Source organism: Erythrolamprus reginae, chromosome 6 (genome assembly GCF_031021105.1).
Source record: "Erythrolamprus reginae isolate rEryReg1 chromosome 6, rEryReg1.hap1, whole genome shotgun sequence".
NCBI classification, from domain to species: domain Eukaryota; kingdom Metazoa; phylum Chordata; class Lepidosauria; order Squamata; family Dipsadidae; genus Erythrolamprus; species Erythrolamprus reginae.
The window spans coordinates 8,688,450-8,751,456 of record NC_091955.1 but is presented as its reverse complement, the minus strand read 5'-3'; the positions used below and the strand labels follow the sequence as shown (position 1 = coordinate 8,751,456).

The following is a 63,007-nucleotide window of genomic DNA, read 5'->3' as shown; positions in this document are numbered from 1 at the left end:
AACTTGAAACTGACGTAGACACACAAGCACACACATATACACACATGTTCCTAAGGGCTGTTGAAGCCAAATATGTTTTCAGCTCCGTTTTGAACCGATGTCGGTGAGAGAAGCCCGCCCGATTCCAAACGACTTCTCATTTAAAACGAGACGGCTTTTGCAAGAAGGAACTTTATTCTCTAGCACTGGAAAAACGTTACCTGGTCAGGTAAGTAAACATCTCAAAACGAATGACCAAAGCATAGAGAGCACCAAGGACTTCCCAATTTTATTTTCCATTTGTATCCTTCCCTTTCGTGTTTTGTTCCGAAACGGACGGGAGAAACTGCGACAGCGAGATAAGAAGAGCGGGTGCCGTTGTGATGCCACAGACCAACAATTTCAGGTCACACTGGATCTGCTGGGGGGATTCTTCTTTGTCTCTTTTGTTCTGAAGTGGGGGTATCAAGATTTTCTTTCATCTTATCTTTTGGGGAGGGGTACGTCATCATCTCTTACCTCCTGCCCAGGCGGGGGTTCCACTTACCGGCTGCTACCGGTACACTCCCTGGGACTGTTGTGGGGGCGCATATGTGTTCGGTGGATGTGCATGTGCCCGTCGGTGAGAAATTTGTCTTCTGTGCATGCGCAGCAGGCAAAATCTCACTCGATGATGCTCGTGCGCATGAGATTTCGGCAATTTTTGCCTATTTCTTTGCTTCCGCGAATGCGCAGAAGCAAAAATACGGCAAAAATCTCACACGCAAGAGCATCCTCGTGCATGATTTGCTTGCTGCATATGCACAGAAGCCAAACCTTGGGCAGGCACATGCACTCATGCATTGGGTGCGTGGAGATGCGTGCAAATTTCCATTTCCACTACCGGAACCTCGATCCCAGCTGTACCGGCTGTAACCTATTATTGTTCTGCCCCAAAATAATGAAAGGCCACTTTGCCGCTTGGTCAATTCCATCGAGGGTCACAACTCAATACAGGTAGTCCTCGAGTTACAACAGCTCATTTAATGACCAAAGTTATGACACCACTAGGGAAAAAAAGGGACTCGTGGGCAGTGGTGGGCTACTGCCCAGATTGGGGGGGACACACATAGTGGGGTAGCGAAAATGGAGCTCCACCCCAGAGCACCCAATTTGCATTGAAAGAAAATGCATAAGCCACACCCACAGTGTGGTAGTAAACATTTTGGTATCCCTTCACTGCTCGTAGCCGTTTTACTCACTTAATGACCATTGTGGCATCCTCACGGTCCTGTTATCAAAATTCAGGCTATTTGACTAGTATTTGTGATGGTTGCAATATCCCGGGGTCACGTGATCCCCTTTTGCGACCTTCTGGCAAGTGGCGTCCCCGAGGGGAAGCCAGATTCACTTAACAACCGTGTTACTAATGGAACCAGTGCAGCGATTTGCTTAACAACGTGTTGTGGTTGCTCCTGCCCCAAGGACTGTGGATGTGGGGGAGACATCCACATGCTGCAGGCCTGTTTTGCCCCCGGTGGAATCTGATGATGAAGGCTCCTCTGACCAAGAAGACATGAGTGACAGGGAGGAGGAGAGTGGGGCAGACAGCTCAGAAGGAGATCAATTATCTAGCTCCTCCTTGGATTCGGAACAAGAGTCAATGATACAGCCACACATGCGGAGAGCGATGCATAGGCAACAACAACTGAGAGATTATTATCAAAGAAAATGAGGCCACCTGTGGTTGGGTGGGGCTGTGATCATTAGTGAGGCTGCTATAAATAGCAGCCTGTGGGTTTGGCCATTATGGAGGATTATCTGACCGTTGTGTTTTGTGACTGCTTTACTGACTTTGACCTTTTGTGTGCTGATTTTCCCCCCGGTTTGAAACTAAACCAGGGCAAAGTGTGTTTCACTTTGTGAAAGAGGAAGGACTGTGAATTGCCTCACAGCTGCAAGCTAAGTATCTCAGAACTGATAAGGGACTTGAACCAATTACCAGTTTGTTTGGAGATGAGTGCTCTTTGCTATACCAAAAGAGGGCTTAGTTTAAGTGAATTTTCATTATAAAGAACATTGTTTTGAATTTTCAAACGTGTGTGTGTCTGAAATTTGTACCTGTGAATTTTTGGGAGGAGTCTACCAGAGAGCCCAACAGAACACAACGGCTGCCAGAAAGTTCAAAGGGCACCGAACAAACGTCTTGCTTAGTAACCACAAATTCTGGGCTCAGTTGTGGTCCTAAGTCGAGGACTTTCTGTAGGAGGTCAAAGAGGCCATTTCCTAAGACAAATTTAGAAACTGGTAACATCTCCAAAGGGCTGTATAAGGAAAGGGCCATGAATGCTTGCAAAAATATAATACAAGTACAGTGGTACCTCTACTTATGAACTTAATTCGTTCCGTGACCAGGTTCTTAAGTAGAAAAGTTTGTAAGAAGAAGCAATTTTTCCCATAGGAATCAATGTAAAAGCAAATAATGCATTCGATTGGGGAAACCACAGGGAGGATGGAGGCCCTGTTTCCTCCCAGGAGATTCCTAAAGAGGCCCCATGGTGGTTTCTTCCTTTCTTTTCCGACCTTGTTTCCTCCCAGGAGATTCCTAGAGAGGCCCCACGGAGGCTTCCCCCTGTCTTTTCCTGGCCTGTTTCCTCCCAGGAGATTCCTAGAGAGGCCCCGCGGGGGCTTCTCCCCACCTTTTCCGGCCCTGTTTCCTTCCAGGAGATTCCTAGAGAGGCCCCACGGAGGCTTCCCCCTGCCTTTTCCTGGCCTGTTTCCTCCCAGGAGATTCCTAGAGAGGCCCCACGGAGGCTTCCCCCTGCCTTTTCCTAGCCTGTTTCCTCCCCAGGAGATTCCTAGAGAGGCCCCACGGAGGCTTCCCCCTGCCTTTTTCTAGCCTGTTTCTTCCCAGGAGATTCCTAGAGAGGCCCCACGGAGGCTTCCCCCTGCCTTTTTCTAGCCTGTTTCCTCCCAGGAGATTCCTAGAGAGGCCACACGGAGGCTTCCCCCTGCCTTTTCCTGGCCTGTTTCCTCCCAGGAGATTCCTAGAGAGGCCCCACGGAGGCTTCCCCCTGCCTTTTCCTGGCCTGTTTCCTCCCAGGAGATTCCTAGAGAGGCCCCACGGAGGCTTCCCCCTGCCTTTTTCTAGCCTGTTTCCTCCCAGGAGATTCCTAGAGAGGTCCCAGGGAGGCTTCTCCCCAACTTTTCCGGCCCTGTTTCCTTCCAGGAGATTTCTAGGGCAGTCCCACAGAGGCTTCTCCCCGCCTTTTCCGGTTACAGTTTCGGAGGCTCGGGTTTGTAAGTGGAAAATGGTCCTTGAGAAGGGGCAAAAAAAATCTTGAACACTCGGTTCTTATCTAGAAAAGTTCATGAGTAGAGTAGAGGCATTCCTAGGTAGAGGTGCCACTGTATATGAATATTATTTGTACGCGGGGAATTTTAAACGAAAAAAGAAATGTTAAAACTAACAAGGTGGAACCGGTTTTCTCAATTCAGTTGCCCCCTTTAAATGTGTCAGGATACAAGTCAACACAATACCAGGAGCCTGTAAAAGTGATACGTATACAATCTTTTAAAAGGAAAGTTGTTGTGCTGCTTCTCGGATGGTCTTGGCAGGGCGAGGAGATGAGCAAACCCCAGGTCCAGAGACGGTCCAGGCGGTGAGAGTTTTGCTACTGATAAAGCTGACCTCTCTGGCGTTGTCAAATCCAGAACCGCACTTCTTTTGTGTTAAATCCAGAACCGTCCTTCCAGAACCGGACTTTTGTGGTTTTGAAGAAAAACCGCTCGTTTTAGCGCATCCTATAGTCATTCGATATGGAGGCTTCGCAAAGCTGCCCTTTAAAATCCAACTCCACCGTGAAGTCCAGGTCACGCTGCAAAGAATGGAGAGGTCAGTTCAGGTGGGGGTTCCACCACTACCGGTGCGGTGCATGGGCAACACTGGGTGATCAGCAGGCACATGGGTGCGTCCAGTGTGCATGCAGGCACGTACAAGCAAGATGTGAGTGACATAGTGGAAGGTTTGGTAGGGAAGGTTTGCCTATTTGCCGATGACTCTAAAGTGTGCAATAGGGTTGATATTCCTGGAGGCGTCTGTAATATGGCAAATGATTTAGCTTTACTAGATAAATGGTCAAAGCAATGGAAACTGCAGTTTAATGTTTCCAAATGTAAAATAATGCACTTGGGGAAAAGGAATCCGAGGTTTGACTACTGCAACGCTCTGTACATGGGGCTACCTTTGAAGAGGGTTCGGAAACTACAGATCGTGCAGAATGGAGCTGCGAGAGGAATCATGGGCTTCCCCAGGTATGCTCATGTCACACCAACACTCCGCAGTCTGCATTGGTTGTCGATCAGTTTCCTGTCACAATTGAAAGTGTTGGTTATGACCTATAAAGCCCTTCATGACATCGGACCAGAATCTCTCTGGGACCACCTTCTGCTGCACGAATCCCAGCGATCGATAAGGTCCCATAGAGTTGGCCTTCTCCGGGTCCCGTTGACTAAACAATACCATCTGGTGGGACCCAGGGGAAGAGCCTTCTCTGTGGCAGCCTCGACCCTCTGGAATCAACTCCCCCCAGAGATTAGGATTGCCCCCACCCTCCTTGCCTTTTGTAAACTCCTGAAAACCCACCTATGTCGCCAGGCATGGGGAAACTGAAACACCCCTTAGGTTTTTTATGTGTAGTTCGTTAAGTTGTGTGATTGTTTTTTATAAGAAGGGTTTTAAATTGCTTTATTCATTCATTCATTCATTCATTCATTCATTCATTCATTCATTCATTCATTCATTCATTTATTTATTAGATTTGTATGCCACCCCTCTCTGGAGACTCACAACAAACAACATTAAATTAGATTTGTACATTGTGTTTTGCTGTTGTGAGTCCTTGGAGGGGAAAATCTAATAAATCTAATTTACAAATCTAATAAATCTAATTACAAATCTAATAAATTGTTATTATTTTATTAGATTTCTAATAATAATAATAATTTATTAGATTTTTAATAATCTAATTGATTAATAATAATTGATTAATAATAATCTAATTTATTAGATTTTCTAATAATAATAATAATAATCTAATTTATTAGATTCCTAATAATAATAATAATTTATTATAATAATCTAATTTATTAGATTTATAATAATAATAATAATAATAATTATTATTATTATTATTAGAAATATAATAAATTAGATTATTATTAATAAATTATTATTAATAAAATTAGATTATTAGAAATCTAATTAATAATAATAATAATAATAATAATTAATATTATTATTATTATTATTATTATTATTATTATTACCACCACATGGACCAAAAAACAGTTTTCGCCATCATGATACATACCAAGCTAACTTACCTCGTTTTTTTTCATTTGGTTTTCATGGAAATGGTTCCATAGATTTCTTCCCCCTCTTCGGACAGTTAGATAATCCTCCAGGTAAAAAGACGGTTTGCTTCCAGTGAGTGTAAGGCGCATCTGGAGCTACCCAAAAAGAAAAGAAAAATTGTTTTAGCTGCAGAGGGGAAGCGGGTGCCCAGAGATTGAATTAACTTCAGTGATTTTACTTCCCCAGAAAATGTACAAAGACAACTTCGCAACCGCAAGGTTTTTTATAGCAGCTGATCTGTAGGTTTTGCCCACCCTATGTTTATAATCTGTTGTCTGCACATCAGAAGCAACGTGAGGAAATATTATTTGACTGAAAGAGTCGTAGATGCTTGAAACAAACTCCCAGCAGGACGTGGTTGGGAAGTCCACAGGAACTGAACAGGAAGGAAGGAAGGAAGGAGGGAGGGAGGGAGGGAGGGAAGGAAGGAAGGAAGGAAGGAAGGTGGAGGGAAGAAAGGAAGGTGGAGGGAGGGAAGGAAGGAAAAAAAGGAAAAGGAGGAAGGAAAGGGAGGAAGAAAAGAAAGAATGAAGGAAGGAGGGAGGGGGAGGGAGGGAAGGGGGAAGAGGGAGGGAGGGAAGGAGGAAGGAAGAAAAAAAGAAAGGAGGAAGGAAGGAAAGGAAGGAAGAAGGGAAAGAAGGAAGGAGGGAAGGAAGGAGGAGGGAAGGAAAAAAAGGAAAAAGAGGGAGGAAAGGAAGGAAGGAAGGAAGAAAAGAAAGAATGAAGGAAGGAGTGAGAAGGAGAAGGAAGGAAGGAAGGGGGAGGGAGGGAAGGGGAAAGAGGGATGGAGGGAAGAAAAAAAGAAAGGAGGAAGGAAGGGAAGGAAGGAGGAGGGAAGGAAGGAAAAAAAGGGAAAAGGAGGGAGGAAAGGAAGGAAGGAAGAAAAGAAAGAATGAAGGAAGGAGTGAGAAGGAGAAGGAAGGAAGGAAGGAAGGAAGGAAGGGGGAGGGAGGGAAGGGGAAAGAGGGATGGAGGGAAGAAAAAAAGAAAGGAGGAAGGAAGGAAAGGAAGGAAGGAGGGAAAAGGAAGGAAGGAGGGAAGGAAGGAGGAGGGAAGGAAGGAAAAAAAGGAAAAGGAGGGAGGAAAAGGAAGGAAGGAAGAAAAGAAAGAATGAAGGAAGGAAGGAGTGAGAAGGAGAAGGAAGGAAGGAAGGGGGAGGGAGGGAAGGGGAAAGAGGGATGGAGGGAAGAAAAAAAAGAAAGGAGGAAGGAAGGAAAGGAAGGAAGGAGGGAAAGAAGGAAGGAGGGAAGGAAGGAAAAAAGAAAAAAGGAGGGAGGAAAGGAAGGAAGGAAGAAAAGAAAGAATGAAGGAAGGAGTGAGAAGGAGAAAAGACGGAAGGAAGGAAGGGGGGAGGGAGGGAAGGGGAAAGAGGGATGGAGGGAAGAAAAAAAAGAAAGGAGGAAGGAAGGAAAAGGAAGGAAGGAGGGAAAGAAGGAAGCAGGGAAGGAAGGAAGGAAAGAAGGAAAAAAGAAAGAAGGAAGGAAGGTAATTTACCTGTAGAAAATCCAATTTTCTTGTGGCACTTTGTAAATTCTATATTAAAATAGGTGACCAAGGCGTGGATGTAATCATTGCGTTGAATCTGGAGGCAAAACGCAGAGGTAAAGGTCCAAGTCTTCGGTCCTTTACGATGTAAAGATCAACATCCTGCATTGACAGAGAGATCAAAAAGAGTTTTAATTATTACAGATGTCCTCAGTCTGCAATATTTTCAAATGGGCCCTTAGAAGAACAGCTCAACCCAATCGGAAGATGCTTAAGTCTCAAAAACCTGTTTTACGAATCAGAGCAGCAACTACTAGATACAATGAGAATCTCCTCCCATGCAGGTGCAGGAGTGCGAAGACAAAGGATGACCTTGACTCTCTAGAAACAATTTTGTTTATGGCTAAATACATACAGCTCGCATTCAATTTTCCCCTCCCAGCTTCCCACACTAAAGAATGCACATTAAAAGACTATAAAGTGTGGCAGGCCAAAGAGCGCAACTAAAATGGCATTGGACTGTCATGGAAATGGAATGGAATGGAAGAAGAATGGAACGGAACGGAACAGAAACACAACACAACACAATAGGATAGGAATAGAACAGAAACAAAAAATATGGAATTGAACAGAAAATAATAGAATAGAAAATAAAGTAATAGAATAGAATAAGAATTAGAATAAGAATAGAATAAGAATAGAATAAAAATAGAATAAGAATAGAATAAGAATAGAATAAGAATAGAAATAAGAATAGAATAAGAATAGAATAAGAATTAGAATGGAACGGAAACGGAACGGAACAGAACAAAAGATATGGAATTGAACAGAAACAGAATGAAAATAGAAAAATAAGTAATGGAATAGAATAATAATAGAATTAGAATAGAATAGAATAGAATGGAATGGAATGGAAATGGAAGGGAAGGGAAGGGAAAGGGAAGGGAAGAGAATGGAACAGAACAGAAACAGAACAGAAAATATGAAATAGAACAGAACAGATAATCTTCCCAGCTGGGTACTGACAAGCAAAGTCAATGGGGAAAAGTCAGACTTGCTTAATGACCAACAATTGCAGTGATTTGCCTACTAAACTGTGGCAAAATAGGTCGTAAAATGAGATAGTAAACCACTGCCTTGGTTAGCAACAGAAATTAGGGGTCAATTGTGATCAAAATCGAAATAATATCTCTTAGGCTGCACTCCCTATTTGTCTGGAGAGGTTTCCTGGGACCCTCGAAATTTGTCCCTGCTCAAATTCTGTAGCATAAGTAGCTGAATTGTTGAAGCAAAAATATCAAGCCAGTAGCAAGTGGTAAAGTCAAAAGTTTTAGAAGCTTTGCTATTTTGTCTTTGTTTTTATGCGTTGCTGTGACTGTGCATGAGAGAGGGAGGGGAGGGAGGGAGAGAGGGAGAGAGAGAGAGAGGGAGGAAGAGAGAGGGAGGGATGGAGAGAGAAGGGAGGGAGAGAGAAGGAGGGAGAGGATAGAGAGGGAGAGATAGAAAGGCAGGAAGAGAGTGGGAGGAAAAAGAGAGGGAGGGAGAGAGAGAGGGAGGAAAAGAGAGGGAGGGAGAGAGAGGGGAGGAAGAGAGAGGGAGAGGGAGATAGAGAGGGAGGAAGGGAGAGAGAGAGAGGGAGAGAGAGGGAGGGAGGAAGAGAGAGGGAGGGATGGAGAGAGAAGGGAGGGAGAGAGAAGGAGGGGAGAGATAGAGAGGCAGGAAGAGAGTGGGAGGAAGAGGGAGGGAGAGAGGGAGGGAGGAAAAGAGAGGGAGGGAGAGAGAGGGAGGAAGAGAGAGGGAGGAAGGGAGAGAGAGAGAGGAGGAGAGAGTGGGAGGGAGGGAGAGAGGGAGGGAGGAAAAGAGAGGGAGGGAGGGAGAGAGGGAGGGAGAGAGAGGGAGAGAGAGATAGAGAGGGAGGAAGGAAGAGAGAGAGAGGGAGATGGAGAGAGAGAGAGGGAGGGAGGAAGAGAGAGGGAGAGAGAGGGAGGGAGAGAGGGAGGGAGGAAAAGAGAGGGAGGGAGAGAGGGAGAGAGGGAGGAAGAGAGAGGGAGAGAAAAATAGAGAGGGAGGAAGGGAGAGAGAGAGGGAGGGAGAGGGAGGAAGAGAGAGAGGGGAAGGAGGAAGACAGAGGGAGGGAGGGAGGGAGAGAGAGAGAGGAGAGAAAATAGCTACATTTTCTACAGTGAAATGCCCCAAAGAAAAGAAAGAAAAATTGGAAAATTAAATTAAAAAGTTGTAATCTTTAGGCTTTCAAAGCGTTGCATTTCAATAACAACCCTTTAACTACTCAACAGATTTTTGCATCCTGTCCTCAACAGGCTACGGATATAAAACAGAAACATTCCACAATTTGATTGAAATTCTACTTGAGCTTTACTATGGGAAATAACGTAAATAACCTGACATGAAAACCCTCATTCCTGCACAACTGAGCTAACCTTTATTGGAATTCTTTTTCTTTCTCACGGTAGGGATTTTTTTTGCCACCCAGCCTTTAGTGGTTTTTTCCTTAGCGCTGCCAACAGTCAGCTGCAGTTTCTCACCTCCTCTTTTTTTTCCCTCCCTTTCACTGCTTGCAAATTTCTGTTGCTTAAACAATTAGTTAAGTTGGCCTGGATTTCTTGGAAGTGGGACCTAAATGAGAACACAGCAGTCTTTAAACAGCAGAAATACCAAAGGGCAGCTTTCGTAATCCAAAAGCATCCAACAGGGCGAAACATTAAGAGGAAACAGTTGATACTTCACCAGAAGAGCCCTTCACTCCTCCACTCGGAACAGAATACCCTACAAAAATAGGACCTAACAATCCTGGGGTCTAGAAAGCTTAGAACTACGACGCCTAAAACACAATTTAAGTATTTGCCCGCAAGATCATATGCTGCAACGTCCTGCCTGTCGGCGACTACTTCAGCTTCAACCTCAACAACACAACAGCACGCCACAGATTTAAACTTAATATTCACCGCTCCAGACTTGACTGTAAAAAAATAATGAACTCAATCTGTATAGCCTGTGTTGTGGTTGGCTCTGCCCCAGCTCCTGCCCCAGGGAATGGGGAGGTGGATGCAGGGGAAAACTTCAACATGTCACAGGGCCTGTGTTTATTGCCGACAGAATCAGCTCAGAGTTTTAGTTTTCCTCGGACGAAGAAGAAGGTGGGAGAGACTCGGCAGAGGGGGGGTTGGCACCATAGTTCCCTCTAAGCTGAGCAGTGAGCAATCGCTCACTTAAAAAAATCATCATCAACTCAGAGTTTTTCCAAACCCTGCCCAGAAGCCGAGAGGGAAAAGAGTGAGAGGGAAGGAGAGAGAGAGGAAGAGAGAGAAACAGATAGAAAAAAAGAGAGGAAGGAAAAGAGAAAGAAAAAGAATGGGAGTAAGGAAGAAGAAAATCAAAATCTAGTTTGAAAACTAGCTCAAACTATTTAAGTAGCATTTTGATATTGATAGAGTTGCCCTATTATGAGCTCACTGTTATAGACACACGGTACAGTATTTTTATTTTGAAATTCTCTGAGGCAAAAACAGGGTGGGTTTTTTTATTTGTTTTGTTTTGTTTGTTTGTTTGTTTTATTTATTTAATATTTCTGTGCTGCCCAGTCCCGAAGGGGACTGCCGTTCAGACACTATACTTTTCCGCCCACCCCAAAAAAAAATTTAGAGGGAAACACTGCTTGGCACACAGCCCAGGCAGTCAATCTCCATTATCTTCCATTGATTTCAGATGATGACGTTTTTGGACCCAAGCAAGCGCAGAATTATGCGTAGAAGAGACCAAGTAAGGACATATTACAGGAAATAAGGGAGGCCACCTGTGTTTTGGGTGGGGCTCCAGTAATTAGGGCTGCTGCTATAAATAGCAGCATGTGGGTTTTGGCCATTGTGGAAGAATATCTGATCGGAGTTCGTCAGGAATCCTGTGTTTTTCTGGACTTTGTTGCTTTTTCACGCCTTGGAAAACAAAGCAGAGGCAACGTGTGTGTATCTCACTTCGTTGGAAGAAGGACGGGGTGTGAAGTTTCTTCACAGCTGCTAGCTAAGTACTTAATGACTGCTTAAGGGAAATTGTACAGACTACCTGGTTGTTTTGGGATGAGTGCTCTTTGCAATAGAAAAAGAGTGCTTAGTTTTATTTTGAATTTTGTGATAAAGAACATTGTTGTTTTGATTAATTTTCAAACGTGTGTGTGTCTGAAAATTTGTACCCTTGAAATTTTAGGAGGCCTCCTACCAGAGAACCTGGCAGAACAGGATGTTATATTAATATTTTTTTACATAAGAGATTTTTCTAAGCTTGGTCATTAGGACAGTTAGAGTATTGATTGATGAAATGAAAATGGGATTTACGATGTTTTATTCATTTTTTGTATAAGAGATTTTTATAAGTATATTGTTGGGCATTGATGGTATATGTGTTTTCATGTATGTATGTTTTTGCCTAGGGATATAACCAGGATATAAACCCGGAAGTAATATTACAAGTACAATAAAAGTAAAGAAAGAGCTGAGTCATGGTGTCCTCAGCAGAATGATGCAATCTGTTCTATGATCTGATTGGTCAGTACATGTATATAATGTAATACACCTTTTGTGTGGGTGTGGTTTGGTTTGATAATTTTGGTTTAGTGGTGTAGTATTGTTGTGGTTAGCTCTGGCCCCAGCTCCTGCCCCCAAGGACTGTGGATGTGGGGGAGACATCCACATGCTGCAGGCCTGTTTTTGCCCCCGGTGGAATCTGATGATGAAGGCTCCTCTGACCAAGAAGACATGAATGACAGGGAGGAGGAGAGTGGGGCAGACAGCTTCAGAAGGAGATCAATTATCTAGCTCCTCCTTGGATTCAGAACAAGAGTTTAATGATACAGCCACGCATGCGGAGAGCGATGCATAGGCAACAACAACTGAGAGATTATTATCAAAGAAAATGAGGCCGCCTGTGGTTGGGGTGGGGGCTGTGGTAATTAGTGAGGCTGCTATAAATAGCAGCCTGTGGGTTTGGCCATTGTGGAGAATTATCTGATCCTTGTGTTTTCGTGCCTGCCTTTCTGACTTTGACTTTTTTGTGTGCTGATTTTTTCCCTGCTTTGAAACTAAACCAGAGCAAAGTGTGGTTTCACTTTGTGAAGGAAGAAGGACTGTGAATTGCCTCACAGCTGCAAGCTAAGTATCACAGAACTGATAAGGGACCTTGTACCAATTACCAGTTTGTTTGGAGACGAGTTGCTCTTGGCTATACCAAAAGAGGGCCTTGGTTTAAGTGAATTTTCATTATAAAGAACATTGTTTTTGAATTTTCAAACGTGTGTGTGTCTGAAATTTCTACCTGTGAATTTTTGGGAGGGTTCTACCAGAGAGCCCGACAGAACAGGTTAGTGGTTTTGTTCTGTAATATAGTGTAGAGTAAATAGTTACTTTTTGATACTACCAAAGGAAGTAAAGGGCCTGTAATATAGTGTAGAGTAAATAGTTACTTTTTGATACTACCAAAGAAGTAAAGGCCTTCTGAAGAAAGAATTCCTTCTGTCGTGTCTTTATTGAGAAAACTACCTTGTTCCTGTATCCGCCACACCGCAAATTCAAAATAACTCTGGCATGTTTTTCAAGTTGGAGAAAAAATAAAAAAAATATTCCCGAAAAAAAAAGAGAGTTTTATTTTGAAAAGCACCAAACCTTTATTAAACAAGCATTGGTCACCACTTGCTTTGGGTCAACGATGTCACACAGAGGCTCCTTCATGGCCACATCCCGGATACAGGTCATGTCGAAGCCATAACGTTTTCCCACCCTGTCAAGGCAAAGAAGGGCAGGTTTTCATTTGTGTACGTACCTACAGCAGCCTTTCTCAACAACTTTCAAATGTGCGGACTTCAAGTCCCAGAATTCCCCAGCCTGCAAAGAATTCTGGGAGATGAAGTCCATTTATGTATATGCATGTATTTAAAAGTTGTAAAGGTTGAGAAGTTTAAAAGTCACTCGAGTTTAATTAGGAACTCTTACAGTATTATTATTATTATTATTATTATTATTATTAATATTGTTATTGTTATTATTGTATCTGCTTCATTATTTCTACAAGTAACTCAAGGCGGTGAGATATCTATCACATTTTCTTTTGTTTTATTTTTTCCCATAATAACAATAACCATGTGAGGTGAATTTGGGACTGGCACCAAAGTCACTCAGCTGACTTTCACAGCTAAGGCGGGATTAGAACTCCCAGCCTCCTTGCGATTGGCCCAAAGTCAGCTGAGTGACTTTCACAGTTAAGGCGGATTAGAACTCCCAGCCTCCTTGCGATTGGCCCAAAGTCAGCTGAGTGACTTTCACAGCTAAGGCGGGATTAGAGCTCTCAGGCTCCTGGCGATTGGCCCAAAGTCACCCAGCTGACTTTCACAGCTAAGGCAGGATTAGAATTCTCAGGCTCCTGGCGATTGGCCCAAAGTCAGCTGAGTGACTTTCACAGCTAAGGCGGGATTAGAACTCTCAGCCTCCTTGCGATTGGCCCAAAGTCTCTCAGCTGACTTTCATGGCTAGGCAGCTTCCTGCTTTCTACCCTAGTCCATAACCACTAAACATTTTTTTAAAAAAAATACTACAGACAGGTCTGAGTTTTCCTTAAAATTGTATTGCTTCAGGGGACACTGAAACCGTCATAAATGTGAATGGGCTGTCAAGCATCCGAATTTTGATCACACCACATGGGGAATGCTACAATGGTCTTTTTCATTCATCTAACTTGCTCCAAGTAAATTTCTTTCCAGCCCTACCCAGGTGCTAACAATGTTCCCAGCTCTTACCGCTTGCAAGCTCTTTCACTGTTACTCTCTGCTAAGAATGTTTTCCAAGCCCTAAGTCTTTGCATGGGTTTTTTTCATTGCCCTAACTTGCTCCAAATGTTTCTATCTAGCCCCAACCAGGTGCTAACTATGTATCCAGCTCTTACCGGCTTGCAAGCTCTTTCACTGTTACTCTTTGCAAATAATGTTTTCCCAGCCCAAAGTCTTTGCAGGTTTTTTCATTGCTCTACTTGCTCAGACTGTTTCTTTCCAGGGGCTAATGATGTTCTTAGCTCTTACTGGTTTGCAAGCTTATTGGGCTCAGTTGTGGTCCTATGTCGAGGATTACCTGTATTTAAAAGTATGTCTCACTTAGTAATGGAAAATTTGGGCTCCATTGTGGTTGTATAAATCGAGGACTAACTGTATTTGCATCTCACTTAGCAATGGAAATTTGGGGCTCCATTGTGGTCATAAGATGACCACAGTCAAAGCTAACAAATGTTCTCAGCAACATGTATGTATGTCTCACTTAGTAACGGAAATTTTAGGCTCCATTGTGGTTGTATATTGAGGACTAACTGTATTTCCAGTGCATCTCACTTAGCAACGGAAATTTTGGGCTCATCTGTGGTCATAAGATGACCACAATCAAAGCTAACTAATGTCTCAGCAACAGAAATTTTGGGCTCCATTGTGGTCGTATGTTGAGGACCACCTGTATTTACAGTATGTCTCACTTAGCAATGAAAATTTTGGCCTCCGTTGTGGTCATATGTTGAGGAGTTTTTTCATTAGTCTAACTTGCTCCAAGTAAGTTTCTTTCTAGTCCTAACCAGGTGCTAACGATGTTCCCAGCTCTTACTGGCTTGCAAGCTCTTTCATCGTTACTCTCTGCTAATAAAGTTTTCTTAAACCCTAACCAGGGGATAAAATAATGTGCTGAAATTGACCAGAGTAAGGCTGCTAGCCAGATGAATATCTGGTGTTAGGGACTAAAGCTTCTATTCTGACACCTTGGAACATATTTTTACAATATGACCAATCAGGCGTTTACAGTGGGCGTGTCCCTCTGACTTTCCTGCCAATCAGCTTGAAGCTCTGTTGGGAGAATTGGCGCCAGACTTATGGTTGGGGGTCACCACAACATACAGGAACTGCATTAAGGGGTCGTAACATTATTGAGAACCACCGTGTTAAATGAACCTATTGCTTGGTATGGGACATTTTTGACGGAATCCAGAAATAAATGCTGGGGTGGTTTCTTTTAGCAAAACCATAATCAATCATGGTCATGTATGGTGGGGTACAGCAAATACAGTGGTACCTCTACTTACGAACTTAATTCATTCTGTGACCAGGTTCTTAAGTAGAAAAGTTTGTAAGAAGAAGCAATTTTCCCATAGGAATCAATGTAAAAGCAAATAATGTGTGTGATTGGGGAAACAACAGGGAGGGTGGAGGCCCTGTTTCCTCCCAGGAGATTCCTCTGAGAGGCCCCACAGAGGCTTCTCTCCACCTTTTCCAGCCCTATTTCCCCCCAGGAGATCCCTAGAGAGGCCCCATGAAGGCTTCTCCCTGCCTTTTCTGGCCCTATTTCCCCCCAGGAGATTCCTAAAGAGGCCCCATGGAGGCTTCTCCCCGCCTTTTCCGGCCCTGTTTCCTCCCAGGAGATTCCTAGAGAGGCCCCACAGAGGCTTCTCCCTGCCTTTTCCGGCCCTGTTTCCTCCAAGGAGATTCCTAGAGAGGCCCCACAGAGGCTTCTCCCTGCCTTTTCCTGTTAGTTTCAGAGGCACAGGTTTTAAGTGGAAAATGGTTCTTGAGAAGAGGCAAAAAAAATCTTGAACACCCGGTTCTTATCTAGAAAACTTCGTAAGTAGAGGCGTTCGTAGGCAGAGGTACCACTGTAGTTGTAATGCATACCAATTGCCAAGTGCCCATAATACGGTCACCTTACCCATCAGGATTTGGGGTCGTAATTACTTTTTGCTGCGCCTGTCATAATTTCGAAGCAACCCGTCGTAAGTCGAGAACTGCCCATTGCAAATTGGCTAAGAAAAACACCAGGCACATGAGTGACTTGCTAAGCCATATAAGTTTGTCTTGCAGACTCACAATGGATTTTGAAATCCTTGTACTGCCGGTCTTCGATGGCTACCATGTATAAAGCCGCTCGGTCCGGAAACATAAGCCCTCCTGGTTTCTGTTGACGAATTGTGTGGAAATGGATGTCTTAATCTATTCACCTAACAAAAACATCACATTTTTGAAGGCGGGTAAAAAAAACGACAACAATCAACAACCCGACATGCAATCCCCTTCCTGTTTCAGGTCATCTCGCAACTCGAAAGGGCTCGGAAGGCTTATACTAAGGGTCGTCTCGGGCCTGCAGATAGTAGGCCCATTTTTTGGCCTAGGGCGGACATGAAGAACGATGGCCCCCTTCATGACTTGTGGACTTCAACTCCCAGAATTCCAGAGCTGGCAAGGGATTCTGGGAGTTTGGATTACAAATTAACAGAGTTGGAAGCCGTATTGGGCTGCCTCCGGTACACCTGGGATCACTGATCCTGTAGCGGAAACGGTGATTTACTTATTTATTTATTTTTATTTATTAGATTTGTATGCCGCCCCTCTCCGTAGATTCGGGGCAGCTCACAACACAATAAAAACAGTTTCTGACAAATCTAATAATTTACAATTTAAAATTTAAAATAGTTAAAAAACCCCATTTTTAAGCAGACATACCTACAAACATACCATACATAAATTATATAGGCCCGGGGAAGATATCTCAATTCCCTCATGCCTGACGACAAAGGTGGGTTTTAAGGAGTTTGCGAAAGGCAAGGAGGATAGGGGCAGTTCTAATCTCTGGGGGGAGCTGGTTCCAGAGAGTCGGGGCCACCACAGAGAAGGCTCTTCCCCTGGGGCCTGCCAACTGACATTGTTTAGTTGACGGGACCTGGAGAAGGCCCACTCTGTGGGACCTAATCGGTCGGTGGGATTCGTGCAGCAGAAGGCGGTCTCGGAGATATTCTGGTCCGATGCCATGAAGGGCTTTATAGGTCATAACCAACACTTTGAATTGTGACCGGAAATTGATCGGCAACCAATGCAGACCGCGGAGTGTTGGTGTAACATGGGCATACCTGGGGAAGCCCATGACTGCTCTCGCAGCTGCATTCTGCACGATCTGAAGTTTCTGAACACTTTTCAGAGGTAGCCCCATGTAGAGAGCGTTACAGTAGTCAAACCTCAAGGTGATAAGGGTGATGCGTGTACATCTATGCATCTCTGATATGTACATGTGTGCCCCCATGCACCTCCATGTGAGATTTTGCTTCCATGCATGCGCAGAAGAATCGGTAAAAATTGCCAAAATCTCACACGAAGACTTGCATGCGCGAGATTTCTGCGCGTACATAGAAGCAAATAAATCATTGAACATCGCCAACATTTCATGTGTCTGAGCATCCTTGCATAAGATTTTGGCGATTTGTGCCAATTTCTTTGCTTCTGCGCATACCCGGAAACAAAATATTGCACGAGAGTGTGCGCTCCGCCTTGTGTCCAGAGCAGCCCGTTCTAAAATAAAACATCTCGTAAATTCGAGAACTTTGTTTGAACTTTAAATATACGATGGACAATTCCAAAGGAAATGGCAGTATTAGTTAAAAGGAATGTGATGGGAGAATTTAGAGAAATAAAAGAAGCAGTGATAGAAAGCGCTCAGGCGGTAATAGTCTTGGGTTGGAAGGATGCGACAAAATGTATAAGGATGTTGAAATATTAAGTTAAAAAATTAAACTCTTTAGAGGTAGTGATGTTTTACAAATGGAATATATTTCTTTGATTTGATTCAACTTATAATCAGGCCCTTTTTCTTTTTAGAAAATATAAATAGTTCAATATTTCACTAGACTTGTTTTCAAATAGTGAATTGTAATAGGTGTTTTTATAATTCTCTGTATTGATCTAAATCAGTGGTCCCCAAACTACGGCCCGTGGGCCGGATGCGGCCCGCTGAGGTCTATTAACCAGCCCGCAGCAGCACACGAGATTTTACCGATCGATATAATAAGAGAGAGAAAGAGGGAGAAATAGAGAGGGAGAGAGAAATGAAGAGGAGAGATAGAAAGGGAGAGAGAGAAAGGGAGAAATAGAGAAAGTGTGAGAGATACAAAGAGGGAGAGTTAGAAAGAGAGTGAATGAGAAAGAGAAGAGAGAGAAAGAAAGAAAGAAAGAGGGAGAGGGAGAGGGAAAGGAAGAGGGAGAGATGGAAAGAGAGAGAGAGGAAAAATGAGAAAATGATGGAGGGAAAGAACGAGGGAGAGGAAAATGAAACAAATGAGAGAAAAGGAAGAGGGAAGAGAGAAGTGGGGAGGAAGGGAGGGAGGGAAGGAAAGAAGGAGAAAAGGAGTTTGTTCATTTAAGTTTAAATTTACTTGTTAATAAAGAAGTATAAATTACTTTATTACTTAATTATTAATTACTTAATTACTTATTATTTCTTTATTTTAAATATTGTATTTGTTCCCATTTTGTTTTTTACTTTAAATAAGGTATGTGCAGTGTGCATAGGGATTTGTTCACAGGGGTTTTTTTATAGTCCGGCCCTCCAACAGTCCGAAGGACCGTGAACTGGCCCCCTGTGTAAAAAGTTTGGGGACCCCTGATCTAAATAATAATAAGGTTTTTTTTTTTCTTCTTTACAACAAAGTCTTCTATTCTGAGCGGAGCAAATGTAGCTCCTTTTTATGTTATGTGTTTTGTGTTTGTTACGTTTGTCTTTTGAATAATAATAATAAAAACATTTTTTGGAAAAAGAAAAATAGGCAGTGTAGAGAAACTTCATTCTTTCTTATGTGTAATTTTCATTGTGTTCAATAAATAAACGTTGAAGAAAAAAAATGTGGTGCATTACTTTCTAGGCGACCCTAGTAGGATGGAGTATTTCCAACCACGGTAACTTTAAGACCTGTGGACTTCAATTCCCAGAATTCCCAGCCAGCATGGAATTCTGGGAGTTGAAGTCCACACATTTCAAAAGTTGACGAGATCGTCCAGCCCTGATTCTAGAAGCTTTGCATTGATGGGAAGAATAATTTTACCAAAAGTGAGGTCCAACTAGCATTCATCCACACTGCACTTCCGAAAAATAAAATAAAATTAAAAATATGCGAAGCTGATTTCTGGATCTCTAGTTTTGTACAGCTTTTAATCTCCTGACCAGATCAATGCCAAATATTTTCTCTGCTAGTTTTTTTTTAAAAAATCAGCACACAAAACCGCCTTCTCTGTGGCGGCCCCGGCCCTCTGGAACCAACACCCCCCAAAGATTAGAATTGCCCCCACCCTCCTTGCCTTTCGTAAGCTGCTTAAAACCCACCTCTGCCGTCAGGCATGGGGGAATTGAGACCCTCTTTCCCCTAGGCCTTTACAATTCTATGCATGGTATGTATGTATGTATGTTTGGTTTTTTTATATTAATGGGTTTTTAATTGTTTCTAACATCAGACTACTATTGTACACTGCTTTATTGTTGCTGTTAGCCGTCCCGAGTCTCCGGAGAGGGGCGGCATACAAATCCAATCAATCAATCAATCAATCAATCAATCAATCAATCAATAAACAAATAAACAAACAAACAAAAATAAATAAATAAACAAACAATAAAATAAAATAAAATAAAATAAAATAAAATAAAATAAAATAAAATAAAATAAAATAAAATAAAATAAAATAAAATAAAATAAAATAAAATAAAATAAAATAAAATAAAATAAAATAAAATAAAATAAAATAAAATAAAATAAAATAAAATAAAATAATAAAAAACTGGACCAGAAGAGTATGATGGGCAGTAAATTAATTAAGTTTTTGAAGCATGAATAGCCCTCGTGATGGCTAATTGACTCCATTCTTAGTGAATCAAATTTCTCAGGTAAGTCTAAATTTAAATGCTAAACATCTGGAGAGGCCAAGATTTTGGCAGCTTCGTTTGTTTGTTGGTCTAAACCAGAGGTCCTCAAACATGGCCACTTGAAGACTGGTGGACTTCAACTCCCAGAATTCTCCAGCCAGCTAAGCTGGCTGGAGATTTCTGGGAGTTGAAGTCCACAAGTCTTCAAGTGGCCATGTTTGAGGACCCCTGGTCTAAACTTTTGGAGCAGTTGGGAAGGATTCGCCTCAGTTCTTAATTTTTATTTGAATAGGATTTAACTGGGTTTTAAAAGAAGAGAGCAATCGTAGCTCAGAGCTGAACTGTGAGGAGCTATTTTGGTGCTCGCTCAGCTTGGTTGGTTCCTTACAGACATTTCATTACCAAACTAGGTAACATCATCACTGCTGAAAGGGTGTAGGGTCTGTGGAATGATGGAGGAGGAGGAGGAAAAGGAGGACTGTGAAGGATCTTTGGTGCCCGTTTGTTTTCTTGCAAACGTTTCATTACCAAACTAGGTGACACCATCAGTGGTGAAAGGGAGTACGGTTTGTGGAATGGAGGAGGAGGAGGAGCAGGAGAAGAAGGAGAAGAAGGAGAAGAGGAAGAGGAGGAGGAGGAAGAAGAGGAGGAGGAGGAAGAAGAAGAAGAAGAGGAGGAAGAGGAGGAGGAAGAAGAGGAGGAGGAGGAGGAAGAAGAAGAAGAAGAGGAGGAAGAGGAGGAGGAAGAGGAGGAGGAGGAAGAAGAAGAAGAGGAGGAAGAGGAGGAAGAAGAGGAAAAGGAGGAGGAAGAAGAAGGGGAAGAGGAAGAAGAGGAGGAGGAAGAAGAAGGAGAAGAAAAAGGAGAAGGAGAAGAATAGGAGTAGGAGGAGGAGGAGGAGGAGGAGGAGGAGGAGGAGGAGGGAAAGAAGAAGAAGAGTAGGAGAAGTAGAAGAAGAAGAGGAGAAGGAGGGGAAGGAGGAGAAGAATAGGAGGAGGAGGAGGAAGAGGAGGAGTAGAAGAAGAAGAGGAAGGGAAGGAGGAGAATGAGGAGGAGGAAGAGGAGGAGGAGGAAGAAGAAGAAGAAGAGGAGGAGAAAGAGGAGGAGGAAGAGGGGAAGAAGAAGAGGAGGAGGAGGGGAAGGAGGAGGAAGAGGAGGAGGAGGAGGAAGAAGAAGAAGAAGAGGAGGAAGAGGAGGAGGAAGAGGAGGAGGAGGAAGAAGAAGAAGAGGAGGAAGAGGAAGAGGAGGAAGAAGAGGAAAAGGAGGAGGAAGAAGAAGGGGAAGAGGAAGAAGAGGAGGAGGAAGAAGAAGGAGAAGAAAAAGGAGAAGGAGAAGAATAGGAGGAGGAGGAGGAGGAGGAGGAGGAGGAGGAGGGAAAGAAGAAGAAGAGTAGGAGAAGTAGAAGAAGAAGAGGAGAAGGAGGGGAAGGAGGAGAAGAATAGGAGGAGGAGGAGGAAGAGGAGTAGAAGAAGAAGAGGAAGGGAAGGAGGAGAATGAGGAGGAGGAAGAGGAGGAGGAGGAAGAAGAAGAAGAAGAGGAGGAGAAAGAGGAGGAGGAAGAGGGGAAGAAGAAGAGGAGGAGGAGGGGAAGGAGGAGGAAGAGGAGGAGGAGGAGGAAGAGGAGGAGGAAGAAGAGGAAGAGGAAGAAGAGGGGAAGGAGGAGAATGAGGAGGAGGAAGAGGAGGAGGAGGAAGAAGAAGAAGAAGAGGAGAAAGAGGAGGAGGAAGAGGGGAAGAAGAAGAGGAGGAGGAGGGGAAGGAGGAGGAAGAGGAGGAGGAGGAGGAAGAGGAGGAGGAAGAAGAGGAAGAGGAAGAAGAGGGGAAGGAGGAGAAGGAGGAGGAGGAAGAGGAGGAGGAGGAAGAAGAAGAAGAAGAAGAGGAGAAAGAGGAGGAGGAAGAGGGGAAGAAGAAGAGGAGGAGGAGGGGAAGGAGGAGGAAGAGGAGGAGGAGGAGGAAGAGGAGGAGGAAGAAGAGGAAGAGGAAGAAGAGGGGAAGGAGGAGAATGAGGAGGAGGAGGAAGAAGAAGAAGAAGAAGAGGAAGAGGAGGAGAAAGAGGAGGAGAAAGAGGAGGAGGAAGAGGGGAAGAAGAAGAGGAGGAGGAGGAAGAGGAGGAGGAAGAGGAGGAGGAAGAAGAGGAAGAGTTAGAAGAAGAAGAGGAGGAAGAAGAAGAAGAGGGGAAGAAGAAGAGGAGGAGGAAGAAGAGGGGAAGAAGAAGAGGAGGAGGAGGGGAAGGAGGAGGAGGGAAGGAGGAGGAGGAAGAGGAGGAGAAGGTCGATGGTGGGGTACTTGATACTCTCTGAACTTGTTTGTTTCTTTCAAGAAGTTTCCTTACCCAGCTAGGTAACGTCATCAGGGCTAAGACTGGTTTTTTATAAACGATATACTGTATACGTGACACATTGTACAGTGATGATTATGGAAAGGGGATGTACATAACCGTTAACAAGCGCAACCCAGTGGCCAATATCCTTGGCCTTCGTATTTTAGTTGCCACTGAAATCTCGTGGCGTCTGTCACCCCAACCTTTAACAGACCTTTCTAAGGAGCTAATAGGGTAGAAGATACCGGACGCCTACCAGCCACTTGTCTCGAGCGAAGATGACCGTGTTAAGCATGGACTCATAGAAAAGGGAGTAGCCCATCCATTCACTGATGATGATGTCCACTTCGTCCACAGGCAATTCAATTTCTTCCACTTTGCCCTTAAAGATTGTGATGACTAGAAAGAGAATCAAAACACATCAAGTTACTGCAGTGAAGCTGCCGGCTGTATCTTTGCCCCCATGATACTCAAAGAGGGCTAGTAAGCAGCTGAATTTGAATTCACAGCTTTTTCACAGAGAGAGAGGGTCCTTGAAGACCATCTGTGTTACACTGCTCAAAAAAAATAAAGGGAACACTCAAAGAACACATCCTAGATCTGAATGAATGAAATATTCTCATTGAGAATATTTCTCTGTACAAAGTTGAGTGTGGCAACTGACAACAGCATGTGAAATTGATTGTCAATCAGTGTTGCTTCCTAAGTGGACAGTTTGATTTCACAGAAGTTTCATTTACTTGGAGTTGTATTGTGTTGTTTAAGGGTTCCCTTTATTTTTCTGAGCAGTATACTATATAATCATATGATCTTATATAATATTAATATTATAATAAAATAATTGCATTATTATATAATCATATAATCTTATATAATGTTAATACAGTAATATAGTTGCACTATTATATAATCATATAATGTTGTAATGTTATATAACGTTAATATTTTAGTACTATAATGGCATTGTTATGTAATCATATAATTGTATAATATAATATAATAATAACAACAGCTCCCCCATGCCTGGCAGTATAAATGAGTCTTGAGTAGTTTACGAAAGACAGGGAGGGTGGGGGCAGTTCTAATCTCCGGGGGGAGTTGGTTCCAGAGGGCCGGGGCCGCCACAGAGGAGGCTCTTCCCCTGGGGCCCGCCAAACGACATTGTTTAGTCGACGGGACCCGGAGAAGGCCAACTCTGTGGGACCTTATCGGTCGCTGGGATTCGTGTGGTAGCAGGCGGCTCCGGAGGTACTCTGGTCCAATGCCATGTAGGGCTTTAAAGGTCATGACCAACACTTTGAATTGTGACCGGAAACTGATCGGCAGCCAATGCAGGCCACGGAGTGTTGAAGAAATGTGGGCGAATCTTGGAAGCCCCACGATGGCTCTCGCGGCTGTGTTCTGCACGATCTGAAGTTTCCGAACACTTTTCAAAGGTAGCCCCATGTAGAGAGCATTGCAGTAATCGAACCTCGAGGTGATGAGGGCATGAGCGACTGTGAGCAATGACCCCCTGTCCAAATAGGGACGCAACTGGTGCACCAGGCGAACCTGAGCAAACGCCCCCCTCGCCACAGCCGAAGATGATGTTGCAATGTCAGCTGTGGATCGAGGAGGACGTCCAAGTTGCGAACCCTCTCTGAGGGGGTCAGTGATTCTCCCCCCAGGGTAATGGACGGACAGATGGAATTGTCCTTCTTGGGAGGCAAGACCCACAGCCACTCCGTCTTGTCTGGGTTGAGTTTGAGTTTGTTGACACCCATCCAGGACCCAACAACCTCCAGGCACTGGCACATCACTTCCACTGCTTCGTTGACTGGACATGGGTGGAGATGTATAACTGGGTAGCAACAGCAATAGACTCATATACCACTTCATAGTGCTTTACAGTGCTCTCTACATGGTTTACAGAGTCAGCCTCTTGCCCCCAACAATCAGAAACCTGGAAGGCTGAGTCAGCCTTGAGCTGGTGAGAATCGAATTCATGAGCTCTTACCCCATAATCATCACAATTATGACAAATCACAGCTTGAACTATCTTGCTTTGCATGTAATGAGTCTCTCTCATCAATTAGTTTCACCTTTTAAGGTGCATTCCTGGAATAAATAAACTTTTGCACAATATTCTATTTTTTTCCCAGTTTCCCCTGTACATGCATACCCATCCAATCCACATTAATCCACTTGTCAATCAGTAAGCCTAGGGCCTTTGAAAGAATGCTTTGCAAAAATCGAGAGATAGTATGTGTTGTGGTTGGCTCTGGCCCAGCTCCTGCCCCAAGGAATGTGGAGGTGGATGCATGGCAAACATCAACATGTCATAGGCCTGTTTTATTGCCGACAGAGTCAGGGAGTGCAGTTTCCTCGGACGAAGAAGAAGGTGGGGGTGACTTGGAAGAGGGGGGCTTGGCACACAGCCCAGGAAACCAATCTCCATTATCTTCGGTCGATTCGGATGAGGAAGTGTTAGACCCACGCAGGCGCAGAATTATGCATAGAAGAGACCAATTGAAGAAATATTACAGGAGATAAGAGAGGCCACCTGTGTTTGGGTGGGGCTCCAGCTATTAGAGCTGCTGATATAAATAGCAGCGTCCTTGCTTGGTCGTTGTGGAAGATTATCTGATCGTTGTTTCTTCAGGACCGTGCTTTGCTATTTCCAGACTTTGTTGATTTTTCACGACTTTGAAACCAAAGCAGAGCAAAGTGTGTGTGTCTCACTTCGTTGGAAGAAGGAGGGCTGTGACGTTCCTTCACAGCTGCTAGCTAAGTACTTAAGGACTGAGTAAAGGAATTGTACAGGCTACCAGGTTGTTTTGGGACGAATGCTCTTTGCAATACAAAAAGGGTGCTTTGTTTCTTTTGAATTTTTGTGATAAAGAACATTGAAGAAATATTACAGGAGATAAGAGAGGCCACCTGTGTTTGGATGGGGCTCCAGCTATTAGAGCTGCTGATATAAATAGCAGCGTCCTTGCTTGGTCGTTGTGGAAGATTATCTGATCGTTGTTTCTTCAGGACCGTGCTTTGCTATTTCCAGACTTTGTTTGTTGGTTTTTCACGACTTTGAAACCAAAGCAGAGCAAAGTGTGTGTGTCTCACTTCGTTGGAAGAAGGAGGGCTGTGACGTTCCTTCACAGCTGCTAGCTAAGTACTTAAGGACTGAGTAAAGGAATTGTACAGGCTACCAGGTTGTTTTGGGACGAGTGCTCTTTGCAATACAAAAAGGGTGCTTTGGTTCTTTTGAATTTTTGTGATAAAGAACATCGTTTTTGAACTTTCAAGTGTCATAGGCCTGTTTTATTGCCAACAGAGTCAGGTAGTGCAATTTCCTCGGACCTGTTTTATTGCCAACAGAGTCAGGTAGTGCAATTTCCTCGGACCTGTTTTATTGCCGACAGAGTCAGGTAGTGCAGTTTCCTCAATTTGTACCCTTGAATTTTCGGGAGAGTCATACCATAGAGCCTGGCAGGACAGTATGTGTAACAGCATTCCCATAATCGACTATGGAATTTACCCATTCCACAAATAAGTTAACTGCTTACAGCCAATTGAATATAGAGGGATATAAATGCAAGTAAGTAAATAAATGATCTGGCAAAATTGATTCTGGACAGATAAATGTAATTTCTAGTCATTCTTTTCAAGGTGCGTGAGAGCCATATTATAGAAACATAGAAGACTGACGGCAGAAAAAGACCTCATGGTCCATCTAGTCTGCCCTTATACTATTTCCTGTATTTTATCCTACAATGGATATATGTTTATCCCAGGCATGTTTAAATTCAATTCCTGTGGATTTACCAACCACGTCTGCTGGAAGTTTGTTCCAAGGATCTACTACTCTTTCAGTGAAATAATATTTTCTCACGTTGCTTTTGATCTTTCCCCCAACTAACTTCAGATTGTGTCCCCTTGTTCTTGTGTTCACTTTCCTATTAAAATTATCACCAATATGTCTCCCTTTTTAAAATAAAAATTGGATTCTCCCTTTATAGCTGTGTGTGCCACTTTTGCTGCCTTTCAACTCTTTTTTTTTAAATCCCCCCTTTATTTCCACTGTGGTTCTCAAAGGACTTTTCTTTTTAAAGAAAGAAAGAAATCTCACCCATCTCAGAGTCCCCCCTCCTATATTTTTTCTTTCCTTGATCTTCCTCATCGGGTGTCTGAGCTTATTAAAATCCACTTAAATGCTATTTCCATCGGTGCCGTTTCCTGAAAAGGCCGTGTTATTTTTTTTTATACTCTATTATCTCCTCGACAATTCGAAATTGGTTATGGCGAGGGCTGTCAGAAGTTCACCAACGAAGAGTAAATTGCTGCCAGCAAGATTTAATCCACTAAAACCTTCTGTATCAACCCCACCATTGATAATCATTACCATTAATGATTCCAAGATTCGCCCACGTTTCTTCAACACTCCGTGGCTTGCACTGGCTGCCGATCAGTTTCCGGTCACAATTCAAAGTGTTGGTCACAATTCAAAGTGTTCGATTACTGCAACGCTCTCTACATGGGGCTACCTCTGAAAAGTGTTCGGAAACTTCAGATCGTGCAGAACGCAGCCACGAGAGCCATCGTGGGGCTTCCAAGATTTGCCCACATTTCTTCAACACTCCACAGTCTGCATTGGCTGCCGATCAGTTTCCGGTCACAATTCAAAGTGTTGGTCATGACCTTTAAAGCCCTACATGGCAATGGACCAGATTACCTCCGGAACCGCCTGCTACCGCACGAATCCCAGCGCCCGATAAGGTCCCACAGAGTTGGCCTTCTCCGGGTCCCATTGACTAAACAATGTCATTTAGTGGGCCCCAGGGGAAGAGCCTTCTCTGTGGCAGCCCTGGCCCTCTGGAACCAACTCCCCCCGGAGATTAGAACTGCCCCTACCCTCCCTGTCTTTCGTAAACTACTCAAGACTCATTTATACCGCCAGGCATGGGGGAGTTGAGATAGCTGTTCCCCCTAGGCCATTACAAGTTATGCATGGTATGTTTGTGTGTATGTTTGGTTTTATAATAAGGATTTTTAGTTGTTTTTTTTATTATTGGATTGTACATGTTGTGTTTATTGTTGCTGTTAGCCGCCCTGAGTCTGCGGAGAGGGGCAGCATACAAATCCAATAAATAATAATAATAATAATAATAATAATAATAATAATAATAATTATTATTATTATTATTATTATTATTATTATTATTATTATTATTATTATTATTATTATTATTATTATTATCCTGTTTCCCCAAAAATAAGTCACACCCAAAAATAAGACATAGATGAGCTTTCGTAGGATTGCCTAATATAAGGCATCCCCCTTGTTTCACAGCAGTCCCGAACAAAACATATATAACACTGCTGTCCATAAATTACATCCCAAAATGCTGCATCGATCAGATTTAAAACACATCCAACACGCATCCAACATGTAGCTATGTGTTTGGATGCATTTTTGCTGCAGCAGGATCGCACCCTACCGTATGTTTGTTTGTTTGTTGGTTGGTTGATTGATTGATTGATTGATTGATTGATTGGATTTGTATGCCGCCCATCTCTGGAGACTCGGGGCGGCTAACAGTAATAATAAGACATCATATAATAATAATCCAATACTAAAAACAATTAAAACCCATTATAATAAAAAAACCAAACATACATACAGACATACCATGCATAAAATTGTAAAGGCCTAGGGGGAAAGGATATCTCAGTTCCCCCATGCCTGGCGGCAGAGGTGGGTTTTAAGTACTTTACGAGAGGCAAGGAGGGTGGGGGCAATTCTAATCTCTAGGGGGAGTTGGTTCCAGAGGGCCGGGGCCGCCACAGAGAAGGCTCTTCCCCTGGGTCCCGCCAAGCGGCATTGTTTAGTTGACAGGACCCGGAGAAGACCCATTCTGTGGGACCTAACTGGTCGCTGGGATTCGTGCAGCAGAAGGCGGTCCCTGAGATAATCTGGTCCGGTGCCATTTACTTTCTGTTTAAACCGTAAATATTGGTAAATGAACCATACTGTTAATTGTTGTACATGGAAATAATGGTACAGTAGTAGTAAGAAATTCTTGATAGGATTCACAGTTTGCATGGTTATGCTGGTTTGCGATGACAACTACTATACAGTATATAATAAATATTCATTTTTTTTTTGTTTAGCAATAAATGTGATTTCTTCTTCATTTTAAAAAAAGACAAAGGATATCTCCGGGACCGCCTTCTGCCGCACAAATCCCAGCAACCAGTTAGGTACCACAGAGTTGGCCTTCTCCAGGTCCCGTCGACTAAACAATGTCGTCTGGTGGGACCCAGGGGAAAAGCCTTCTCTGTGGTGGCTCCGACCCTCTGGAACCAGCTCCCCCCAGAGATCAGGATTGCCCCCACCCTCCTTGCCTTTCGTAAACTTCTTAAAACCCACCTCTGCCGTCAGGCATGGGGGAATTGAAACATCTCCCCCTTGCCCATGTAGTTTTTGTGTATGATTTGATTGTGTGTTGTTTTTTATATATTGGGGTTTCTTTTTTTGGACTTTTTAATCTAAAACTGTAACCTAGATTTTTAAATATTAGATTTGTTACTATGTATTGTTGTTCACCATTGGTGTGAGCCGCCCCGAGTCTGCGGAGAGGGGCGGCATATAAATCCAATAAATCTAATCTAAATCTAATCTAATCCTCTGAAAATAAGATGTAGCACATCTCTGGGAGCAAAAATTAATATAAGACACTGTCTTATTTTTGGGAAAACAGGGTATGAAAACATGGGCTAAGAGTAAGTGAAATTTAACGAATAAACATGAAAGGGTTTGCTTAGGAAACTAAATTTGCACCCACAGATATATGCGAGAAGCTCCCTGGCTCGATCATTGTTTCACTCGGGAAACAGGAGTTTCATTATAAACTGCATGTAAGCCAGATGTGTGATATACCTTGGGGTGTGTGTGTGGAAGATGCAATTTTATGCTTGCTTATAATTTCCAAATGACAGGCAGTCATCCTTCAGCTCTATTCCTTCAATCAATCAATCCATCATTTTCGTTCCCTGACAAATTTAACATGCAACCGAAAAGATTTAGTCATTAAACTATCAGCTCTATTTTTAAACGGGGTTGACTTCTTATAAGCTGTCATAGGCTGTTGCAGTGATGTGTAAATGGGTCCAGATTTTATTGATTGATTGATTAATCAGATTTGTATGCCGCCCCTCTCCGTAGACTCGGGGTGGCTAACAGCAATAATAATACAATGTAAACAAATCTAATATTTAAGTTAATTTTAAAAACCCCAATTTAAGAAACCAATCATACATACTGACATACCATGCATAAATTTTATAATCCTAGGGGGAAGGGAAAGTCTCAATTCCCCCATTCCTGGCGACAGAGGTGGGTTTTAAGGAGCTTACGAAAGGCAAGGAGGGTGGGGGCAACTCTGATATCTGGGGGGAGTTGGTTCCAAAGGGTCGAGGCTGCCACAGAGAAGGCTCTTCCCCTGGGTCCCGCCAGACGACATTGTTTAGTCGACGGGACCCGGAGAAGGCCAACTCTGTGAGACCTAACTGGTCGCTGGGATTCGTGCAGCAGAAGGCGGTCCCGGAGATATTCTTGTCCGGTGCCATGAAGGGCTTTATAGGTCATAACCAACACTTTGAATTGTGACCGGAAATTGATCGGCAGTTAGGCGATCGCCTGCTGCTGCATGAATCCCAGTGACTGGTTAGGTTGCACAGAGTCGGCCTTCTCCTGGTCCCGTCAACTAGACAATGTTGCTTGGCGGGACCTAGGGGAAGAGCCTTTTCTGTGGGGGCCCCAGCCTTCTGGAATCATCTCGCCCAGAGATTCACACTGCCCCCACCCTCCACACCTTCCACAAGAGTCTAAAGACTCACCTATGCCGCCGAGCTTGGGGTCATTGGATTCTGCCCCCTGGCCGACGAATGTATAGTGGGTTTGTTGATTGAATGGATATTTTTATTTTATTTTTATTTATTTATTTTGTCCAATGAGGGTTTTAGTGGGTGTGTATATATATATATATACACACATAGTAAAATATATGATGAAGGTTATAGAGGAGATACTCATAGTAAAATATATTTAAGAGATAATAGAAAAGAAGGTATAGTAATAGAACATATCGATGAAAGAATAGAAGAAGAGATATAGGAATAGAAGAAAGGTATAGGAGATATAGGAGAGCAATAGGACAGGGGACGGAAGGCACTCTAGTGCACTTGTACTCGCCCCTTACTGACCTCTTAGGAATCTGGATAGGTCAACCGTAGATAATCTAAGGGTAAAGTGTTGGGGGTTTGGGGATGACACTACGGAGTCCGGTAATGAGTTCCACGCTTCGACAACTCGGTTACTGAAGTCATATTTTTTACAGTCAAGTTTGGAGCGGTTAATATTAAGTTTAAGTCTGTTGTGTGCTCTTGTGTTGTTGTGGTTGAAGCTGAAGTAGTCGCCAACAGGCAGGACGTTGCAGCATATGATCTTATGGGCAATACTTAGACCTTGTTTAAGGCGTCTTAGTTCTAAACTTTCTAGGCCCAGGATTGAAAGTCTAGTCTCGTAGGGTGTTCTGTTTCGAGTGGAGGAGTGAAGGGATCTTCTGGTGAATGTATCTATTTTAATTGCTTCCTTAGTTTTTAGATGTAACCTCTAATTTTAATTCATTGGAATTTGATGTATATTGCCTTTTTATATGTTGTAAGCTACCCCGAGTCCTCGGAGAGGGGCAGTGTATAAATCCAAGTAATAAATAATAAATAAATTTCAGAATTATAAACTCCAACCATAAAACCTAAATCTTAAAACCCTAGACCAGTGGTTCTCAACCTTTCTAATGCTACGACCCCTTAATACAGTTCCTCATGTTATGGTGACCCCCAACCATAAGTCCAGCGCCAATTCTCCCCAAACACAGCTTGGAGCTGATTGGCAGGAAGGTCAGAGGGACACTCCCCTCTATCCACGCCTGATTGGTCGGATTGTAAAAATATGTTCCAAGGCACCAGAATAGAAGCTTTAGTTCCTAACACCAGGGGAAATTTGTCTTAGGTGACCCCTGTGAAACGGTCGATCGACCCCCAAAGGGGTCCCAACCCCGAGGTTGAGAACCACTGCCCTAGACATTTAAAACCATTCAGCCAACTTCATCCCGATCATACTATCGCCTCGAGCAGAATGTCAACGCTCAATGATCCCAGGCCTACCAGCAAAGGTGTGTTTTTAAAACCTTTCGAAAGGCCAGGAGGATGGGGGTGGTGCAAATGTCCAGGGGAAGTTGGTTCCAGGGGACTGGAGCCACCACAGAGAAGGCCCTTCCCCACAGCCCTGCCAAGCGGCATTACTTGGCCAACGGGACCTGGAGAAGGCCGACTTTGTGGGATCTCACCGGCCTCTGGGATACTTGAGGCAGGAGACAGTCCCGTAAATAAATTACAAGTAGTCCCACGTTTCTGTTGTTAAAGGGGACATTAAGTGAATTTGACCTTATGACCTTTCTTGCCACAGTTTTTAAGTGAAGCCGTTATCAAGTTAGCCACCTGGTTGTTAAGTGAACCTGTCTACCCCATTGACTTTGCTTGTCAGAAGGTGCCAGAAACGGGGTCACATGACCCCCCAGGATACTACGACCATCATAAATATGAGTCAGGTGGATTCCATCCTCCCTCCATTATTCTAGTGCCGCCTCCGGAATCCAGGAAGTGATCACCTTGGCGTCCTTAGCAACCTTCCGGTATACGTGACGTCAAAGCTCCGCCCCCGGAATCTCTTCGTTGGATTCCCCAGCTCCTTCAAAGGGAGGTCTTTTCACGTAAATTTTTTATTTTATTTTTACGATAAAGGACGCTGCGGTGGCGCTGCAAGCAAAGGGAAATCTTTTCATGTAAAAATTAAAAAATATATTTTTACATGAAATGACTTCCATTTGCTTGCGGCGGCACTGCAGCGTCCTTTTTCATAAAAATAAAAATAAATAAAAATTAAAAATCCATAAAAATAAAAGATTCTGCTGCACGAATCCCAGCAACCAATTAGGTCCCACAGAGTTGGCCTTCTCCGGGTCCCGTCAACTAAACAATGTCGCTTGGCGGGACCCAGAAAAAGAGCCTTCTCTGTGGCGGCCCCGACCCTCTGGAACCAATTCCCCCCAGAGATTAGAATTGCCCCCATGCTCCTTGCCTTTCGTAAGCTGCTTAAAACCCACCTCTGCCGCCAGGCATGGGGGAACTAAGATACACTTTCCCCCTAGGCATTCACAATTTTATGCATGGTATGTTTGTATGTATGATTGGTTTTTATATAATGGGTTTTTAACTGTTTTTTTAGCATTGAATTTTGTTGTACTGTTTTACTGCTGTTGTTAGCCGCCCCGAGTCTGCAGAGAGGGGCAGCATACAAATCAAATAAATAAATAAATGAATGAATGAATGAATGAATGAATGAATGAATGAATGAACGAACGAACGAACGAACAAACAAACAAACAAACAAACACTGGGATTCCAGAGGCGGAGCTTTGGTGCCACGGACCGTTCGGGTTCGGGTAAACTTTGCGTAAAGTTCGTCCAGACTTGCCGAACCCGAACACCGTTGGGTTCGCCCATCACTAGTGCTTAAGAAAGATTCTGAGAAAAATGAAGGTGCTACAAGGAAGATTAAGGAATTCAAAATGAAATCCTGTGAAGACAGATGGAATCACTTTGGTGCGAAGGTTGTAGCATTTATGGAAAACGCCCCTTCAACACAGCCCTGTGTTTCTGCTCCCCCCTTTCTGAGACGTTTTCTATCTCTACTTTATACTTATACAGTGATACCTTGTCTTACAAACTTAATTGGTTCCGGGACGAGGTTCTTAAGGTGAAAAGTTTGTAAGATGAAACAATGTTTCCCATAGGAATCAATGGAAAAGCGATTAATGCGTGCAAGCCCAAAATTCACCCCTTTTGCCAGCCGAAGCGCCCATTTTTGCGCTGCTGGGATTCCCCTGAGGTTCCCGTCCATGGGAAACCCCACCTCTGGACTTCTGTGTTTTTGCAATGCTGCAGGGGAATCCCAGCAGGGGAATCCCAGCATCACAAAAACACTGAAGTCCTTGAAACCCCACTTCTGGACCTGTGTTTTTGCCTGCTGGGATTCCTGAGGCTCCCCTCACTGGGAAACCCCACCTCCGGACGTCTGTTGCAGCATCACAAAAACATGGAACACGGAAGTCCGGAGGTGGGGTTTCCCATGGAGGGGAGCCTCAGGGAAATCCCAGCAGCGCAAAAACGGGTGCTTCACTGGCAACGGAAGTCCGGAGGCAGGGCATCCCAGCTGCGGCGGTGGGTTTGTAAGATGAAAATAGTTTGTAAGAAGAGGCAAAAAAATCTTGAACAACCGATTCTTATCTAGAAAAGTTTGTAAGCAGAGGCATTTGTAGGTAGAGGTACCACTGTATACTATATTGCATGAATGTATGGCTGCATAGCTAGAGGTATAACAAGCAGGAAGAGGGAGATTATGATCCCGCTATATAGAATGCTGGTGAGACCACATTTGGAATACTGTGTTCAGTTCTGGAGACCTCACCTACAAAAAGATATTGACAAAATTGAACGGGTCCAAAGACGGGCTACAAGAATGGTGGAAGGTCTTAAGCATAAAACGTATCAGGAAAGACTTCATGAACTCAGTCTGTATAGTCTGGAGGACAGAAGGAAAAGGGGGGACATGATCGAAACATTTAAATATATGAAAGGGTTAAATAAGGTTCAGGAGGGAAATGTTTTTAATAGGAAAGTGAACACAAGAACAAGGGGACACATTCTGAAGTTAGTTGGGGGAAAGATCAAAAGCAACGTGAGAAAATATTATTTTACTGAAAGAGTAGTAGATCCTTGGAACAAACTTCCAGCAGACATGGTAGATAAATCCATAGTAACTGAATTTAAACATGCCTGGGATAAACATAGATCCATCCTAAGATAAAATACAGAAAATAGTATAAGGGCAGACTAGATGGACCAGGAGGTCTTTTTCTGCCGTCAGACCTCTATGTTTCTATGTTTCTATGTTTCTATGTATGTGGAGAAATGGGGAAAAAATTCTACCCAAAAAACCCCCAGGATCAAATGTTCCTTTTCAGGGACTTTGATCATGGGGGAAATAATTGGCGGGAGAGTTATTGACTTCATTCCAAGTTCATTAACTGTTACTAGTGAAAGAAGAAGAAGGACAAGGTCAGAGTGATTAAAGCCCCAAATCCAGAGGGATTCTTTAAATACTGGAAGCCACAAAGTTTCTGCAGTTTTTTTATCCCTAGGAAATGTTAAATAATCATAGGAAAAGCTAAGCAATTACACGAGAAGTTAAGTCATTTATTCATTAAAGTTACCTGCCCATAGACCACTTTAATCTAATGAAAGGCAGATAATTTTAATAATTAAATTCCATTTGTTGAAATAATTTCCCCGATAAACATTAGAAAAAAACCCAGCATCTACAAAAATTAATGTTTGGAATGACATGAAATTATAAGTCTTTGCATCATAAATATGGTAAAACCCATCTGCAAAGCATCAGTTAAGAAACTGAAAAATTAAGGAAAAATGGAAATAGCGAATGGAACTGATCTTCATCAATAAGTCTTACTGTGATCCAAGTGGTTGGATTTGATAATCTTTTCAGAGTAGTCGGATATACTTGAACATTCAATCTGCAAAGATAGAAAAGAGAAAGAAAGAAAGAAAGACCGACATTGAGGATGGGTGTCAACAGACTCAAACTCAACCCTGATAAGACGGAGTGGCTGTGGGTTTTGCCTCCCAAGGACAACTCCATCTGTCCATCCATTACCCTGGGGGGGGGGAATCACTGACCCACTCAGAGAGGGTCCGCAACTTGGGCATCCTCCTTGATCCACAGCTCACATTAGAGAAACATCTTTCAGCTGTGGCGAGGGGGGCGTTTGCCCAGGTTCGCCTGGTGCACCAGTTGCGGCCCTATCTGGACCGGGACTCACTGCTCAGAGTCACTCATGCCCTCATCACCTCAAGGTTCGACTATTGCAACGCTCTCTATGTGGGGCTACCTTTGAAGAGTCTTCGGAAACTTCAGATTGTGCAGAATGCGGCTGCAAGAGCAATCATGGGCTTTCCCAAATATGCCCATGTTACACCAACACTCCGCAATATGCATTGGTTGCCGATCAGTTTCCAGTCACAATTCAAAGTGTTGGTTATGACCTACAAAGCCCTACATGGCATCGGACCAGAATATCTCCGAGACCGCCTTCTGCCACACGAATCCCAGCGGCCGATTAGGTCCCACAGAGTTGGCCTTCTTTGGGTCCCGTCGACTAAACAATGTCGTCTGGCGGGACCCAGGGGGAGAGCCTTCTCTGTGGCGGCCCCGGCCCTCTGAAACCAATTCCCCCCAGAGATTAGGACTGCCCCCACCCTCCTCGCCTTTCTTAAGTTATTAAAAACTCATCTTTGCCGCCAAGCATGGGGAAACTAACACACTCCAATTGTCAATACTGGTGTATGGTTTGATTGGTTGTGTGATTATTTTATTTTATTATAAGGGTTTTAAATTGCATTTTAAAATTGGATTTGTACACTGTGTATGCTGTTGTGAGCCGCCGCGAGTCCTCGGAGAGGGGTGGCATACAAATCTAATAAATTACTATTATTATTATTATTATTATTATTATTATTATTATTATTATTATTATTATTAAAGGGGAAGACTGAGAGGAGACTTGATGACTGTCTACAAATATCTGAAGGGCTAGAAACAATGGAATGAAACTGCAAGGGAGTAGATTTAGATTAGACATCAGAAAAAACTTTTTAACGATAAGGGTGATAAACCAGTGGAACAGTTTGCCACAGGAAGTGGTGAGATCGCCTTCACTGGAGGTCTTCAAACAGAGACTGGACAGTCATCTTTCTGGGATGGTTTAATGAATCCTGCATTGAGCAGGGGGTTATATTTTATTTTATTTATTCATTTGTCCAATACACAATACATATGGAAGAGAATAGACATGAAGTAATATATATAAAGATAATACGTAACAATAGAGGAGAAGATATATGAAAGGACGAAAATATATATGATATATGAGATAAAGGAAAGACAATTGGACAGGGGACGAAAGGCACACTAGTGTGCTTATGTACGCCCCTTACTGATCTCTTAGAAACCTGGAGAGGTCAATCGTGGATAGTCTAAGGGAGAAATGTTGGGGGTTAGGGGTTGACACTATTGAGTCTGGTAATGAGTTCCACGCTTCGACAACTCAATTGTTAAAGTCATATTTTTTACAGTCAAGTTTGGAGCGCTTCATATTAAGTTTGAATCTGTTGCGTGCTCTTGTGTTGTTGCGGCTGAAGCTGAAGTAGTCACTGACCAGTAGGACATTGCAGCATATGATCTTGTGGGCAATACTTAAATCGTGTTTTAGGCGCCGTAGTTCTAAGCTTTCTAGATCCAGGATTGTTAGTCTATTTTCGTACGGTATTCTGTTTCGAGTGGAGGAGTGAAGGGCTCTTCTGGTGAAATATCTTTGGACGTTTTCAAGGGTGTTGATGTCCGAGATGTGGTATGGGTTCCAGACAGATGAGCTGTATTCAAGGATGGGTCTGGCAAAAGTTTTGTAGGCTCTTGTGAGTAGGGTGAGATTGCCGGAGCAGAAGCTACGTAGGATCAGGTTAACAACTCTAGAAGCCTTTTGGGTGATATTGTTGCAGTGGTTGGACCCGATGACCCTGGAGGTCCCTTCCAACTCTATTATTTATTATTTATTATTATTTATTGGATTTGTATGCCTCCCCTCTCCGCAGACTCGGGGCGGCTAACAACAATGATAAAAAACAACATGTAACAATCCAATTTAATAAAACAACTAAAAACCCTTATTATAAAAACCAAACATACACACAAACATACCATACATAACTTGTAATGGCCTAGGGGAAGGAATATCCTAACTCCCCCATGCTTGGCGATAAAGGTGGGTCTTGAGTAATTTGCAAAAGACAAGGAGGGTGGGGGCCATTCTAATCTCTGGGGGGGAGTTGATTCCAGAGGGCCGGCGCCGCCACAGAGAAGGCTCTTCCCCTGGGGCCCGCCAAACGACATTGTTTGGTTGACGGGACCCAGAGAAGGCCAACTCTGTGAGACCTTATCAGTCGCTGGGATTCGTGCGGTAGAAGGCAGTTCCGGATGTATTCTGGCCCAATGCCATGTAGGGCTTTAAAGGTCATTACCAACAATTCTATGATATGAATTGTCTGCTATAGCCTGGTAAGCCTTTGCCTAAAGTAGGGATTTATAGAGAGCACCAAGGACCCCACAGTAGTAGTAGCAATCGTCATCGTCATCCTCTTCCTCCTCCTCCATCATTCCACAAATCCTATTCCCTCCCAGTGCTGATGATGTTACCTAGTTTGGTTAATTGTGCCAAAAGAAGCCTCTACTTTGTTCATAAAGCCAGTAATTTCTCCCACCCGCAGATCGTTAATAAAAATGATGAAAGATCAAATCTTGGAGCGCTCCAATTAATATTTCACTCCGGGCTAAAGAGGAGTCCTTGATGAACGCTCGCTGAAAATGATTGCTTAGCCAGACAGGTGTCTGTTTAATCATCATCCCATTTAATATACTGTTAGCTAGGTTGCTCATCAGAATATTGGGGTCAAGGGCTTTGATGGAAAGGAAGAGATTTCGGGTCTGCTGCATTCCCACTGCGGAAGCCAGTTGATAAAGGAGAATATAGAAACATAGAAATGCGTGCTCCTGTCTCCAAACCAGTAGCAAAGATAAGTGGATACTACTTGTTGTGGTTGGCTCTGGCCCAGCTCCTGCCCCAAGGAATGTGGAGGTGGATGTGGGGGAAACATCCACATGCCACAGGTCTGTTTTGCTCCCGATAGAATCTCCCGACGAAGGCTACTCTGACAAAGGAAGTGTGAGTAGCAGGGAAGAGGGGAGTTTGGCAGACAGCCCAGGAGGAGATCAATCATCCTTATCATCCCTGGATTCTGAACAAGAACTTATGACAGACCCACGCATGCGTAGAGTGATGCATAGGAGAGAACAACTGAAGGATTATTACAGGAGATAAGTGGGGCTGCTGTAATTAGTGCTACAGATAAAAAGAACAGCGTGCTGGTTTAGCCTCGTGGAAGTTTATCTGATTCATAGTTCGTCAGGATCGTGGTTTTGCTGTTTCCCTGTTCAAGACTGTGTGTGGACTTTCTGGTCTTTGGAATTTGGACTCAATTTCCCAGTTACTGGATGAGAAATTGAATTGCATTTAACCTGTGCCTCGTGTGTACCGGAAAATCCCTTTGACATTTAAAAAGGGAGTTTTTTCTGCTTTTCTGTTGATAAAGACTTTTGGTTTTCCTTCTATCGTGTGGTGTGTGTCTTTCTGGACTAATTACCTTGCAATTACGGGCGGTTGGGACACGCTGGCAGAACACTACTACTGAAGAAGCCCTGTTGCAAATGATTCCTCCCAAGCCAATACACAGCATTGCACCAAGATTGACAGCAGAAAAAAGACCTCGTGGTCCATCTAGACTGCCCTTATACTATTTCCTGTATTTTATCTTAGGATGGATATATGTTCATCCCAGACATGTTTAAATTCAGTGACTGTGGATTTACCAACCATGTCTGCTGGAAGTTTGTTCCAAGCATCTACTACTCTTTCCATAAAATAATATTTTCTCACATTGCTTTGAGAAGCACTGAATTAACCAAACTAGGTAACATCATCAGAATAGGATTTGTGGAATGATGGAGAAGGAGGAGGAGGAAGAAGAGGAGGGGGAGGGGGAGGAAGAGGAGGGGGAGGAGGAGGGGGAGGAGGGGGAGGAGGAGGAGGGGGAGGAGGAGGGGGAGGAGGGGGAGGAGGGGGAGGAGGGGGGGAGGAGGAGAAGGGGGAGGACGATGACTACTACTACTGTAAGGGTCCTTGGTGCTCTCTGAGCTTGGTTGCTTTCTTGTAGACGTTTCATTACCGAACTAGATAACATCATCAGTGCTGGAGGAGAGTGAGGTTTGTGGAATGGTGGTGGAGGAGGAGGAAGAGGAGGAGTTTGGGGTTCTTGGAGGAAGGAAGACCAGGAATCAAAGGACATGCCCACCAGGGTTAGGACACTGCCCAAATGACCTCTCCAGTGCCAGATGTTTTGGAATCCAGCTGGCAAAAGGGAGGGGGGGATGATGACCCCAAAGCGAAATGGTAGCTGGCGCCCATTCTCCTTACCCCGTAGACTTTCTTGGCTCCTGCCTTGGCCGCGAACATGCAAAGAATTCCCGTGCCGCTCCCCACATCCAGTACGATCTTCTCCTTAAAGACGTGCTTATTGTGATACATGGAATTTCGGTAGGTTAACGTGCGCACCTCATCCTTCAGCATTTCCTGGATGAGGAGAAAAGGACATCGTCCGGTCATGTGAAAATAGAAAATTAGGTTATTTATTGAAAATCCTTCTCTCTCTCTCTCTCTCCCTCTCTCTCTCTCTTTCTCTCTCTCCCTCTTTCTCTCTTTCCCGCTTTCTCTCTGTCTCTTTCTCTCTCTTTTTCTCACTTTCTCTTTCTCTGTCTTTCTTTCTCTTTCTCTCTCTCTTTCTCTCTCTTTCTCTCTTTCTCTCCATCTCTTCCCTCTCTCTCTCCCAGAAAAACTCTCTCTCTCTTTCTCTCTCTTTCTCTTTCTCTCCCCCTCTCTCTTTCTCTTTCTCTCTCTTTTTGTCTCTCTCTTTCTCTCTCACTCTCTCTCTTTCTCTTACTCTCTCTTTCTCTCTTTTTCTCTCTCACACTCACTCTCTCTCTTTCTCTCTCTTTCTCTTCCCCTCTCTCTTTCTCTTTTTTCTCTTTTTTCTCTTTTTGTCTCTCTCTCTTTCTCTCTTTCTCTCTTTCTCTCTCTTTCTCTCCATCTCTTCCCTCTCTCTCTCCCAGAAAAACTCTCTCTCTCTTTCTCTCTCTTTCTCTCCATCTCTTCCCTCTCTCTCTCCCAGAAAAACTCTCTCACACTTTCTCTCACTTTCTCTCTCTCTCTTTCTCTTTCTCTCTCTCTCTTTCTCTCCCCCTCTCTCTTTCTCTTTCTCTCTCTTTTTGTCTCTCTCTTTCTCTCTCACTCTCACTCTCTCTCTCTCTTTATTTCTCTCTCGTTCTCTCTCTCTCACACACACACACTCTATCTTTCTCTCTTTCTCTCCCTCTCTCTCTCTCTCTTTCTCTCTCTCCCTCTTTCTCTCCATCTGTCTCTTTCTCTCTCTCTTTTTCTCACTTTCTCTTCCTCTGTCTTTCTTTCTCTTTCTCTCTCTCTCTTTCTCCCCCCCTCTCTCTTTCTCTCTCTTTCTCTCTCTTTCTCTTTTTGTCTCTCTCTCTTTCTCTCTCACTCTCTCTTTCTTTCTCTCTCTCTATCTCTTTCTCTCTCTCTCTTTCTCTCTCTTTCTCTCTCACTCTCTCTTTCTCTCCCCCTCTCTTTCTCTCTCTTTTTGTCTCTCTTTCTCTCTTTCCCTCTCTCTCTCTCTCTTTCTCTCTCACTCTCTCTTTCTCTCTTTTTCTTTCTCTCTCTCCCAGTTAAAAAAAACCCCTATTGGCAATTTTGAGAGAAGACGCCGAGGGTTTCTATGCCATGGCAACGCGAATACGTTAATCAGCGAGATCGACCTTCAATTCAAAGCGCATTTTCTTTTATCCAACCGGCAGCTGTTCCACCCGTATCATCACCGACCACAAAATTGTCACCGAGAACAGAATCTCAGAAGTGCCCCAAAATATCTAGAGCATTGGCTGTAATTAGTTTTCCAGCACACAGTTTAATATCGGCATTCTAAATCTCTGGGTGAATGCCAAGACTGCGAATGAAGCTAATATCCTTTAACACATATTTTTTTAAAAGTCACTTTCGGCTGCTCGATCCAATTATCTACTTGCCACTCCAAACCCAGAAGATTCTGGTGCCCTCTCTTTTCCCGGTGAACTAATGACAGGTAGTCCTTGACTTACAAGCATTTGTTTAGTGAACACTTACATGGAATAAAATATGAAAAAAAATGTAAGACGTTGTGGAAGAATTCAAAGTTGCTGGAACACCATCCCAGAAAAATGGAGAAAGTGCAGCAAAGGACGAAGGAAGGGAAGAGAGGAGGAAAGGAGAGAAAAGGGAAGAAGACAGTGAGGAGGGAGGGCAGGAAGGGAAGTAGTAGGAAAGAGGAGAAGGAGAAACGGAGGAGTAGGTTTAACATAGAAACATAGAAGACTGACGGCAGAAAAAGACCTCATGGTGCATCTAGTCTGCCCTTATACTATTTCCTGTATTTTTATCTTATGATGGATATATGTTTATCCCAGGCATGTTTAAATTCAGTTACTGTGGATTTACCAACCACGTCTGCTGGAAGTTTGTTCCAAGCATCTACGACTCTTTCAGTAAAATAATATTTTCTAATGTTGCTTTTGATCTTTCCTCCAACCAACCTCAGATTGTGCCCCCTTGTTCTTGTGTTCACTTTCCTATTAAAAACACTTCCTGTACTTTATTTAACCCTTTAACATATTTAAATGTTTCGATCATGTCCCCTCTTTTCCTTCTGTCCTCCCCACTATACAGATTGAGTTCATGAAGTCTTTCCTGATACGTTTTATGCTTAAGACCTTCCACCATTCTTGTAGCCCATCTTTGGACCCGTTCAATTTTGTCAATATCTTTTTGTAGGTGAGGTCTCCAGAACTGAACACAGTATTCCAAATGTGGTCTCACCAGCGCTCTATATAAGGGGATCACAATCTCCCTCTTCCTGCTTGTTATACCTCTAGCTATGCAGCCAAGCATCCTACTTGCTTTTCCTACCGCCCGACCACACTGCTCACCCATTTTGAGACTGTGAGAAATCACGACCCCTAAATCCTTCTCTTCTGAAGTTTTTGCTAACACAGAACTGCCAATGCAATACTCAGATTGAGGATTCCTTTTCCCCAAGTGCATTATTTTACATTTGGAAACATTAAACTGCAGTTTCCATTGCTTTGACCATTTATCTAGTAAAGCTATCTAGTTTAGAAAGAGAAAGAAGAAGGGAAGATCAATTAAATAAAGATCCACACACACTTTGGTTCAAAAGCACCCCTAGGCACAAATCTATTGGTAACACTATTGATTGATTGATTGGATTTGTATGCCGCCCCTCTCCGTAGACTCGGGGCGGCTAACAACAGTAATAAAAAACAGCATGTAAATCCAATACTAAAACAACTAAAAAAAACCTTATTGTAAAACCAAACATCCCTACAAACAAACATACCATGCATAAATTGTAAAGGCCTAGGGGGAAAGAATATCTCAGTTCCCCCATGCCTGACGGCAGAGGTGGGTTTTAAGGAGCTTACGAAAGGCAAGGAGGGTGGGGGCAATTCTAATCTCCGGGGGGAGTTGGTTCCAGAGGGCCAGGGCCGCCACAAAGAAGGCTTTTCCCCTGGGCCCCGCCAAATGACATTGTTTTGTTGACGGGACCTGGAGAAGGCTCACTCTATTTCTGCAATACAAGAGTTAACACAAAGAATTTCATGCTGGCCATGTTTCTCCAATTAGCAAGAGATAAGGATAGCCCGGGATGCCCGCCAGCTAGAGTCATAAATCTCTGCTAATGATGTGTCTTTGGTTTTAACTACACTCACTCAGTTTATTTGTTTATTTGTTTATTTGTTTATTTGTTTATTACTTATTTACTTATTTATTTACTTACTTATTTACTTATTTATTTACTTATTTACTTACTTACTTACTTACTTACTTATTTACTTATTTACTTATTTACTTATTTACTTATTTATTTACTTATTTACTTACTTGCTTACTTACTTACTTACTTATTTACTTACTTATTTATTTATTTGATCAATTCCAAAGGACTCAGGGTGGCTTACAACAGTAATAAAAATACAATATAAATAGATACGAAGCGATAAAAGGAAGTCGAACGTTATCTAAAACTAAAACATTATCTAAAACTAAAACCCCATAAAAAGTTATTTTAAAAATGCGGTCACAACCCTACCCATGCGCCCCATTCATAGAGTTGACTTTTGGTTGCATTTTGGTTGAATTTTGCTTGCTGCTGAGCAGTAAATGTCTCCCTTACCCTTCAGGGTTGCAGTGCACGTTCAAGCCCTAATTGAAATGTCATCTATTTTATTTTTGTTCAAGTTCTGACTAGCAATGAGCAATTAGAGAGAAGTGTGTCAATGTTCCCCAAAGTATTTTAAATTAACTTCTCCACTCACTGGATTTACAGACTCCATTTCTTCTGCAGCGTTCAAAGGAGGCGCCTTGAATTCTTAGCAGCAATAGGGTTTATTTAAAGCTGAAAACTCCTGCAATTGCCTTTCAGGCAATTGTTTGCTGCTTGGACTTTTATCCTGTTGGGCTTCGACTTTGCACAATGTGTGTCTCATTTGCAAGTGGCAAATAGCACCTGCCTTTCAATCCCTTACACTTCTGTTGCAATTGCACCCTAGTCCAGCCAGCTGCATCAAAGTGTAGTTATCAGACTTACAAAATGAAATTCAGCTCTAGGGAAAAAAGTCAGGTTCTCCGTTTGTTGTGATTCCGTCTGAGGCCCCTCAGGGAACGGCTGATCCTCTGCCGGCTTCCTGCTCAGAGGGGGAGGATGAGGAACAGGAGGTTCAGGCATACGGGGAGGAGGAATCTCAGGCTGAGGGAGAGGGAGGACAGCCAGAGTCTCCCGAGAGGGAGCTCTCCCCAGCAAGCAGCCTGGATTCCTTAGATGAAAATGCACAAGCAATAATCGATCTCCGGCAGAGAAGAGCAACACAACGAAGGGGACAATTAGCCAGGTACTTTCAGCACTAAAGAGGCAACAGCTGGGTTTGGGTGTGGTGCTCTCTGGAAAGGCTGAAAAGGCAGACCCACCCTTCCTGGCTTGTGGAGTATTATCTTTGGGAGTCCTGGGACCTGGCTGTGATCTTTGGCGTCTTGGAATTCTGGTTTGTGACTTTGAATACTGAAACCTTGGGGGGAAAAGGTGTGGGTCTTATTCTCTACAGTGGTGGGTGTGCCAGCAAGAAGTCTGCTGTATTGTCTGGCCATCAGGACTCTGCTGTGAAGTCTCATAGCCTGCCTGTTGGGAAGAACAGGTTTTTCTCTGTGTTTATTTTTCAAACTATAAAGTGCTTTTGCTTTTACCAGCATGTCTGGCTGCTTTTTCCAGTTGGTGTTGAAGTCTGGGGGCACTCAGACAGAACACCATTTAGGCAAAAAAAACCCCAAATGCACAGGTACAGCGCAGTTGGTATCTTGCTCAATAAGTAGTAACTGTGAAAGAGATCTTGGAGTCCTAGTGGACAAATGCTTAAATAACATGCCTTGGTAAGGCCACGCTTGGAATAGTACTGCATCAGGTTTTTGGTCACCACGATATAAAAAAGATGTGAAGACTCTAGAAAGAGTGCAGAGAAGAGCAACAAAGATGATTAGGGGACTGGAGGCTAAAATATATGAAAAACGGCTGCAGGAACTGGGTATGTCTAGTTTGATAAAAAGAAGGACCAGGGGAGACATGATAGCAGTATTCCAATATCTCAGGGGTTGCCAAAAAGAAGAGGGAGTTAAACTATTCTCCAAAGCACCCGATGATATTCTCTTCTCTTCTCTTCTCTTCCCTTCCCTTCCTTTCTCTCTTCTCTTCTCTTCTACTCTATTCTACTCTACTCTACTCTATGCCATGCCATGCCATGCCATATTCTATTCCGTTCCATTCCATTCCATCTCTCTGCTCTACTCTCTATTCTCTACTCCAGAGGTCTTCAAACTTGGCAACTTTAAGACTTGTGGACTTCAACTCCCAGAATTCTCCAGACAGCATAACTGGCTGGAGAACTCTGGGAGTTGAAGTCCACAAGTCTTAAAGTTGCCAAGTTTGAGGATCTCTGCTCTACTCCATTCCACTCCACTTTTATTTTTTTCTGGGTTCTTTTCTTTTTTCTGGGTTCTTTTCTTTTCTTTTTTCTGTTTTTTCTTTTCTTTTTTCTGTTTTTTCCTTTTTCTTTTTTTTCTCGCAAGAGGATGCGCAGGCACGTGAGATTTCCGTGATTTTTTTTGCTTCCACACATGCACAGAAGCAAAAAAAAAAAATCGCCAAAATCTTAAGCATGTGTGTATATCATGACATTTTGCTTTCTGCACATGCGCAGAAGCAAAATCTCACTTAGACATACGTGGGTATGCGCCGAGGATGCCCAGCTCCGTGCGCAGCTCAATTTTCGCTACCGGTGTGTTCTGCTAAATTCAAGGGTACAAATTTCAGACACACACACACGTTTGAAAATTCAAAACAATGTCCTTTATCACAAAATTCAAAATAAAGTACGTACTCTTTTTGTATTGCAACGAGCACTAGTCCCAAAACAACCGGGTAGTCTGTACAATTAACCTTAAGCAGTCATTAAATACTTAGCTAGCAGCTGTGAAGAAACTTCACACCCCTTCTTCTTCCAACAAAGTGAGACACACAAACACGTTGCTCTGCTTTGGTTTCAAAGTCGTGAAAAATCAACAAACAAAGTCCAGGAACAGCAAGGCAATCCTGAAGAACAACGGTCAGATACTCTTCCACAACGGCCAAACCCACACGCTGCTATTTATATCAGCAGCACTAATTACTGGAGCCCCACCCAAACACAGGTGGCCTCTCTTATCTCCTGTAATATGCCCTCAATTGGTCTCTTCTATGCATAACTCTGCGCCTGCGTGGGTCCATGACTTCTGCATCCGAATCGACCAAAGATAATGGAGATTGACTTCCTGGGCTGTGTGCCAAGCCCCCCTCTTCCAAGTCACTCCCATCTTCTTCTTCGTCCGAGGAAACTGCACTACCTGACTCTGTCGGCAATAAAACAGGCCTGTGACACGTTGAAGTTTCCCCTGCATCCACCTCCACATTCCTTGGGGCAGGAGCTGGGCCAGAGCCAACAACAACACGATGCGGCGTCCTCATCTATATTGTAGCAACCCACTACTGGGGATCATAGTTCCCTGAAAGCTGAGTTGTGCACTGGAGCGCTGGAGATTTAAACGCTCAGCCCTGAAGATTGCAATTCTAGCGCACAGGACCGACCTCTGTACTAGAATTGGCAAACTGTGGCTGAGATTTTAAATCTCCCGCACTACAGTGCACAGTAAAGGAGGAAAGGCGGGAAAGAAAGGGGCGGGAAAGAAAGGGGCTTTCCTTCCAGCCCCTTTAACTCTCCTTCCGGCTAGAATGGGTAAGTCCCTTACCATGGAAGGGGGTGGTTGCAGAGCCGCTGGACTGCCGCCAGCCCAATGTCCGTCCGTGGGGTGTGTGTGGGCTGGCAGGGTGGATCTGCCGCCAGCCCAATGTCCATCCATGGGGGGGACACCAAACAGGGACTGCCAAAGGGGCGCCGATGCCGAACGTGGTCCGTTCGGGCAGGGCAGGCACAGGCAGCCCTAGGAGAGAAAGCGGGAGGGAGAGAAAGGAAAGAGAGAGAAAAGGAGGGAGAGAAAGAGGGAATGAAGGAGGAAGAGAAACAAAGAAAGAGAGAGATATAATGGATAGAGAGAAAGAGGGAGGGAAAGAAAGGGAGGGAGGGAAAGAGAAAGAGGGAATGAAGGAGGGAGAGAAAGAAAGAGATATAAAGGATAGAGAGAAAGGGAGGGAGAAAAAGGAAAGAGAAAAGGAGGGAGAGAAAGAGGGAATGATGGAGGGAGAAAGAAAGAGTGAGAGATAGAAAGGATAGAGAGAAAGAGGGAGGGAGAGAAAGGAAAGAGATGAGAGGAAGGAGGAGAGAAGAAGGAGCAGGAGCGAATTATGGATGTCAGAACTCGCGTACGCGTGATAGTGTGCGCCCACATTTAATTTATCTCTTTATTTATTTAGACTTCTATGCCGCCCAGTCCCAAAGGGACTGCCGCTCAGACACTATACTTTTCCGCCCACACCGGAAAAAAATTAGAGGGAACACTGCTGGGGATGACCCCAAAAAATTCATTTCCTTTTTGGAAAAAGCACCTTTGGAAAGAAACCAGGGCCCCATAAACGCTGGTGGAAAATCACCAGTTGGCTGTTCGACTGCCTCTCACTCAAGACAGCCATTGTGGATTCCTGAACCTGTTCCCATTGTTCTGTACATCGGGCTGCTTGTGGGTGATGACCTATATTGATCCTGCAGAATGCGGCCACAGATGCATTTAAGTTGTTGGTTTTTTGCTAGAACTCTTTGTTCAGTATATGTGTCTCCAAAATCTTCTTTGCAGGTGTCCCGAGGGAGTCTCATTTATGCAACAGCAACCGGAGGACAGCTTTGGCAAAAAAAAAAAAAGGCTCTGAATTTATTTTCACGGGAGAATAGGATGACCAAAAAAAGAGAGAAAAGAAATCGCATTTGATCTCCCCTGTACAATGCTGCCAAGCCAAAGCCTTTTTATGCAGCCTCAAACGAATTGCAAAGGTAGGGGGAAAAAAATATATCCAGAGTCAACTGTGCGCGTATTTTGACCGGAGGGGCAGGGAATTAAAAACAAAGCATTCAGAGTTGGTCTTGAGTCTTGCATTTGCTTATGAAAAGCAACCCAGCGCACAAGTAGTGATAATTACATAGCTGAGACTTGTTATAATGCAGTGGGCTAACTCAGGAGAATACAGTGGCTAAACATTGACTCCGTGTGATGTGCCGGTGCCTGGAAGCTGTAAGGGTCTGGATGGAGGCCAACTGGCCCAAGCTTAACCCAGACAAGAGCGAGAGGCTGTGCTCTTTTCCTCCGAAGGACCATTCGATCTGTCTGTCCATTGTTCTGGGGGATGAAACATTGACCCCTTCAGATAGGGTCCGCAACTTGGGTGTCCTCCTCGACCCATATCTGAACCTTTATTTTATTTTATTTATTCATTTATTTTGTCCAATACACAATGAGGGTTTTAGTGGGTATATATCTATATATACATAATAAAATACATGATGAAAGTTATAGAGGAGATACTCATAGTAAAATATATCTAAGAAATAATAGAAAAGAAGATATAGTAATAGAACATATCAATGAAAGAATAGAAGAAGAAATATAGGAATAGAAGAAAGGTATAGGAGATATAGGAGAGCAATAGGACAGGGGACGGAAGGCACTCTAGTGCACTTGTACTCGCCCCTTACTGACCTCTTAGGAATCTGGATAGGTCAACCGTAGATAATCTAAGGGTAAAGTGTTGGGGGTTTGGGGATGACACTATGGAGTCTGGTAATGAGTTCCACGCTTCAACAACTCGGTTACTGAAGTCATATTTTTTACAGTCAAGTTTGGAGCGGTTAATATTAAGTTTAAATCTGTTGTGTGCTCTTGTGTTGTTGACCTATCTTGTGTTGTTGACCATCATCTCTCGGCTGTGGCCAGGGGGACCTTTGCCCAGGTTCGCCTGGTGTACCACCTGCGGCCCTATTTGGACCAGGAGGCTCTACCCACAGTCACTCAGGCCCTCATCACTAGTGTTGGGCAAACCGAACTTGCACCGTTCGGGTTCGTGCCGAACTTTGTGGCGTTCAGCACGCCGAACCTGAACCCGGACTTTTTTAAAAGTTCAGGTTCGGCGTTGGCTCGAACACTGCGAAGCGCCACTGCCCAGCTGTCATCTTCTGAGGAAGTTGGAGGTGGGGAATCCCATGATGGGATTCCAGGGGCGGAGTTTTGACATCATGAAGACTCCTTCCTGGACAGCAGAAACAGGAAGTTGAGGAGTAAATAAAGCCACGGGCCACCTCGTTTTGCTTCCTTTTATTTTATTTCAGCCCTAACCAGGGGATGAAATAATGTGCTGACGCTGGCCAGACTAAGGATGCTAGCCAGATGAACACCTGGTAGGCAGATTCTCCCCCCCACCATTTTTCTCTCCCAAAATTAAGGTGCATCTTATACTCCCCCCAAAAATACGGTACCTCGTGGATTCCAAAGTGAGCGTACGAATCAAAGTAATAATCCCTCGATGTCATTTCTTCCGGATTCAGGAGTTTCGCCAGCTTGCCTCGGCCGGGACAACTTGGCACCAATGGAGTTTGAATGGCAGGCAGGACAGGATTCGGCATGGCGACAGGTTGGAGTGGCTTGGGGCCACCTCTGTACCCCTGAAAGGCATCAAGAGAAGAGTAAATAGTCGTAGGATTTCACACCTACTGTTCTAGGCGTGGCCTACGCAGATTTTATTTTATTTTATTTTATTTTATTTTATTTTATTTTATTTTATTTTATTTTATTTTATTTTATTTTATTTTATTTTATTTTATTTTATTTTATTTTATTTTATTTTATTTTATTTTATTTTATTTTATTTTATTTTATTTTATTTTATTTTATTTTATTTTATTTTATTTTATAATTTAATTTAATTTAATTTAATTTAATTTAATTTAACTTAACTTAATTTTTATTTCTTTGCTTACTTACTTACTTACTTACTTACTTACTTACTTACTTACTTACTTACTTACTTACTTACTTATTTACTTACTTACTTCTTGGATTTGTATGCCACCCCTCTCCGGAGACTCAGGGCAGCTAACAGCAATAATAAGACAGCATATAATAATAATCCAATACTAAAAACAATTAAAAAACCCATTAATATAAAAACCACACCTACATACATACATACATACCATGCATAAAATTGTAAAGGCCTAGGGGGAAAGAGTATCTCAATGCCCCCATGTCTGGCGGCAGAGGTGGGTTTTAAGTAGCTTACGAAAGGCAAGGCGGGTGGGGGCAATTCTCATCTCTGGGGGGAGTTGGTTCCAGAGGGTCGGGGCCGCCACAGAGAAGGCTCTTCCCCTGGGTCCCGCCAAGTGGCATTGTTTAGTTGACGGGACCTGGAGAAGACCCACTCTGTGGGACCTAACTGGTCGCTGGGATTCGTGCAGCAGAAAATTTTAAACAAAGGAGCAATCCATGTACTGATATTTCAAATCAACCTTTTTATATAGAAAGCATCATTTATACAAGCCAAACTCATGCACATGAGTTCATCTTGGCAGCTTCTCAGTGAAAGGAGTTAAAAGATAAGAGTCCAGCGGCTAGGCTGATGTTGAAGAACAAAGTTAATTGCACATTCCTTTATGAGATAAAGAATCTCCAGTTTTACTGACTTATGGTTTCAGCTTTCCAAACACTCCACAGACAGGGCAATTCTACTCCAAGGGTTTTAGCAGAGAAATAACAGTTGGCTAGCGTAACATGGATGGAACCTCAAACATCAACTGACTCCATTACAAAACGTTGAAACTCCTGCAACCCGTTACTGATTGTACCATCAGCACAGTCATGGGATCAAAGCTCAGAGCCTTGGCAACTAACTAAATGAGCTGTCTATCTATAGCAGAGATGGCGAACCTATGGCACGGGTCCCACAGGTGGCACGGGGAGCAATATCTGCTGGCACGCGAGCTGTTGCCCTAGCTCTGCTCCAATGTGCATGTGTGTGCCGGCCAGCTGATTTTTGGCTTGCACAGAGGCTCTAGGAGGGCATTTTTAGCTTCCAGAGGGCCTCCAGGGAGATGGGGGAGGGCATTGTTACCCTCCCCCAGCTCCGGGGAAGCCTTTGGAGCCTGGGGAGGGTGAAACATGACCCTACTGGGCCCACCAGAAGTTGGGAAACAGACCTCCGGGGGAGTGGGGAAAGCTGTTTTTGACCTCCCTGGGCATTGACTTATGGGTGTGGGCCCTCGTGCATGGTCTTTCAGCACCCGAGGAAGAAAAGGTTTATCATCACTGATCTATAGTCTCCCATATATCCTGGCACATTCACTCTCAGACCAGGGTGTTGGTTATGACCTATAAAGCCCTACAAGGCATCGGACCAGAATATCTCCGGGACCGCCTTCCCAGGTTAGGTCCCACAGAGTTAGCCTTCTCGTGTCCTGTCGACTAAACAATGTCGTCTGGCGGGACCCAGGGGAACAGCCTTCTCTGTGGTGGCTACGACCCTCTGGAACCAGCTCCCCCCAGAGATTAGGATTGCCCCCACCCTTCTTGCCTTTCGGAAACTCCCTAAAACCCACCTCTGCCATCAGGCATGCGGGAATTGAAACATCTCCCCCTTGCCCATGTAGTTTCTGTGTATGATTCGACTGTGTGCTTGTTTTTTATATATTGGGGTTTCTTTTTTGGATTTTTTAACCTAAAACTGTAATTTAGATTGCTAAATATTAGATTTGTTACTATGTACAGTGGTACCGCGAGATACGAGTTTAATTCGTTCCGGACCTGGGCTCTTAAGTCGAGCAGCTCTTATCTCGAACGACTTTTCCCCATAGGAATTAATGTAAATAATTTTAATTGGTTCCAGCCCTCAAAAAACTCACAAAGTTAGTCTAAATTATGCAGAAAGACATGTTTTTAATGAAGAAATGTACATGTACATATAAATGAATAATGAAGTTTCTTTCACTTAACTTGTAAACTTTCTTAAACTTTTAAATTTACATATGTTCAACTTCTCTGCCACCCAATCCTGTAGGACAGAGGTCCCCAACCCTTTTTGCACCAGGGACCGGCTTTAAGCGATCAAGAGAGGAATGGGTGAATGAATGGACGGAGGGTGGGAAGGAAGGAAAGAGGGAAGGGACAGGAACAGAGGAAGGAAGCAAGGAAACTTATGAAAGGGGAGAGTAAGAGAGGAATGAGTGAAGGGAGGGAGGGAGGGAAGAAGGTGGGAAGGAGAAAGAAAAGAAGAAATAGAGGAATGGAAGGTAAAAGAGAAAGAAAGAAAGCAAGAAAGAAAGAAAGGGGGAAGGGACAGGAACAGAGGAAGGAAGCAAGGAAACTTATGAAAGGGGAGAGTAAGAGAGGAATGAGTGAAGGGAGGGAGGGAAGAAGGTGGGAAGGAGAACGAAAAGAAAAAATAGAGGAAGGGAAGGTAAAAGAGAGAAAGAAAAAGAGCAAGAAAGAAAGCAAGAAAGAAAGAAAGAAAGAAAGAAAGGGGGAAGGGACAGGAACAGAGGAAGGAAGCAAGGAAACTTATAAAAGGGGAGAGTAAGAGAGGAATGAGTGAAGGGAGGGAGGGAGGGAAGAAGGTGGGAAGGAGAAAGAAAAGAAGAAATAGAAGGGAAGGTAAAAGAGAGAAAGAAAAAGAGCAAGAAAGAAAGCTGCAAGCACCCCCCCGAGCCCCCCAGGCCGGCTGCAACCTTTTAAAACACACGCGCCGCTTCGCAGCTGTCTCCTGAAGCCGAACGCGGAAGTTAGCGTTTGGCTTCAGGAGACAGCTCCTTGGCGCTTGTATCTCGAATTTGGGCTTGTAAGTAGAACAAAAATATCTCTCCCCTCCCAGCTCTTATCTCGAGTTGCTCTTAAGTAGAGCAGCTCTTATGTCGGGGTTCCACTGTATTGTTTTTTACCATTGTTGTGAGCCCCCCTGAGTCTACGGAGAGGGGCGGCATATAAATCCAATAAATCTAATCTAATCTAATCTACCTTGCTGCTGGTTTGCTTCCTCATGCGCCATGTGGCTGTGCCCGCATTACAAGTCATGTGCAATGACGGGCTGCCTGTCATTGGCGCTACCACCAGCATGAGATTCAGCTCCTGCACATGCGCGGGAAGTGAAATCCCATGCAAGGACAACTCACGTGCATGAGATTTCACTGATATGGGGCGATTTCTTCATTTTCACGCATGCGCAGGAGCCAAAAAATAATGGCGAGAAGAAGTAAAATCTCACCTGCGTGAGCATTCTCACATGAGATTTCTGTTCCTGTACATGCACAAAAGCTGAATCTCATGTGGGCCTGCGCATGCACATGTGAACATGGAGGTGCATGCGCATCTCCATTTTTCCAACTAGGACTGCACACTGGACCATCCATGCAGCAGCCCACTACTGGTGATGTTCATGTGCAGTGCTGAAAATTTCCAAACAAATTATGGAGGGAGCCAAAAATAAGATGGTGGTTCACGCGCACTGCCAGGACACCACTTCTGCGTATAAGCAGAAGAGGAAAAATCAGCAAAAAACATCCCCTCCAAAAAAATAGGATGGTGGCGTCTTTAGACCGGTAGCGACAGAACCGGCTCTGTGACCAGTGGTTTGCTACCAGTTCGGGAGAACCGGTGTGAACCGTGAGAAACCCTCCTCTTGTCTCCGACTGCCTCTCTTGCTTCGCCCTGCAAGAAAATCTGGCCACCCTCCCGCAGTGGGGCTTACACAACCTCGCACAAATGGAGAATCCTTTAAATCACCCACCAAGAAAATGGTCCATTATGGTTGTTAAGAGCATCTTTAATAGCTTTTATATCACTCTTACATTTCCGGGATCTCAAGCCTGACATCTTTTTCGGGAGATGCTCAAACCATCCTCTTTCCCAAGCAAAGTTTTCTTGGGCACCGTCCAAACAAACAATAAATAGGTCTTTTGTCAATATCTAAAAGAGAAAGCAACGGTGAGCTGCAAGATGGCAAGAAACCGATCATGGTTTCTTCAGCTTCTGGTTACTCCACTCCTGGTTACTCTACTCCTGGTTACTCCACTGCTGATTAATCTACCCTTGGTTACTCCACTCCTGGTTACTCTAATCCTGATTTCTCCACTCCTGATTACTCTACTCATGATTACTCCATTCCTGGTTACTCCACTCCTGGTTACTCCACTCCTAGTTACTCTGCTCCTGGTTGCTCTACTCCTGGTTACTCTACTCCTGGTTACTCTACTCCTGGTTACTCCACTCTTGGTTACTCCACTCCCGGTTACTCTACTCCTGGTTAATCCATTCCAAGTTACTCTACTCCTGGTTACTCCACTCCTCGTTATTCTACTCCTGGTTAATCCACTCCTGGTTACTCCACTCCTGGTTACTCTACTCCTGGTTAATCCATTCCAAGTTACTCCATTCCTGGTTACTCCACTCCTGGTTACTCCATTCCTGGTTATTCCACTCCTGGTTACTCTACTCCTGGTTATTCCACTCCTGGTTACTCCACTCCTGGTTACTCCACTCCTTGTTACTTTACTCCTGGTTACTTTACTCCTGATTACTGTACTCCTGATTACTCCACTCCTGATTACTCCTGGTTACTCCACTCCTGGTTACTTCACTCCTGGTTACTCTACTCCTGATTACTCCACTCCTGATTACTCCTGGTTACTCCACTCCTGGTTATTCCACTCCTGGTTACTCCACTCCTGATTACTTTACTCCTGGATACTCCACTCCTGGTTACTCCACTCCAGGTTACTCCACTCCTGGTTACTTTACTCCTGGTTACTTTACTCCTGGTTACTTCACTGCTGGTTACTCCATTCCTGATTACTCAACTCCTGGTTACTCAACTCCTGGTTATTCCACTCCTGGGCCCATAACCTGTCCAGGAAATGTACGTTTGAAAGCAAGTGGATTGGCTCAGAGCAAATAAAGCGTTTCCTTTCTCTAGGCGCTGGGAGAAGCTTCCTCCTCCCAGCACCCGGAGAAAGAAAATGCTTTATTCGCTCTGGGCAGTCCAGAGTGAATAAAGTCCAGGCTACAGGTTGCTTTGTGCATGTCAACAGCGAGAAAGAAAGAGGGGAGGAAAGAGAGAGAAAGAGAGAGAGAGATCGGAGAGCTGTAGAAGAGATTGAGCACACATCTCTGTGTTTCGATGCACACAGAAGCAAAACACCGCGCCAAAACTCAGGCACACCTGCGTCTCTATGCGCGATTCTGCTACCTGCACAGCTACAGTAGCAGAATTGTGCTGGACTCTGCTAGCACTCAGAGCCACGGGGGTGAGCACATGTCATCGTTCCACCGTTCCACCTTAGTAGCCCACCTCTGGCCTATGTTTATTATATCTTTGAACGGGTCCAAAGACGGGCTACAAGAATGGTGGAAGGTCTTAAGCACAAAACGTATCAGGAAAGACTTCATGAACTCAATCTGTATAGTCTGGAGGACAGAAGGAAAAGGGGGACACACGATCGAAACATTTAAATATGTTAAAGGGTTAAATAAGGTCCAGGAGGGAAGTGTTTTTAATAGGAAAGTGAACACAAGAACAAGGGGACACAATCTGAAGTTAGTTGGGGGAAAGATCAAAAGCAACGTGAGAACATATTATTTTACTGAAAGAGTCGTAGATGCTTGGAACAAACTTCCAGCAGACGTGGTTGGTAAATCCACAGTCACTGAATTTAAACACGCCTGGGATAAACATATCTCCATCCTAAGATAAAAATACAGGAAATAGTATAAGGGCAGACTAGATGGACCATGAGGTCTTTTTCTGCCGTCAGTCTTCTATGTTTCTATATATTATGGCCTACGTTTTTTGCCCATGCTATCATAGGATCTCCATTCTATCAATGTATTTATTTTATTTTATTTATTTTATTTATTTATTTTGTCCAATACACAATGAGGGTTTTAGTGGGTATATATCAATATACACATAGTAAAATACATGATGAAGGTTATAGAGGAGATACTCATAGTAAAATATATCTAAGAAATAATAGAAAAGAAGATATAGGAATAGAATATATCAATGAAAGAATAGAAGAAGAGATATAGGAATAGAGGAAAGGTATAGGAGATATATTATATCTCCTATACCTTTTTAATTTTTCTTTTTTTATTCTAATAAATAGCTATATAATTTGGGTATTATTTCCCCCCCCCCTCCAGGCCCATCAAAAGTTTGTCGAGCTGCTCTAATGCTTGTTCGGCTTTCTGTCTGGGTCCCTGTAGCTCAACTATGGGAATGCTCAAGAAATGTTTGATATATAGGAGCCAACACTACACCAGCCGCCCTATAAATCTTTTCTGCATGATGAAGAGAAGTCGGCAGGATTCCAGTTGGCCAGATGCTTGCTCTCGCTGGTGTATAATGAAGGCCCTGAAATAATTTATGGACAAACCATTTGCAGATCCATCCTCCTCGCCCACAATTGTCCTCCCTTCTCTAAACAAGGAAGAGGGACAGAAAGAGTTAGATCCCGAGAAATCAAACTCCTTGCAGTTGATCTCAGAACTCTGAGAGAAGATATTTGAGGCGTCTCTACTTTTCCTAAGTCAGATTTCAAGGGCCCTCACAAAAAAAATTTATTTTTATTTTTCAAAATAGAAACATAGAAACATAGAAGACTGACGGCAGAAAAAGACCTCATGATCCATCCAGTCTGCCCTTATACTATTTTCTGTATTTTTATCTTAGGATGGATATATGTTTATCCCAGGCATGTTTATCAACCACGTCTGCTGGACGTTTGTTCCAAGGATCTACTACTCTTTCAGTCAAATAATATTTTCTCATGTTCCCAACTAACTTCAGATTGTGTCCCCTTGTTCTTGTGTTCACTTTCCTATTAAAAACACTTCCCTCCTGGACCTTATTTAACCTTTTGACATAGTTAAATGTTTCGATCATGTCCCCCCTTTTCCTTCTGTCCTCCAGACTATACAGATGGAGTTCATTAAGTCTTTCCTGATGCGTTTTATACTTAAGACCTTCCACCATTCTTGTAGCCCGTCTTTGGACCCGCGCAATTTTATCAATATCTTTTTGTAGGCAAGGTCTCCTACAAAAGAGACTTTTATTTAAACAATTAAAATAAACAAAATAAACAAACATGCTTGGCATTGTTGAAGTTTTTAGGCTTACATTTCAGCAGTTTGCCGTTCTTTTTTCTATATACATTCTAGATCAATTAAGTATATTTACTATAACTTATATATGCAAATACATAGCTATGGTTCACTTGTTAGATTTTAACTGAAGCCGGAAGGGGGCTGAGGGGAAGACAGCAATGCTTAACACCATGAAATTGATATAACCTGTTGGAGGAGAGCCAAAATTTATGCTTAAAAAAAAAAAACTCTGTTAGAAAAGATGCCACCACAATTGATGTAATGATTACACAGAGATCTCTCTCGCTGTCTACATCCTCCCTGTCCATCATTTAAGACAAAGCTGTGATTTGGGAGAATATGCCTAAGCTTTGATGGATACAATAGAATAGAATAGAATAGAATAGAGTAGAGTAGAGTAGAGTAGAGTAGAGTAGAGTAGAATAGAATTCTTTATTGGCCAAGTGTCATTGGACACACAAGGAATTTGTCTTGGTGCATATGCTCTCAGCGTACATAAAAGAAAATATAGATTTGTCAAGAATCATGTGGTACAACACTTAATGATTGTCATAAGGGTCAAATAAGCAATGAAGAAACAATCAATATTAATTAAAAATCTTCACGATACAAGCAACAAGTTACAGTCATACAGTTTAATTTAGTTTAGTTTAGTTTATTAGATTTGTATGCCGCCCCTCTCCGAAGATTCGGGGCGGCTCACAACATAACAGTAACACAATACATTACAAATCCGATAGTAGAGAAATTAAATCAATTTAAAAAACATTAATAACATAGTAAAATCCCTAACTAAACAATCATACGCATTCAACCTAATCCATCATACAGTAAGGCCGAAAACATAATAAAAAAGGGAGGGAGAAGGTGATAATTATCCCCATGCCTGGTGACAAAGATGGGTCTTCAGCATTTTACAGAAGGTGAGGAGGGGAGGGGCTGTTCGAATCTCTGGAGGGAGTTGATTCCAGAGGGCCGGGGCCGACACAGAGAAGGCTCTTCCCCTGCGTCCCACCAGCTGCTGACATTGTTTGGTCGACAGGACCCGGAGAAGGCCAACTCTGTGGGACCTAATCGGCCGCTGGGATTTGTGCTGCAGGAGGCGGCCTGGTCCGTTGCCATGTAGGGCTTTATAGGTCATAACCAACACTTTGAATTGTGACCGGAAACTGATCGGCAGCCAGTGCAGGCCCCGGAGTGTTGGTGAAACAGGGGCAGATCTTGGAAGCCCCACGATGGCTCTCACGGCCTAAGTGGGAGGAGATGGGTGATAGGGATGATGAGAAAAAATCTATCTATCTATCTGAAGAGCCATTGTGATCCCTGGAACGTTTAAAATTAATTAAAAACTACTAAAATTAACTAGGCTTAGTTAGTAGAGGACTAATGAAAGCTTAGTTAATTTTAGTAGTTTTTCATAAATTTTAAACATTCCAGGGATCACAATAGCTCTTCAGATAGATAGATTGACAGATAGACAGATAGACAGACAGACAGACAGACAGACAGACAGACAGACAGACAGATAGATAGATATAAGATAGAGATAAGATAGAGAGATGGAGAGATAAAGAGATAGATAAGATAGGGGGATAGATGGATGGATAGATAGATAGATAGATAGATAGATAGATAGATAGATAGATAGATAGATAGACAGATAGATTGTCTTATATCTATCTGTCTATCTATATAAGATAGAGATAAGATAGAGAGATGGAGAGATAGAGAGATAGATAAGATAGGGGGATAGAAGGATGGATAGATAGATAGATAGATAGATAGATAGATAGATACATACATACATACATACATACATACATACATAGAAGAGAGAGAGAGAGAGAGAGAGAGAGAGATATTGTATAGCTACAACAGCCCCCAAACAGGATCGGTTGTAATTATTGGATTTGTTACAGGGGGGGGGGGTGTATTAGTGGAGAAAGTAACACACAAGAAGCACAAAAACCGAGGTATTGGCCCAGATTACATAGTCCTTGTCCTCAGTTAGCACTTAATTCCCCATTTAGGAAATGAGAGATTAAAAAAAAAAACCAAACCAAAATCTCTCCATCAACCTGAGTCGATCGCATCACACTTTGGTCAATTGCTCCGACAGAAACTCTCCTCCCTGGGGGGATGGCTGCCTTCTCCTCTTTCTTGCCAAACGCAAAGTGAATCGTCCCTTAACAATGGTCATTCCTTAATTTTGCTCTTGGTTTCTCCCCCCAGGACACTCTGTGCCGACCGGGCTAGAGAAATCTGTTCTAATCCCCCATATTTGGCAGCATAATTACATTTGACTTCAAATCAGAGTTCAAGTCATTCTGCTCTTTTTTTGGGGGGGGGGGGAATTGCTGAACCCACACTGCCAATTTACATGAGCAAAAACATTCCTTTCTTTCCTGAATATTTTTTCTTTATTTTTCTCCACGAGCTCCATCCCTACATCAATAACCACATACCTTGTGTTCTGTCGGGCTCTCGGGTAGACTCCTCCCCAAAATTCACAGGTACAAATTTCAGACACACACACGTTTGAAAAGTCAAAACAATGTTCTTTATAATGAAAATTCACTTAAACCAAGCTCTCTTTTGGTAGAGCAAAGAGCACTGGTCTCAAAACAAACTGGTAATTTGTACAAGTCCCTTATCAGTTCTGAGATACTTAGCTTGCAGCTGTGAGGCAATTCACAGTCCTTTTTCTTTCACAAAGTGAAACACACTTGGCTCTGGTTTAGTTTCAAAGTGGGGAAAAATCAGCACACAAAAGGTCAAAGTCAATAAAGCAGTCACGAAACACAACAATCAGATAATCCTCCACAATGGCCAAACCCACAGGCTGCTATTTATAGCAGCCTCACTAATGACCACAGCCCCACCCAACCACAGGTGGCCTCATTTTCTTTGATAATAATCTCTCAGTTGTTGCTGCCTGTGCATCGCTCTCCGCATGCGTGGCTGTATCATTAACTCTTGTTCTGAATCCAAGGAGGAGCTAGATAATCGATCTCCTTCTGAGCTGTCTGCCCCACTCTCCTCCTCCCTGTCACTCATGTCTTCTTGGTCAGAGGAGCCTTCATCAGCAGATTCCACCGGGGGCAAAACAGGCCTGCAGCATGTGGATGCCTCCCCCACATCCACAGTCCTTGGGGCAGGAGCTGGGGCAGAGCTAACCACAACAGATTACTGCAATGCGCTCTACATGGGGCTACCCTTGAAAAGTGTTCGGAGACTGCAATTATTCCAGAATGCAGCTGCGAGAGCTGTCATGGTTGTACCTCGGTACACCCATATAACACCTACACAAGCTGCACTGGCTACCTATTAATCTCCGGGCACAATTCAAGGTGTTTTGGCTAGAAAAATAGGAAAGGTGTAAAGGGTAGCCTTGTTGCCATTATTTACCCACCAGTCTATTTCAATAAAGCGGAAAGGTAACCAACGAATTTAATCCAAGCTGCCTTTCCTGGTTGCTAGGTAATGTTATTCCTTCCCCTCCCAAGTCACAACATAGTAATTAGACCTTTCTGTGCAAATACAACATAGATATTATCCCTGTGTTGGAATTTCTCCAAGAATGAGAACCTATGAAAGAATCCCCTTGCAAGAGATTTAAGAGTCTTTACCAATCTAATATTGGGTTTCCAGCAGCCTTAGGGAGGGTGGGGTGGGATGGGAAAGATCTAAAGTGTTGAATTGAGCCTCTGATCTCTTTATATCACTTTATAAGGCTTTGGTAAGGCCACACCTGGAAGACTGCATTCAGTTTTGGGCGCCACAATGCATAAAGGATGTTGAGACTCTAGAAAGAGTGCAGAGAAGAGCAACAAAGATGATTGGTGGACTGGAGACTAAAACATAGGAAGAACAGATGCAGATTAGATTAGATTAGATTTATTGGATTTATTGGAAGAACAGATGCAGGGACTGGAAATGGCTAATTTAATGAAAAGAAGGACCAGGGGGGACACAATAGCAGTGTTCCAATATCTCAGGGGTTGCCACAAAGAAGAAGGAGTCAACCTATTCTCCAAAGCACCTGGAGGTAAGACAAGAAGCCATGGGTGGAAACTAATCATGAAAAGAAGCAACTTAGAACAAAGGAGAAATTTCCTGACCATTAGTTAAGATGATTAATTAGAACAATATCGTCTGGCGGGACCCAGGGGAAGAGCCTTCTCTGTGGCGGCCCCGACCCTCTGGAACCAACTCCGCCCAGATATCAGAGTTGCCCCCACCCTCCTTGCCTTTCTTAAGCTCCTCAAAACCCACCTCTGTCGTCAGGCATGGGGGAATTGAAATTTTCCCTTCCCCGTTGTTGTGATTCAGTCTGAGGCTCCTCAGGGAACGGCTGGAACTCTGCCGGCTCCATGCTCAGAGGGGGAGGATGAGGAACAAGAGGAGGAGGAGGACCAGGCAGACGGGGAAGAGGAATGTCAGGACGAGGAGGAGGGAGAACAGCCTGAGACCCCCGGGGGGGGGGAGCTCTCCCCAGCGAGTAGCCTGGAATCATTAGATGAGAACGCACAAGCCATCATAGATATGAGGCAGAGAAGGGCAGCACAATGAAGGGGACAATTAGCCAGGTATTTCCATCCCTAATAGGCAACAGCTGGGTTTGGGTGTGGTTCTCCTCAGAAAGGTTGAAAAGGCAGGCCCGCCCTTCCTGTATTGTGGAGAGTTATCTTTTGGGAGTCCTGTGACCTTGCTTCAATCCTTGGTGTCTCTGATTCTGGCTTGTGGCCTCGAAGGCTGAAAACTTGGGGGAGGCGTGGGTTTTATTATCTACAGTGGTGTGTGTGCCAGCAAGAAGCCTGTTGTATTGTCTGGCCGTCGTGACTCTTCTGTGAAGCTTCATAGCATTCCAGTTTGTAAGAACAGTTTTTGTTATCTGTGTTTGTTTTCAAAGATATAAAATGACTTTGCTTTTTATCAGCGTGTCTGGATACTCTTTTTAGTTGGTGTTGGCATCTGGGGGAACCCAGACAGAACACCCGTAGGCTTATAGAATTTATACATGGTATGCTTGTATGTATGATTGGTTCTTTAAATTGGGGTTTTTTAGATTATTTTTAAAATTAGATTTGTTTACATTGTCTTTTTATTGTTGTTAGCCGCCCCGAGTCTGCGGAGAGGGGTGGCATACAAATCTGATTAATAAATAATAAATAAATAATAATCCATGGAACAGCTTGCCTCCAGAAGTTGCAAATGCTCCAACACTGGAAGTTTTAAAGAAGATGTTGGATAACATTCTGTCTGAAGTAGTGTAGAGTTTCCTGCCTAAGCAGGGGGTTGGACTAGAAGACCTCCAAGGTCCCTTCCAACTCTGTTGTTGTTGTTGTTGTTATTATTATTATTATTATTATTATTATTATTATTATTATTATTATCATCATCATCATCATCATAGTTCCCTCTAAGCTGAGCAGTGAGCAATCGCTCACTTAAAAATCATCATCAACTCAGAGTTTTCCAAACCTGCCCAGAAGCCGAGAGGGAAAGAGTGAGAGGGAAGGAGAGAGAGAGGAAGAGAGAGAAACAGATAGAAAAAAGAGAGGAAGGAAAAGAGAAAGAAAAAGAATGGGAGTAAGGAAGAGAGAAAGAAAATCAAAATCTAGTTTGAAACTAGCTCAACTATTTAAGTGGCATTTTGATATTGATAGAGTTGCCCTATTATGAGCTCACTGTTATAGACACACAGTACAGTATTTTATTTTATTTATTTATTTATTTATTTATTTATTTATTTATTTATTTATTTATTTATTTATTCATTCATTCATTCATTCATTCATTCATTCATTCATTCATTCATTCATTCATTCATTCATTCATTTATTTATTTATTTATTTATTTATTTATTTATTGGATTTGTATGCCGCCCCTCTCCAGAGACTCGGGGCGGCTAACAGCGACAATAAAACTGTACAATAGTAATTTGGTATTGATGATTAAAAATCAATTAATATAAAAACCAAACATACATACATACATACATACATACCATACATTGAAATTCTCGGAGGCAAAACAGGGTGGGTTTTTTATTTGTTTGTTTGTTTGTTTGTTTGTTTGTTTATTCCTTCCTTCCTTCCTTCATTCATTCATTCATTCATTCATTCATTCATTCATTCATTTATTTATTTATTATTTCTGTGCCACCCAGTCCCAAAGGGACTGCTGCTCAGACACTATACTTTTCCGCCCACCCCCAAAAAAAATTAGAGGGAACACTGATCATCATCATCCCTAAATGTTAGCTTGAGGGATTGTATCTATTTTGACGGAAAGCATGCTATTTTCCGCCTCCAATCATCATCATAATAATGATTTTGCAGTGTGGAAAACGTCTCAGGATACGATAGCTGGAGAGAGGCTATTGTTATTGGGATTTGTTATCCTGTTTATTGTGATTCAATAAACTTCTGGTTTAGTTGGCCATTTGCTCTGCCCCCAAAGCAAGCGGTAATAAAGCAAGAAGCAAG

General features: G+C 43.3%; 1 protein-coding gene across 1 annotated transcript; it reads right to left on the bottom strand.

Annotated features, from left to right (window-relative positions):
* Nucleotides 1-5,354: 5,354 nt before the first annotated feature.
* PRMT8 (protein arginine methyltransferase 8) lies at nucleotides 5,355-49,018 on the bottom strand. The gene is given in 12 exon segments (XM_070754710.1): nucleotides 5,355-5,396; nucleotides 5,398-5,430; nucleotides 5,432-5,469; nucleotides 6,869-6,983; nucleotides 6,986-7,021; nucleotides 12,529-12,632; nucleotides 12,635-12,643; nucleotides 15,750-15,837; nucleotides 22,132-22,274; nucleotides 34,507-34,570; nucleotides 39,140-39,295; nucleotides 48,844-49,018. Coding segments are annotated over 12 exon segments (975 nt in total). The 5' UTR covers nucleotides 48,991-49,018.
* Between the last annotated feature and the right edge of the window lie 13,989 nt (nucleotides 49,019-63,007).